At 40.7% G+C, this 72089-nt stretch overlaps 1 protein-coding gene across 1 annotated transcript; it reads left to right on the top strand.

Annotated features, from left to right (window-relative positions):
* The first annotated feature begins 14528 nt into the window (after positions 1-14528).
* On the top strand, positions 14529-39938 carry LOC145397128 (glutamate receptor ionotropic, delta-2-like). The gene is made up of 6 exons (XM_080270327.1): positions 14529-14662; positions 16339-16580; positions 17845-18029; positions 18495-18731; positions 35854-36012; positions 39864-39938. The coding sequence occupies exons 1-6, from the start codon at positions 14529-14531 to the stop codon at positions 39936-39938; spliced, it is 1032 nt and encodes a 343-aa protein (XP_080126453.1).
* Positions 39939-72089: the final 32151 nt, after the last annotated feature.

Below are 72089 nucleotides of genomic sequence, written 5' to 3'. Positions count from 1 at the left end.
AATGTAATAGGAAGATTGTTGGATGTGAGAGTTCCGAGAGGGGAGGGTGGAGGTATGTCTGACCACTTCCTGGTGGAGGGAAAGTTAAGAGTAGGTAAGAGATGGGTGAGAGCTAGGAGGGTTATGTGTGGCAAAGAGCTTTTGAAAGTGAGTGAGCTGGATAAAAGAAAGAAAACGATAGAGTATCTGGAGAAATTGAAAGGTGAGTGGAATGAAGTGAATGATCAGGAAAATGGCAGTGTGGAGGAGGAATGGCAGTTGTTTAAGAGTGCTGTGATAGGGCATGCAGAAGAGGTGTGTGGTGTGAGACGCGTGGGTTGTGGTGTAAGAAAAGGGAGTTAATGGTGGTGCGAAGAACTAAGTATGGCTGTGGCTGAGAAGAGACGTGCTTATGAAGTGTGGCTGCAGAGGAAGGATGAGGGCGAGAAGGGCTGTGTGTGATGCTATATTGGCAGCAGATGAGAGGTGGGGTAGTCAGCTGACTGAGAATTTTCGACAGAATAAGAAAATGTTCTGGAAGGAGGTTTAAAGGGTGCGAAAGGGAGAGTCTGGGAAGGAAGAGCAAGTAACAGCAGAGGATGGAAGGATATTAACTGAGATGGATTCAGTAAGGAAGAGATGGGCAGAGTATTTTGAAAGATTGTTAAATGTAGAGGAGGAAAGTGTGGCTGAGATTGTGGCAGATGGAAGGGTGCAAGGTATAAATGTGTTGGAAGAGTTGAATGATTCTTTGATCACGAAGGAGGAAGTAGAGAAGGCAGTAAAGGAGATGAAAACAGGGAAAGCTGCAGGTATGGATGGGTGTGCTGTGGAATACCTGAAGGGTGGTGGAGTGACTATAGTTGACTGGTTAGTAAGATTGTTGAATGTGTGCTTTGTGAAAGGTATGGTGCCAATTGACTGGGCAAGTGCTTGTGTGGTCCCGTTGTATAAAGGCAAGGGTGATAGGTATGAATATACTAGCTTTAGGGGTATAAGTGTGTTGAGTGTTGTAGGTAAGGTGTATGGTAACGTGTTAATTATGAGAGTTAGAGAGGGTACAGAGGGAGTGATGGATGATGAGCAGTGTGGCTTTAGGAGAGGGAGGGGATGTGTGGATCAGGTGTTCGCTGTGAGACAAGTGTGTGAAAAGTATTTAGCGAAAGGCAAGGATGTGTTTTGGGCATTCATGAATTTAGAGAAAGCATATGACAGAACTGATAGGGAGGCTTTGTGGACTGTTTTAAGATTGTATCGACTTGATGGTAGGTTACTAAAAGGGGTGAAAAGTTTTTACGTAAATAGTAGAGCGTGTGTAAGAGTGGGAAATGCTGTGAGTGATTGGTTTCTTGTGAGAGTGGGGCTGTGACAGGGATGTGTGATGTCTCCTTGGTTATTTAATATTTATATAGATGGTGTAATGGAGGTGAATGCAAGAGTTTTAGGTAGAGGTCTGAGTCTGGTGAATGTTGATGGTGGAGAGTGGAATCTGAAGCAGCTGCTGTTTGCAGATGATACTGCACTGGTGGCTGATTCAGAGGAGAGATTGATACAGTTTGTAGAGGAGATTGGAAGGGTGTGTGAAAGGAGGAAATTGAAAGTAAATGAGAATAAGAGTAAAGTGATGAACTGTATGTGGTTGGTAGATGCTAGGGGATGAATATAGTTTTGAATGGTGAGTTCCTTGAGGAGGTAGAGTGTTATAAATATTAAGGGTCACATGTTGCTGTGGATGGAAGAATAGATGCAGAAGTGAAGTTTAGAATGAATGAAGTACGTAAGGTGCTGGGAGGAATGGAAAAAGTGTTTAGATGTCGTTCACATAGAATGGATGTAAAGAAAAGGCTGCATGAGGGTGTTGTGGTACCGACTGCGTTATATGGTGCTGAACCATGGAATATGGGTGTAGCAGAGAGGAAAAGTTTGAACGTAATGGAGATGAGGTGTCTGAGGAGTATGTGTGGAGTGACGCGTATGAATCGAGTGTGAAATGGTGAAGTGCAAAGGAGAAATGGAGTTGTTCAGGAGATGGCTGGTAGAGTTGAGCAGAGGGTGTTGTGATGGTTTGGGCATATGGAGAGAATAGATAATGAGCGTTTGGTGAAAAAGATAACTAGATCTGATGTGAGAGGTGTAATGCTGAGAGGAAGACCACGAACAGGATGGATGGACAGTGTGAAGAAGGCGCTGGATGCAAGAGGGATGTCTGTTGAGCAAGGAAGAGTGGCTGTGCGTGACAGAAATAAATGGAGAGAAATTGTGAATGAATAAATGATGACGCAGCCCTGAGGGGATATTCTCCCACATTTGGTCTGATCAGCTAGTAAGGTCAGATGCGGGTAAGGGGTTGGGTCTATTATGATGTGACAGGGGTAAACCAGCTCTGCTGTTGGGACCTGCTGTGGATTTCACTGATTCCACTGCGCAGTTGACCCTTGTGCGGTGTGGTGCGCTGAGGATCTATCCCTTCTCCCCTTGGGGCTAATATGCGAATGAAAGTATTTGAAAGGATGGGTAAATGGAGAGTGTGTCGTCCTGTTTCGGCTACCTCCCTTTCCTTTGGGAAAGCAGCCTAACTATATATATATATATATATATATATATATATATATATATATATATATATATATATTCTCTAGAATGGCATTTGCTGTATGTGTCAAACCCTCCAAAAGGCATGAATGATGTGTATGCCGCTAATATGAGGTATTAGGGTAAGGATAAAGGGAAGGCAAAGGGCCTCACACCGCCATATCATTCCAAAAAGACAGTCAGGTATGGGATCAGCAGGCCAGTGTACAACTGATACCAAATGTCTCCAAGCTGAAGTATTAATCACATTTATTTCTATTCAGTTACCTGTGTCTGTTTATTCGTATCTTTTAGTGACATACATAGAGTAATTATATATATTACATATATTATACATGTGCAGGCTGTGAACACGATTTGCATACGAGATCTATTCATACAGTATGACAGTATAGGCGTAGTATTGCTGATGGATGCCAGGCTGACTGGCATAAAATAATAGTAATAAACTAACAATGCCCCCAAATGTAGTTTAAAGAGAGGCGTAAATAGACGTTATCGACTTGCATTCAGTTATACATAGAAGATTGCTGAAGTCTCCCTGGAGGCTCAAGTCTGAATACAATAAGTGACTCAGAGACAACGGTGATGCTAGGTCGGTCCCTGCTGCTAACAGGGTCCTGCAGTAACACATACCTGTATATGATTGCATCACTACTAACATCATACCTCATGTAATGCCATAATATAGTTTTTAGATGAGAGTGAGAAACAGAATCTTAAAGTGTTAATCCTTTGATTGTGATGAATTTATATTAGATGAATTATATATTCGGTCATAAGCTAAAATATTATAATTAAATAATCCACACACTAGATTGCGGTGTCATTCATTCATAAAAAATCTATAACAGTTGGACTTGAACTGCTGTATGTTAAAATTGGGGGGGAAACTATTCTGGGGAAGCGCATTTCAAGGAGATGCAGTTCTGGGAATAAAAGAATTCTGATAGTCAACAGTTCTGCAATATAGCAGTGTGACAGTCCACTCATGAGCACTTCAATATGCCTGTGTGCCACAGGGAAAGGAGTGGAGAGGTGGCACAATGGATGCAACTTCGTCTGAACAAAATGCATAGAAATATCTGTTAAAAAAAAAAAAAAAATGCAAGGGAGGCATCATTCCATTTTACTTGTAGGGGAGGTAGTTCATTTGTAATTGCAGGACTATGTTAATAATTCTTATAGCTTTGTTTTAATTTTTTTCCTTTTGTTTCAGTGCAAACTCTCAACAGTTGAGGATTATTGCTCACATAGTACCACGAAGGAGCGAGTAAGGCTAGCCACCCTCATCTAAAATGTCATGACCATGTTGCCTAGCCCCGAGCTCTTAAGCATCTAATGGGGATAAAAGGATTAGAGCATGGATGGATGGAATACGTCAATAAGTTTCTGGATTACTGTTTTGCAGCAGTTTCCAATTTTCGTCAATGTCATGGGGGAAATTGGTTACGAATAATGTCACTGACTGACTCAGTGATTGTTTTTGCTGTGAATTTACAGCACAAACAGCGCATTATCACAAACTTATCTCATGATAACTCCACGTACTCCTTTCAGATAACTCATTTCAAAAAGGTCTAAAAGAATTAAAAGGTTTTAACAAAACTGCTGCATGTCGCCATGACAAGTAGATTACAGTAGCATATTATGAGTTAATGTAATGGTAAACATTATAGCTACATATAAGAGAATATAGTCGCAGAATCTTCGAGTATACCCCTCTAGTCTCATTATAATTTAATATACTGTAATGGTAGAAATAAGACCCACAGATTATAAGGTAATGTAATGGTAAAATTTATACCCACATACCAACTTATTTATCTTCATAATAGATCTCAATTTCAATATTTCATAACAAACCAAGTTTAAGTGTGTTGCAATAATTTCCATTACTTGAATAATTCGCCTAGCATGTAAAGCAGCGTTTGGTTGGCTCTGCGCACAGTGACAAGCCAATGTTTTCTTGACTTGGCTAACCCTACAAGGAGTGACAAGTCAAACTCTTTCGTGTGTACCCAGAAACCATTAGTATATTTGGTGATAATCTTACAATCAAATGATGCTTGGTGGCCCAGTGAGATAAAGTGCTCCAGCGAGATGGGATCTTGATGGGTTCACATCCTAGGGAATGTTGGAGTATATAGATCACATAATGCCACTTAGGGGTGAGGAAGGCTGGTCACCCTCACCTTAAATGTACAAACTGACCAGCCTAGCCCCGAGTCGACTCCTTACGCTTCTGTTGTGGAGGACAATAAGTTCGATGAAGCACAAATGAACAATCAATGGCACTGTGATTTTATTCTGGAAAGAAGGAATCATTTGCCAACATAAACATTGCAAATAAACAGTAATAAAAAGATATCCCAAATCAGAACTCGTTTATTTCGAGATACCTGGACACATTTCGTTGAAAAGGGAATGAATGAACAGAAATACACACTGGGGAAGATAGTTTCACAGCTGACCTGTTGCCGGACTGAGAGTATCGGTTAACCCTTGCACTTGAAAGCCGAAGAGAAAACAGAAAAAGTTTTCATGTCTAGGACATCTATTATACTGAGATTTGCTGCTGCCAAAAAACAAGTATTGTTTTTGCACATACACTTTGCACACATGTTGAAATATATAAATGTTTATAAAAAAGTAAAATAATTAACAAAACTGATTTTAAAAACTGTTATATAAAACATGGCTTAATGACCTTGGCCTCTGGGCATGTGATCTAAAGCCCCCCTCCCAAAAAAAAGCTAGCAGATGATAACACTCATCTCACAAGAAACACCTGAAAGTGACGAGTTAATGAAGGCAATGTCCCGTAATCTTGCCGGTTAAAGACGGTCCCTAGCTCCTTTTCCTTAGAGATTTATTTTGTCAACAGTACCTGATTATTTTCTTGTATACTGTTGTTGTATTTTTAATTTCAATATAAATTAACCCTTTCGCGTGCAAACAAGTTAATAAGTTTTCTGTGCCATGACGCATCAACTTTTCTCCCCTCCCTTCCCCTCCCCAACCCGCCACGTGCTCCAAAAAAGTGTATTCTCAGCTTATTTTTACCCCCCAGACATATTTTGCCACAAAACTCACATATTCCTGTTCGGTGATGTTTGTTCTACACAATATGCAAAACACACACACACACACACACACACACACAATACATACGTTAGGGCCCTGGGAATGAACATTCGGGAACATAGATATCACTTTCCAACATCATAAGTCGAATGTTTACTCATCAATCTCTACATGTTTTACCATCATTCGAAAGGGAATTGTATTAGCTTTCGAATGCCGGAGGTCCCGGTTTGATACGAGATATGATGTTCGAGTAATAAGCGAAAAAGTGTAACCCATTTCCGACAGACAACAGATTTTTTATTCGAGGAGCTCTAGCGAAAAAACTTTTCTCGCCACTCTTAGTTGTTATTTTATCATCCTATGCAGAATTTCATTGACTTTTATTTGAGCCAAAACGGTGATCCTAGGCCTCATACTTTTCGAGAAAAATGCAAAAAAACTATGGTGTATTTTTTGTGTGCTGAACCGCTGTCAGCCGTGCTCACTTATGAAATTTTCCTGTAGCACGCTAACACGTTTATGCTTGCTAGGTACTCTTTCCTGGGTTTTAAACCAACAACTGTTTTATATAATTACTTCCGTTTTGTTTTTAGGCCTCTCAGAAACCACACATGAACACTAAACTTGTTGTTAGCAACTGAAAATGTAGCTTTACTTATCTCCCTGTCATTTTGTGTTGAGGTAAATAACAATATACTTTAACTGTATGTGTAAATATACTGACATATAGATAGGTAAATAGATAAATAAAAAAACGAATCTCATGTACTTCTCCAGTGGCGATTATCTTCCTACAGGACCAGATGGGTTGGGAGGTGAGGAGTTTTGTAATGTATGTGTGTGAGTATGTGCGTGTGTGTGTGTGTGTGTGTGTGTGTGTGTGTGTGTGTGTGTGTGTGTGTGTGCGTGTGTGTGTGTGTGTGCATTTACCTAATTGTGATATACAGGAAATGAGCTACGCTCGTGGGATCCCGTCTCTGCTTCTCAGTAAGTCAAATTTAGCTTTAAACTCGTTTAAGTTTTTAGACTGGACGATCTCTTTGTCCAGGCTATTCCACAGGTCTATACATCTATAAGGAAAACTATATTTCTTGATATCCTTCAAGCAGCTTGGTTTCTTCAGTTTCATTCCGTGTCCTCTTGTTACTCTCTTATCCCATAAAAACAGATCTTCTTTGTAAATTTTATCTACTCCCATCTACTCCCACCATGGTCCTGAACACTGCAATGTTGTCGCCTCTCTTTCTTCTTTCTTCTAAGGAAGGCAAATCCAGCTTTTCCAACCTCTCTTTGTATGACAGATCTGCCAGACTGGGGACGATTTTGGTTGCTGTTCTTTGTATTCTCTCAATCTTGTTTATATCTTTCTTTTTGTGTGGGGACCACACTGCCACTGAATACTCTAATCTGGGGCTAATCATGGCCACTATCAATTTTTTCATCATCTCATCCATATAATGAAAAGCTACTCTTATATTAGTCAGGAATTTATACGTCTTTCTAACTGCCTTGTTAATATGTTTTCAGGTGACAAACTGTCCTGGACCAGCACTCCCAAATCTTTCTCTTCTCTCACTTTTGTGATTGGTTCATTACCCATCAAATAATTCAGTGATGGCCTCTTGGTACTTTTACCCATTTCCAATATTTTACATTTCTTTGCATTAAATTTCATTTCCCACATCCGGCTCCAATCGTGTATCCTATCCAGATCCTCATGCAGTATTTTACAATCCCCCTCAACCTCTACCTTCCTCAAGATCTTTGCATCATCAGCAAACAAACTTGCATAACTGCTCACTCCATCTACCACATCATTTACATAAATCAGGAACATTACTGGCGCCAACACCAGCCCTGTGGGACTCCACTTGTTACTTCCCTCCATCCAGACATCCTATCCTTTATTACTGTCCTCATTTGTCTGTCTCTCAGAAAGTCTCTCATCCATTCCAGGAGGTTCCCCTTCAGTCCTCCTATATGCTCTAGTTTCCACATTAGTCTCTTATGAGGTACCTTATCGAAGGCCTTCTCTAAATCTAAATACACACAATCCACCCAACCATCTCTCTCCTGTACCATTTCAATCGCTCTTGAGTAAAAACTCACCAAGTTGGAAACACATGACCTTCCACTTCTAAATCCAAACCGACTATCAGCTAAAATATTCATCTCTTCCAGATATTTTGTCCATCTATTTTTCAGAATTCTTTTGCACAATTTTGCGACCATGCTGGTTAGGGACACTGGTCTATAATTCAGGGGTTCTTCCCTGTTTCCTCCTTTATAAATTGGTACCACATTTGCCCTCTTCCATTCTTGAGGCACTTTCCCCTCTTCCAAAGAACACACAATTAAACTGTGAATCTTATCTGCCAGTTGTTTTCTGCATTCCTTCAGTACCCAATTAGAGATTCCATCTGGTCCTGGGGCTTCCCTTACATCTTGAGTTTCCATCAATTTATACACTTCCTGTACTTCCACTTTTATATCTTTTATCACTAAATTTCTAGTTATTCCCTCCCCTTCCATAAACTCCTTTTCATTAGTGAAAATTGATTGGAAACATTTGTTCATTATTTCTGCTTGCATTGCTGCATCTTTATAGACCTCTCCTTGTACTTTCAGTTTGGTGATTCCTTCCTTTTGTTTCAGTTTGCAATTGACAAATCTATAAAACAGTTTGAATTCATCCTTATATTTGTCTATTATACTTTATTCAAAATTCCTTTCTTCCTCTATACGAATTCTTGTGTAGTTATTTCTAGTTCTTTTATATTCTTCCTTTGTTCTGTTGTTACCTCTCTTTCTCCAATTGTTCCACACCGTCTCTCTCTCTCTCTCTCTCTCTTTTTTTTTTTTTTTTTTTTTTTTTTTTGCTATCATACACTTTCTATTAAACCACTCCTTTTTTCTGTTTTCTTTCGCCCTTACAAAAAATTTTCCACTCCCGAATTATAGAAGCCTAGAAAAATATCCCGCTTCTTCTATATCTCTCTTGTTTTTCTTAATTTTCTCTAATCTGCATTTTCGAAAAATTTTCTCAATCCTGTACAGGTTGCTTTTCCAAAGTTGTATCCTCCCTGCCTATAAAGCTCGTCTCTTGGCTCCACGTTCCCTGTTATCATCTGGAACTCAATGACCACATGATCACTTTTTCCAATAGGACACATTTATTTCAAAGATTCTATTACATCAGGTTCTTTGGAAACAGTGTCTAGTCTTGCTTGTGTGTCCTTACCTCGGAACCATGTCTCTTCTTTGACCCATTGCATCATCACATTGTTCATTGTTATATGTAATAATGTAGTCCCCCACGAATATTCGCTGCCTTCTGAGTCCCATTCCTCCCAGTTCACCTCTTTACAATTGAAGTCACCCATTAAAATTATATTGTTACTTTTCTCAATCATTTTCTGTAAATGGCTAGCCATGTCTGACATTTCCTGGTATTCATCATTACTCCATGCTCTTGTCTTAGGGGGAACATACACTACTGCCATATCTCTCTTCCTATTCTCTCCAGTTTCTAATTTCATATTTATCACTTCGGCCCTGCCTTCTCTCATTTCCATGGTATCTACATTTATATTGTTCTTCGCTGCTATCATCACTCCTCCCGTTTTTTCTTTTCTGTCTCTTCTCCACAGTTTGTATTTACCATCTCCCATATGAACATCAATATCTTTTCTTAATTTGGTCTTTACAAAGGACATAACATCAGGTTCATGTACCCTCAGAAAATCGTTGATTTCTATCCTTGCCGATATTAAACCATCAAAATTAGTATATGCCACCTTCCAATTATTTTTGATGTTTTTTATACCCTCTTTTCTCCTCTTCGCCGGTACCACTTCCTTAATTTCTGATCCATGACTCTCCAATAAAACAGTCTTCTCTTCCTCCGTTCTCTGTTCGTTTTACCTTTGCTTCCTTTACTAATTCTGTTATTTTAGCTCTTTCTTCCTCATTTGCATCTTTCCTTATCCAAACATTTTTTAACCTTTCCTTGTCTGATAATTTCCATGTTCTATTGAAAATTTCTTTTACTGTTACCTGAGACTTAAACTTAACCTTCAATAGCCTTGCCCCTCCTTCCTCGTACTTTCCTAACCTTAACACCTCTTCAGTCTCTTCTTAAGCTTCGTTGTTTTCCTTCATGACTACTGATGTTATTTCTTTAACCTTACTCGGTTCTTCTTTTTCTCTTTCTGATCTTATTGACATACGTTTTTCTTTAACTCCTGAAATTATTACACATTTTTTTTTATCTGCAGCATCCCTAACTAAAGATTCTCTACTTCTCAGCACCCTAACCACTTCCCTCTACACCTTTTCCTTGCTTTGTTGTTCTATAATCTCTTTCAAATTTACATTTCCTTCTTCCTGAATTTTCTTCCACCCCTTTTGTTGCTCTTTGATATCTTTAATGTGCTCGTCCTGTATTCTTGATTTGGATTCATACTCATCTAGTTTGCTTTTCATCCTGTCTCTCTCTTCTTCCAACCTCTTATTCTCCCTCTTGAGCTGTTTTATTTCATTTGATGCTGATTCGTTACTCACTTTCAATTCTGTGACTTCTTTTTCTTGCTCTACACTGCGTGTGCAAACTTTTTCCAGTTTACTTCATAGAACTATGATCTCTCTCTCTTGCTCTTGGGTTCGTTCCTGTAACTCTCCAATTACTACCCATACCTTTTCTTATTTCCTGGACATTCCTCTCCGTTGTTTTCTCTACTCCAGCTACTCTTCTTTGGTTCAACATAGTACTTTCATTTCCCACATCGTCTTTGGAGAAGCCCTCATATTCCTTTTCATCATATGTAAACAGAGCTCCGTTGCCCTCCGCCATTGTGCAGCCATATGGAATCTTTCAATTTCCACTATATCTTGTACTCTGTGACCGAAACCTGCATTTTTTTTTTTTTTTTTTTTTTTTTTACTATTGACCGATGGGACCACCCCTCACGCACTTATTTACATAATCACAATAGGCTGGTCTACTTTTTCACCGCTGATTTAGCAATTATTTCTGCATGATCCTGGAAAAGCTCTGTCCCTGTCGGCGACCTGTGTGTGTGTGTGTGTGTGTGTGTGTGTGTGTGTGTGTCTTTCACGTTATTTACACAGACATAACCAAATCTATCAATATATGTCATACACAGTATATTTCACCACTACAAGTACATGCATGTCTTCTGTAGGTCAATTATGTGGCCTCTACCTGGGCGGTAAGGTGTAGCAGACGATGATTTTTAGACAATCACGTGATTCACTTTCACTTTCTTTTCACATAACACATAACCAAATATATCACTGTATGAGATACACATTATATTACACCATCTACAATTACGTATCTCACGTTGCATTTTGCTACCTGTGTGCTAACTCAGGTGTACAAGACGTTTGCTTTCTTATGAGCACGTGGTTCAGTCTTTAACGTTATTTTCACATAAAACATAACCAAATCTATCACTTTATGAGATACACAGTAGATTTCACCAATAAAATGTAAATGCACATGTTCCGTACCTCGCATTGCATGTCACTACATTTGTGCTAATGCTATGTGCTAACACAGGCATACGAGACGTTCTTTTCTTATGAGCACGTGGTTCAGTCTTTCACGTTATTTTCACATAAAACTTAACCAAATCTATCACTTTATGAGATACACAGTATGTTTCACCTATAAAATGTAAATGCACATGGTCCGTACCTCACGTTGCATGTTGCTACCTTTGTGCTAACTCAGGTCTATGACTCGCATTCTTTCTTACGAGCATGTGGATCAGACTTTCACTGTCTTTTCACGTAAACCATAACCAAATCTATCAATAATGAGATACACAGAATATTACACCACTACAAGTACATGCACGTCTTCCGCAGGTCAATTACGTGGCCCTTACCTGTACTCTAAGGTGCAGCAGATGATGTTTCCCTTATCAGAAGATGCTGCAGTGTTTATGCTTTTATTTCACAATACACATAACCAAATCCATCATTTTATAAGAAATACAGTATATTTCACCATAACAGTACATGAATGTGCTCTGTATGTCGCAGTTGCAATACCCAAGTTATCGCATATGATATCTTCTGACGAGCACGTGGTGCAATATTTACATTCATCCACACAAGCATACAATAAACATATCACTATAACATGCTTCATTTCACACATAAAACATAAGGAATAACTATAACAATATGATGAAATCAAATATCCCTATACACCTCCTCTATTTTATTTCCCCCTGACAGCAGCATGCCTTGGTTGTAAGGCGTGCCGTACGTGACTCATGCCCTAGCCAATATTTTGGTTGCACTATACTCCTGTCTATTGCACAATAACACTATCCACCATATATCAGCATAAAAAGAGGACTTCATCAACACCTTGACAACTATTCCATTTATGACAATGCTGTGTCATAAGGCAGTTTCCCGTCTCCACCTGCTAAATGTTTCACCATGTTCTTGCTCACTAGATATTGCACACTGTATTCACCTGATTCACTGTCACTATTGTTCAATGGCTGAACACTCATATTGGGTGCAGGGAGTGTAGTTGCTGGGACACGGCAAAAAACAGGGTAGGAGTAGCACAATCTTCGTTGGGCCAATGGCTAATAACGGCCAGGAATGATTCACAAAAACCTAATTCCCTATTGCAAATACCAAATCGAATCACAATAATGCCCAAAAAGTAAACACAAACACTATTGGTATGGTGGAATATGACGCGTGCCCGAGACGGGGGTATATAGAGTATAGTTTAAAGGGCCCCCAGCACACTACCTTCTCTCTTGACAGCCGGTGTCGTACTAATCAACCTGTCCAGGCTGCAGTGCATCTCAGGCCCTGCAGTTGCCAAGTCATTACTTTTGACGAGCAGCACGGAAACTATGACGCCTCCAAAAGTGATGTCAATCGGCCCAAATCTTTTTCTCTGATGAAGGTTTCTATGCTTAAAAGACGACAAACGCGTCAACGAGTATAGTCGCAGCCACACACATATGACAACAAACGTGTCATCACGAGCAGAGGGGTTAAATAAATAATACAGAAAGGATTACTAGCAATGCACAAGTAGAAATTTACTAGAAAGGAAAAGGTACAAGAGAGTCAGATAAACCAACGAAAATACCGACCTATACTTAACGTCTTCACTTGTTATTATATTTCTGATGCTGAATAAATCCACCAGGGGATAATAAGAATTATATAATAAATACGCCATTGTTCTGGTGAGGATAAACACCAGAAATTATTTTAATTTCTTTTATAATGATGTTATTGTCAATACATGTTGTTCAGGTCAGAAAGGACATATAGTCATGGTCATAAATATTCACCTATCTTCTGATACCCTGTGCCACAGGCTGGTTCCTTTGTGCGTGCAAGTCACATGGAGTAAGAGGGGCTGAAAGGGAGGGACCAGAGTGAGAGGGGAAGGTGAGTGGGGGGGCGAGTGACGGTTCTGGGGGTAGAATGAAGGAGGGGATGGAGGGTAGGTAGAGGAGAGAGAATGATATGCGAAGTGGTGGGCACATTACTTGTCTATTTTCTTTCATTCAGGGCATGATATAAAGGAGTTCATAATCAGTAGATAATGCTGCATTGCACCACATACAGTATAGAGCAGTCAGATAAGAAGCTTTAGATAAGTAGTGATATCAAGGGCTGACTTGTGAGAGAAATGTACTGACTTGACAGATCATACATTAGTGCAGAGCCATCGACACTGCATGGGCCCAGATTGTAAATGCATGGGAACCAGAGAACAATAGGACATGGGCCCACCTCCTCCACCAAACCAAGGACGAGTGGGAACTGTTCAGATGACACCAGCAAACCATCATCAGCACTGTTTTCTCGGTGTTGCAAAGACTGCAAGAGGTTATTGAGGCACGAGGTCACTGGACTACTTACTAAGACTTTCCTGGTTGCTTTGACTTTACCAGTGTCGGTAAACATTGACATAAATATGTTTTGTGACTTTGGGTAGGATTATTTTTTTTAAATTTCCCTTCTAACAGATTATGAGAGATATCTTTTTTATATCCACCCATATGCACAGACAAAATTTATTTACTTTTATGCCCAGTTATTTTAAACAGCCTTTTCATACAGACATGCTATAAAATAGATGACATGGAGATGTCTGTATAAAGGGAGTATATTGCAAGAGGATGATCACATTTAATGTGGACACAGCCGTGTCAAAGGTTGCATATGTTATTTAGTTCTAAAATTTATTTACATGTAATGGTAGAGGAGGTTTCGTATATAAACATTACGGAAATCAAAGCCATTCATATTCCATTTTGCGTCAGAAGTCAAAATACACGGATAAACACAAATATCTGGTTCCGCACTACTGTTTGATGTCACGTCAGTATACTGTATTTCTCTCGTGAGCCAACCCCTTGATATTACAGATCTAAAGCTTATCTAACGCCACTATATGAGGTGTACTGTAGCTTTAACTACCGAATACTGAGTCCTTTATGTTATGCCCTGAATGAAAGAAAATAGACAAAATAGTGTGACGCATATCATTCCCCCTCCTCTATCTCCCCTCCCTCACTCCACCCCCCCCACACCATTTCTTCTTCCGCACCCACCTTCCCTTCTCTTTCTGGCCCCTCCCTTTCAGCCCCTCTTACTCCTGTGTGACTTGCCGTGCATAAAGGAGCCAGCCTGAGGCACGGGGTACCGAAGGATAGTTGATTATTTATGACGACGATTGTACATGAGCTTGAGAGAGTTAGAATATATGTATCTTGGAAGTTTTAAGGAAATAATTAATTTTTCACTCTTATGCAGAGCAACTACGGAATCTGATGGGCTACAGAATGAGGACCGTTTCCGTGCCAGTCTTCCCATATGTTGCCTACGAGGCATATGACGGCCCTGGCAACTTGGTTACATTAGCAGATTCCACTGACACTCGCCTGCTCGTCTCTCTCTCCGACGAACTTAACTTTACGTAAGTTGTTTTTAGATGCTGTCGATCATCTGAACATGTTAGTGAAAACCATGAAAATGTACAAGATAGGGATCGAACTGTAGTGTATCAGTTTCTGTAATTTTTCGATTAAAACCAATTCTGCCGAAAAGATTTAGTGTCAGCCGAGGTGGCAGCAGTGATGAATGATCTCAGTGGTGTTAGATGTAGTGATGATTGTATTAATGTTTATGAAAATGATGATAGAGATGACACCAGCAGTGATAATTGTTAATCAAGATATTGTACGGCGGATTCCATGAAAGGGTTTGGCATCTCCCTTAAGCCTGATGATAGTTGGATTTACTGTACGGTATCTGGTACGTAATTATTAAGCTACGATTGGGAAGGTGTATCTGTTAGGCGAATCCAGTATTCTGGCGTTTGAAAGGTGTGAATACGTAGTTGTGTCATAAATTTCATCTTGCATGCTGTTGAGTAGTTCTCTTTCTATCATATTATTATCTTTTCCATGGCTTTATGGACCATTTCACACCCATCATGCTGGTGGGAGAAGTACTCAGGATGATGATGATAATTTAACTTGAGGACATATCGTACATTTACCTTTCACCTCACTTTGGAGATAAGATTTTTTTTTCCATATAACAAAGGAAAACTGATACACTTTTTCAGTTGCCTAATAACAGTTACTTTAACCCGTCACGTCCCGAGGTTTTCCGCACCTCCGACATCCCCCAGTCACGAGGTATTTTCGAAAAATTTTTTTTTGGCTAAAACCTTCGCTTTTGGTGAGAAACATCAAAAATTCATAGAGAAATCGCTCACCTGAGGTTTAAAATACCCAATCCAGGTAGGAGTTCCTCCTTACCTGACTGGGTTTTCTAACATGCTGGCACCAAAGAAAACGAGTTCTATGGGAGGGTAACTATTTTATCCACTCATAAACGGTATTTCTTTATTTACTTGGTACGAATGTATATGTAGTATGAGAGTATATTGGTTTTCAAGCAGTAATAAAGGCATTATAAGCATTGTTTCACTCACTAACTAATCACCATACCTGACCTTTTTTTGCCACATTACCTGATCATTATTTCTGGCTGTTTCTTCTTCTAATGCTATGTAAACATTGTCCTCCACATTGTCATCGATTGGGGAATCACTCTGGCCCTGAATATCTTTACTAGCCAGGTCACTGGTAACAGGTGAATTGCCGAGACAATGGCGTGAGGGGGGGAGGGGGGAGGTTATGCGGTGTAAGGCATTGTCCCTGCTTGGCATCTTGTAGAGGAATAGAGGAAGGTGTCCCGTGTATACATACGAAAAATCACGTGCGAAAATTGAAAATTGTGCAAATTAGGGACCTTGCAATTACACGACGTACTGGTACGTCGCCGGGATTGGCAAATGCAAATTGTTGCAACGTACCCATACGTCGACGGGACGGGGCGGGTTAATAATATGTCAAATATGGCGTCATTCTCACCCGTGGTGGTCATAGCTGTCAATTACAAAGACCTCACTGGAAGCCAGAGCACTGAGACAGTATCACAGTCTGATAACTGAGAGAGGCTGTAAAAAAATATGTATATGGACCACTCTGATGACCCTATGTATGAATTAAAGACTAATTTCGTCCATATGATCATCACTAATTGTAGCTTCAAAATCGCAAATTATCGTATTCTGCACAGGTATGACGTGTACGCTGATCCTTCACAGATATCGGGGAGCGAAGATGAAGACGGAAATTTCAATGGCATTGTTGGCCAGATACAGAGACAGGAAGCTGATCTGTCCACAGTCCTAGCCATTTCAAGGGACCGATTAAGGGTGGCTGATTATATTGGAGTGTATCCCCCTGACACAATCATAATAGTGTCCCTAAAGCCACAGTTACTGCCACAACACCTGGCCCTTATTAGACCATTCGCAGGTTAGTTTATTTTATCCCTTTTACAGCGGGTGGTTCACGGGTGTTTGATTAGCTCTTTGAAGCCAGTCACAGTTTTCTTTTTAGTTTATCATCTTTACTTTTACCGTTTTATATATATATATATATATATATATATATATATATATATATATATATATTTATGTTTAGCTGCGTAAGAAAAATGGGTGCAAGAAGTGATTACTCGACACTCTAACCTACATTATATCCTCAATTTCTTTCTCCTTTCTGTCTTCCAGACACTTTCAGTTCAGTGCCATTCCTATATTATTTTTATTCACCGTTTCGCTTGAAAATTTGTAAAATTATTACTTGAGCAAAATTAATGCACCCACATTTTCGGTTTTAATTTAGGCTTTCCACGAGGATCATTGTGGTGAAATGTCAAACCAAACAAAAAATTTTTGGATTTCTGTGTTTTTGTATGTTCATAAATCACACAATTTAGCTTAGAAGTATGTCGGTGCATTAAAGTTGTGGAGAAACCATCCTCCATTCATTGGCAATGTTAGCAATCTTTTATTACTAGCTGTCTCTTCAGAGTTCCGACAAGTGTTTGGAATTTGAAATATATATATAGAGAGAGAGATAGATAGATAGATAGATAGATAGACAGATATGTACCGTATGTATTGGACATTGGATTAAGGCAAAGATGATTTTTTTTTTTTTTTTTGTAAGGGTGGGTTAAAAAATATCAGTTCGATAAAGTATGAAGAGACAAACATGAAGTGATTATCTTCATAGATTTGCGGCGGAACTACTGCAGCCAACTTTCAAATTCCTTTGTTTGAAATCCGTAGAGTATATGAAACTGTTATATAAAAATGCCTTCTTATGGCCAAAATTGAAAAATGGTAAATAATCAGCTGATGCAACTTAAGACATGTAAAATTAACTCGAAATTTCAAGCTGACTAATTTTGTATTTCATAAGAAAGTCGCTAAAATCCATCCTTGTTGCCGAAATTGAAACTCACCTGATTGTCAGAAGTCATGTCAGCTGACACAACAGCTGACATGTTATATCAACTCAAACTTTCTAGCTGGGAAACTTTGCATTTCATAAGACAATCGCTCAGAGCTCTCCAAGAATAGATATTCGAATTCTCACAGAAGGAAAAAAAAAAAAAAAACAGGTGTACCACATATAGACCTGCCGGCTTCGCCGCAGGGAATAACGTCGATAATTCCTCAGGTCTGATGTGTTTATCTAGAGTCATTAAACCTAACCATGACATCCTCAGTTGAGGTTTGGTTGGGAGTGCTGGTGTGTGTGTTGGTGTGGGCGGTTGTGCTGTGGATGTTGCAGTGGATGTATGTGTGGGCAGTGAGTGGGAGTCCAATTCGCATCAGCACAACCGTTTTGTACAGTTGGGCAGCACTCCTGGAGGAGTCCATGTCAGACCCTTCCTCCAGCTTTTCAGGACAGGTGCGTATTGTTTCTCCTGTATAATTTTTATCTTTCATTTTATCATTTTTATCGTCTGCTATTGACATTTTCCATACTTAGTTTCTAACACGAAGTTCATTGCCATCTTCCATCATCTTCACTACCTTCGTCTTCATCATTTTAATTATCATTATCCTTTTTGTCACCCTTATGGACGGTGGGAGTACACATCAGGAAAAATTGTCTTTGACTCTTCTTCTTCCATCTCACGAAGTTCTCGAGTTACCGTGATTAGTTCCCCTTTATAATGACCAAAGAGCTGTGTTCATCCTATTCTTTGTATTCAGAACATTGCCGAAATCAGTGATGTTACTCAAGTCGTCAGTCTACTTGTCGCTCCACACTTGACATGTGACATACTGTATATACAGTGTAGGGTGCCCAGATCTTAATAGCACCATGTCATACAGGCACATCTAATGCTATCCTATCTTGGTTTTGCAGATGCATGTGGGCTGTTGGCTTGTCTTCTGCCTAATTATATCGACGGGATTCAAATCCTCCCTCGTCGCCAACCTCACCATCCAGGGCACAACACGATCACCCGAGACACTCGAAGACCTGGTTCAAATTAAGGGATGGAGATGGGGTTTTGAGCCTTGGATGGTCCGTTATGGTCCAGCCAGATATTTTTCTGAACACACTGATCCTCTCATCAAAGAAATAGATAGGAGGAAAGAGGTTAGTTGCACTTGGAGGGCATTTTTCTTTTTTCCCCTTGTAAAGCTATCATCAATGATGTTGGCCAGGACCTGTTCTGTCACCAGCATTATTCTTTCCATTCGCCAATGATCTGATGTATACATGTAGACCATGTCACTCATATACTGATGAGTCTACCTTTCACAGTTGTCTCAGCGTCAAGCACAGCGACTGTTTCAGTCGTTACAGCATCTTTTTCACACCTAATTTGTCACTCTGCTGTCATTTCAGACTGGTGTAAAAGAAACCTTGCTGGTTTCAACATTTCAGAAACTCAGTTCTTACATGTCGACCCGTCAAGAACTATTATTGCAACACTATTAAATACCAACACACATCAGTAACATTCAGCGTCTGAGTTTTAAGTAGCTGTGTTGTTTGTGAGAGAATCTAGTGCGAGCTGAATGAAATGTTTTGGTTTTCAATGGTGGAGCAATCATATCCATTTATTCTGTATTTAGTTCTGTAATACGTTACCTATTCTTTTAACCTTAATATATTAAATACCAACAGAAAACATTATCCTTTGGCTTATGTTGAGCCTAACTTTGTTTGTGGGAGTAGCTATGGCGAGTTGAATGAAGATTACTTTCCATGGTTTGACGTGGAGAGTGTACCTCTTACCTGAACCATCACTACCACTCTTCGATACAATGACGCCATGGTTAGTAATTTCTTACCATATTCTGACATTTTCATTCACCTTCAGAGGTTTCGATTTTTTTTTTGTTTTTTTTACTGGAGGATGAGGAGAAAATTATGCATTCAGTTCAAAAAATTTTCAGCAATATAAATCAATAATAACTTGAAAATACACAAATTAACCAGAAATATGCACGCTTAGATTAAAGGGATTAAATTAACAAACCCCTGACAAGCCAACTTTCATATGTCGTGCCTGACTAGCCTTGCATATAACTGAATGGACCAAGATATTTCTAAACTGGACGCTGGCAAACAAAATGCTGAACTTAGATGAGTATGTCTGTTCGAGTCGTGACTGTGTATAACTCGCCATTCCAACACTCCTTAATATGTGAGCAATTTGCTGAAAATCTTTAAATCGGAGAAGCAGGCTTAATTAGAATCACGCTGAGCCTTGTTGAGGCTCTTACGACAGACCCATTTTCTACTCAGTCATTACGTCAGTTCTGTTTGAACCTTCCTGGTGATCTCCCTGTCAGTCTTAATCTCATAATTAACACCTTGAATACGGTGGCATCATTTGGGAGTTAGTCCTCAATTCCACCAAACGTTTCTGTCAGTTAGTAAATTGCTCTCGTAATAACAGGTCACAAAGGTTATGCTTAAGCTTCCCACTTCGAAATACCTATCCCGAGCTCTAGAAAATTTATCATAAGACTTAATTACTGAAAAACTCATCAGACTGAAGGAGTTAAGAGGAGAGGCTGCAACTCAGCTGAATTAACAGGATATAATATTAATGTATATGATATCGATGAAAAACTTCTAAAACCAGCGTTACATTCATATCACTGGATGATGCAACATACATATATATATATATATATATATATATATATATATATATATATATATAAAGAGAGAGAGAGAGAGAGAGAGAGAGAGAGAGAGAGAGAGAGATCCCCTGTTGGGGGGGGAAACAATCTGTCCGCACTACAGGGTGGTACTACTACTCTGTGGCCAGGTTGTGTTAGGAAAAATTCTGCCACCGCATTCTCTGCGTGTCGTAAAATGCGACTAAAAGTGGCGGGGTGAGGGGAGTAGGGACCCCCTCCTCTGTTTGTTTGTTTGTTTGTTTTTTTCTCCCTATAAAGAGACAGGCCATAGAATGGGATGAGGGATTGAGTTATCCCCGTACCCTGAAGCTTGGGTCCATGAATGTGCGTGGATGTAGAACAATTCAGGCTAAAAAGGAGGAGATTGGGAGAATCTTTGTGAAAGGAAAGTTGGATGTGTTAGCTTTGAGTGAAACAAAGATGAAGGGGAAAGGTGAGTCTAAGTTTGGAAGTGTGAATGGAAGATTGCCAGGTGTTGATAGAGGAAGGGCAAGAGAAGGTGTGGCCTTGTTGGTGAGCTAGGAAGTGCAGCAGTGGAAGGAGGTGTCATAGAGACTGATGTGGATGTAAGCGAAATTTAAACGAGAGTTGTGGGCATTTGTGGGTGCATATGGGCCTGGTAGTGAAAGGGATGAAGATGATAGAGAGTCTTTCTGGAATGATGGTGATGAGTGTTTGCAGAGTTTTGGAGCGAATGTAAATGTGATAATGCTAGAGTGGGAAATGCAGCAGTTGAAGGTGTAGTTGGTATGCATGGTGTGCCTGGAAGAAATGAAAATGGGGAACGAATGATAAGGATTTGCTTTGAGCGAGAGATGGTGACTGGAAATACCTTGTCAGAGAAGAAAGATATTTATACAGTAAGTATACGTGGGTGAGACAGGAGGGTGGAAGGGTTGTTGATAGAGCACTGATGGACTATGTGGTTGTGTCCACGACTGTAATGGGAAGACTGAGGGATGTGAGAGTTTTGAGAGGGGAGGGTGGAGGTATGTCTGACCACTACCTGGTGGCGGGAAAGTTGAGAGTAGGTAAGAGATGGGTGAGAGTTACGAGAATTAGGCATGGCAGGGAGGTTTTGAAAGTGAGTGAGTTGGATAAATGAGAGAAAATGGCAGAGTATCAGGAGAAACTGAAAATTGAGTGGAACACAGTGAAAGATCAGGAGAATGGCAGTATGGAGGAGGAATTGCAGTTGTTTAAGAGTGGTGTGGTGGGGCATGTGGAAAAGGTGTGCGGTTTGAGACGAGTGGGTGGGGGTGTAAGAAAGGGAAGTGAATGATCGTGCAAGGAAATAAGTATGGCTGTGGCTGAAAAGAGACGTGCATATGAAGTGTGGCTGCATAGGAAGGATGAGGTGTCATATGAGAGGCATAAGGAAAAGAGGAATAGGACAAGAAGGGCTGTGCAGGATGCTTAAGTGGCAGCAGATGAGAGGTGGGATAGGTGGTTGACTGAGAATTTTCAACAAAATAAGAAAATGTCTTGGAAGGAGGTGAAAAGAGTGCGAAAGGGAGAGTCTGGGAAGGAAGCGCGAGTAAAAGCATAGGATGGAAGAATTTTAATTGAGGTAGATGCAGCAAGGAAGAGACAGGTCGAGTATTTTGAAAGACTGTTAAATGGAGAGGAGGAAAAGGAGGCTGAGACTGTGGCAGATGGAAGAGTGCAAGGAATAAATGTATTGGGAGAGTTGAATGATTTTTTGATCATCATGGAGGAAATGCAGGAGGCAGTAAAGGAGATGAAAACAGGGAAAGCTGCAGGTATGGATTGGTGTGCTGTGGAATGCCTGAAAAGTGGTGGAGTGACTATTGTTGACTGGTTAGTAAGATTGTTGAGTGTGTGCTTTGTGAAAGGTATGGTGCCATTTGACTGGGCTAGTGCTTGTGTGGTCACGTCGTATAAAGGTAAGGTAAGGGTGATAAGTATGAATGTACTAGCTCTAGGGGTATAAGTCTATTCTGGGTTTAGGTAAGGTGTATGGTAGACTGTTAATTAAGAGAGTTAGAGAGGGTAGAGAGAGATTTATGGGTGATGAGCAGTGTGGCTTTAGGAGAGGGAGGGGATGCGTGGATCCGGTGTTTGCTGTGAGACAGGTGCGTGAAAAGTTTTTAGCAAAAGGTAAATATGTGTTTTGGGCATTCATGGACTTGGAGAAAGCCTATGGCAGAATTGATAGGGAGGCTTTGTGGACTGTTTCAAGAGTGTATGAACTTGATGGTAGGTTGCTAAAAGGAGTGAAAGGTTTTTATGTAAATAGTACAGCGTGTGTAAGAGTGGGAAATCCTGTGAGTGATTGGTTTCCAATGAAAGTGGGGCTGTGGCAGGGATGTGTGATATGGCCTGCGGGTAGGGGGGTTTTTCAAGAATACTCCCCCAGTATCCCTGATTGTCGTAAAAGGCGACTAAAAGGGTTGGCGGAGGGTTAGTGACCCTCCCCGGAAAACAACTAACTAAAAAAACAAACAAGAAGCCTCGGACAAGGACTGACCAAACGATGACGACCCAGGACCGGACAAAGGACTTGGTAATGGGTACATGGAATGTAAGAGGAGCGAATGATGAGGTGAAAGAGAGAGAGATTGTCCAGGTGCTTGAGGATGAGAAAGTGGATGTATGTGGAATAACTGAAACAAAATAGCGAGGAGAAAGTGTGAGAGAATGGGAGTATGGATGGGGTATATGTGCAGGAGTAGGCGAGAATGAGAGGACAAAGGAAGGAGTATGTATAGTTGTGAGTAAAAGATGGAAGAAGAGCATAAGACAGTATGGATCAATTGGGTCAAGGATTGTGTGGGTAAAGTTGAAAGTTGGAATACAAATGTGGGCAATTGTGTGTGTGTATGCGCCAAAGCAAGATCGTGCTAGAAGAGTGAGAGAAGAGTTCTGGACAAATGTGGAAGTGTGCATGGAAAAGTTTGGAAGGAAAGAGACAGTGTTTTTGATCGGTGATATGAATGGTAAAGTTGGGAATGTGAAGGTGGATGGAATAGTTGGTGAGTGGGGTGTGCCTGCTGAGATAGATGAGAATGGGAGTGCGTTAGTGGACATTTGTGCTGGGAGGGGGTTGGTGAAAGCCAATACCCTCTTCAGGCATAAAATGATCCAAAGGTATACATGGCGAGTGATGAGAAGGGTGGGTGGTGAACTGAATGAAAGGAAGGCAATGATTGATTATGTGTGTGTGGATGAAAGGATGCGAAGATGTGTAATGGATCCAAGAGCTTATAGAGGTTGGGGGAGTGGACTTTCTGACCACTACTTGGTGGTGGCCAGAATTACGATTCAAGTAAGATGGAAGAATAGAAGAAGGGAACGACGAGAGGAAGGAGTAGTTGCAAGGAGAGTGGAAAGGTTACAAGAGGATAAGAAAAAGGCAGAGTATAAGAGAGAAGTGGAGGAAAGATTGGGCAAATATGAATTGGAGCAGATGGGAGACGTGGAAGGTGTGTGTAGGATATTTACAGAAGAAATATGTGCAGCATGTGATGTGGTGTGTGGAAGGAAGAGAAGACGGAGGGGAGTGCAAGGAACAGCATGGTGGACTGAAGAGGTGAGACAGGCTGTGGCACAAAAGAAGAAAGCATACAATGAATGGATGAGAAATAGGGGCGTGGAAGAAGTTGAGAGGCGGAAGAGGGAGTTATATGTAGAAAGAAAGAGAGAGGTGAAAAGATTAGTAAGAGAGAGTAAGAAGAGAGTGGATGAGGAATTTGGAAGGAATTTGAAAGTAAAGTGGAGGGACTGTAAGAAAATGTTCTGGAAAGAGGTGAAAAGAGTAAGACAGGGTGGAAGTGAAGTTAGCAGGGGAGTGAAAGATAAAAATGGTAGATTACTAGTGGAGAAGGGAGAAAAAGTGAGCAGATGGAGAGAACACTTTAAGGAATTGTTGAACATAGAGGATGGAAGTAATGCGAGTATAAGTGGCTGGGGAATGGCTGGGAGAAGGAGGGGGGTGAGAAGACAGGAAGAAATCAGTAGGATAGAAGTTGTGGAAGCAATGAAGAAAGTTAAATTGGGGAAAGCCCCAGGAATTGATGGAGTGTATGGTGAAATGCTGAAGCATGGGGGAGATAGTAGTAGTATGGATGTGGAAGATGTGCAGATTGGCCTGGGAGGAAGGCAGAGTCCCGGAGGATTGGAAGTCAGGTATAATTATTCTCTTGTGTGGAGAGAATGGAGAATGAAAGACTGACTAAGAGGGTGTATGTAGGTGAGGTGGAGGGAGGGAGAGGAAGGGGTAGACCGAGGATGAGGTGGAGGGATGGAGTTGAGAGGTATATGAGGGAGGGGGGGTGAGTTGGGGGGAGGGGAGTCAAATGGTGGGTGACAGAGTGACTTGGAGGCGTTTTGTCTGCGGCCACCCTTTGCGGGATTAGGGCGTCGGGCTATAGATAGATAGATAGATAGATAGACAAAGGAAAAGGGGAAAAAGAAGTGTGTGGTAATCATAGGGTCATTTGTCTTCTTAGTATAATAGGAAAAGTGTATGGTAGGATACTTATTGACAGAGTTAGAGAAAGAACAGAAAAATTAGTTGGAGAAGAACAGGGAGACTTTAGGAAGGGAAAAGGTTGTGTAGATCAGATATTCATTCTTAGATCTTTAGTGGAAAAGTTTCTAGAGAAGGGAAAGAAGTTGTATGCGGCTTTCATGGATTTGGAGAAAGCATATGACAGGGTGGATAGACAAGGATTGTGGAAAGTGTTAAGAATATATGGAGTAGATGGGAAGTTGTTGAATGCTATGAAGAGTATGTACGATGGTGCGAAGGCTGCAGTGCGTGTGGATGGTGAACTAAGTGAATTTTTCTCTTTGAAAGTTTGGTTGAAACAGGGATGTGTCATGTCTCCATGGTTGTTCAATCTGTACATGGATGGGGTAATAAAAGAGGTACAAGGTAGGGTAGTGGATGTTGGAGTGGCCCTGGTGAGAGAGGATAGTGTTTGGAAACTCGCTGTACTGTTGTTTGCAGATGATACTGTGTTGCTGAGTGAAGACAAAGGGGAGCTGCAAGACTTGGTGGATGAGTTTGGGAGAGTATATAAGAAACGGAATCTAAAGGTGAATGTAGGGAAGAGTAAAGTTCTGATCTTTGAGAGAGGTGAAGTCAGTGAATGTACAGCAAGGTTGGATGGTGAGGAATTGGAAAATGTGAGTACGTTTAAGTACTTGGGTAGTGTGATGAGTAAGGATGGAGGTTTGGAGGGTGAAGCGCTTGAAAGGGCACAGCAGGGACGAAAGGTTGCTGGTTCTTTGAAAGCAGTGATAAGAAACAGGGAAGTGAGCATGGAAGTGAAAAAGTTACTACATGACAGTATTGTGATACCAACTCTAACGTATGGAAGTGAAGCTTGGACTTTGTTGGAAGGACACAAGTCAAGAGTGAGAGCAGTGGAAATGAGTTATTTAAGAGGAGCCTGTGGAGTCACATGGAGAGATAGGCTGACGAATGAGGATATAAAGGAGTGTTGTGGTGTGGATGTGGATGTGATAGGAAGCGTTATGAGAAACACACTGAGGTGGTTTGGCCATGTAGAGAGGATGGAGGGTGAAAGACTGATGAAGAGAGTGTATGTGAGTGAGGTGGAGGGGAGAAGAGGGAGGGGGAGGCCGAGGATGAGATGGAGGGATGGGGTGGAGAGGTATATGAGAGAGGGGAGTGTGAGTTGGGAGCAGGACAGTGAAATGGCAGGGGACAGGGCGACTTGGAGGCGATTTGTTTGTGGCCACACCAAAAGGGATTGAGGCGTCTGGCAATAGATAGATAGATAGATAGTGTTGTTATAAAAGAGTGTTTTGTGGAGGTCTGAGCCTGGTGAATGTTGATGGTAGAGAGTGGGATCTGAAGCAGCTGCTGTTTGCAGATGATACTGCAGTGGTGGCTGATTCAGAGGAGAGATTAAGACAGTTGATAGAGAAGATTGGAAGGGTGTGTGAAAGGAGGAAATTGAGAGTAACTGAGAATAAGAGTAGTGATGAAGTGTACGAGGTTGGCAGATGGTAGAATGATGAATATAGTTTTGAATAGTGAGTTGCTTGAGGAGGTAGAGTATTTTAACCCCTAACCCATGGGCCATCACTTTTGTGATGCTCATTATATAAGTACCATACCACGGGGTGTCACTTTTGTGATTCAGGGATTTTTAAGTCTTCCTGGCCCTTCTAAGTGCAACCTTGTATCATCTATTAGTACTGCGAGTGTGTAGCTATAGGCAGCGATGCTAATACCCCTAGTACTCGCATCTAGTGTTAACAATTTAGCCATTTTTCTGTGTTTGCCTCGCCTCCCCACCTCCCCTCCCTTACCCTCTTCCCTGCCAAGCTACATCCTCGCTACACAACGCAACTCCCAGTCTGCTTTTTCCATTCGCTTTTTCCGTTGAAATGTGCCCATATGCCTTATTCTCTTACTAAAAAATATATATAAAAAAGGGAAAAAGGCTAACTAATACTGCCATTGGCCATGAAGTAAGTAATTTATCACCTGGCAACACCCCACATGCACCTGGTCGCTAATTCTCAGTGTTCATTACCCATTGAAATGTCCCTTATGACCTATTCTCATACTAAAAAATATATATATATATATATATATATATATATATATATATATATATATATATATATAAAAGGGAAAAGGCCAAGTGATACTTCCATTGACATAGAAGTAGCTAATTTATCGTGTATTGTCTAGATTTCCTGCCAGTCATTTGACAGCATATAAATTAGCAGTTGTTACCACACTGACATTGTCATCACCTGTCTGTCCATATAAACACACCAGTTCATTGTTGTCTATCGAGGTGACAGTATGTCTGACCCGTGCCCGTCCACTTCCACCGCAAAGGGCCCTCTGACCTCTACCCCTACTAAAACCTGTTTGGGAAGGGGTAAAAGGCTAATGACTCTGCCATGGCCCAGGAACTGGCTAAATTATCCATGATAATGATGGAGAGTGACTATGATATTTCGGGTGACTCATGTGATGAAGGGATGGAGGAAATGGAGGCTAAATAATGTTCGTAATAACACTGAAAGTGAAAGCTTTGCTCTCTATGCCAATTTACTGAAGGTGACGGTGCATAAGATAATGTAAATAGTAAGATAGAAATGTAAATAATAAGTAATGTTAGAATATTAGTATAAATAATGATAGTAAAAACACTGAAAGTGAAAGCTTCGCTCTCTATGCCAGTTTACTGAAAGTAACAGTGAATGCTTGGAGTGAAAATAAAACACTATAGTCAAACCAGAATATGATGAGCTCTGAGGTGGGGCAGGTAAGAAAAACACATATGCCAAACATTTAAACTTTCAACTTTACATGGTCGAATGTTAAGATATTAACAACTTTATATTAGCTTGAAATACTCCATATATAATATATTATAAAAAAAAAAATTCATAGTAACAATTTATTTTCTTTATGAGAATATACTGTAAACAATCACTCTATACAACATGTGACAAAGTTATTTAGGCCACGCTCCCAAGTTTCCAGTGACCCGCGTGTTTGGATCAGTCACAGCCACTCACCTACCACCCACCATGGACTGTTTATAGCTTGTATTTTTATACTATAACAGCCGATAATAGCTTTAATGGAACCAAAAAGACTAAACGTAACAAAAGTGCGGTGGCATATTTTTGGCGGAGTTATCCCATTCAAAATATTACAGAAAACGTTGGATACCAGGTGGTTTTGTTTTGGTAATGATGTGGCAGCCCTGTACTTAATCCCCCTCTCCACTCCAGAGCTCATCATATTCCGGTTTGACTATAGTACAGAAGAAAACTTATATATATATATATATATATATATATATATATATATATATATATATATATATATATATATATAAGTGATAAAGTACTAGCATATAAAGTCTGAGAGTGTTTATGAATACCAAATGACAGATCTGGCTCTAAACAGACGCAGGGAAGTGTGGGTGGAAAGTGCTCATGAACTCGTAAATTACATTGCTTTCACAGTGTGCGTGTTTTTTTTTAATATGGATTCCAAACTACCTGGAATTCACAGAATAGTGTTTGTATTGATAATAGCAGGCAGTGGTATACTCAATACGGGGTTGTGGGAAGTGTAAATTGAAGACTTTGTTACCCAACTTCACAAGTCTCCACAAGTCCTATGATAGTCTACGGAGGCTCAACAAACATCCCAGGAGAAACCTGAAAGTAAGTGCTGTATGTATATTTAATTATAATGTTTCAGGGCTAATAACTGATTTTTGGCAAATTAAAAAAAAAAAGTAAGTCAGATAGCTGCTATCCCCTCTCTAGGGGCACGGTGCGGTCCAGCCATTCCCGTTGGTAAGGGGTTAAGCTTTTAGGGTCACATGTTGTTGTGCATGGAAGAATAGATGCAGAAGTAAAGTTTAGAATGAATGAAGTAGGAAAGGTGCTAGGTGGAATGAAAAAAGTGTTCAGATGTCGATTGCTTATAATGGATGTAAAGAGAAGGCTGTATGAGGGTTTTGTGTTACCGACTGCGTTATATGGGGCTGAAACATGGAATATGGGTGTAGCAGAGAGGAAAAGTTTGAATGTAATGGAGATGAGGTGTCTGAGGAGTATACTGTATGTGGAGTGATGCGTATGGATCAAGTATGAAACGATGAAGTGCGAAGGAGAACTGGAGTTGTGCGCGAGATGGCTGATCGAGTTGTGCAGAGGGTGTTGCGATGGTTTAGGCATATGGAGAGAATGTATAATGAGCGATTGGTGAAAAAGATAACTGGATCGGATGTGAGAGGTGTAAGGCTGAAAGGAAGACCACAAACAGGATGGATGGACAGTGTGAAGAGAGCATTGGATGTGAGAGGGATGTCTGTTGAGCAAGCAAGAGTGGCTGTGCGTGTTAGAAATGACTGGAAACTGTGAATGAATAAATGATGATGCAGCCCTGAGGGGATATTCTCCCGCATTTGGTCTCATCAGCTGATGTCAGGTGCGAGTAAGGGGATGGGTCCACTATGATGTGGCAGGGGTAAACCAGCTCTGCTGTCGGGCCCTGCTGTGGATGTCACTGATTGCACTGCGCAGTTTACCATTGTGCAGTGTGGTGTGGTGAGGATCTGTCTCTACTCTCCTTGGGGCTAAGGTGCGAGTGAATGTGTCTGAGTGGATGAGTAAATTGGGAATGTGTCGTCCTGTCTCAGTTACCTCCTCCCTTTCCTTAGGGAAAGCAGCCTAGGTATATATATATATATATATATATATATATATATATACAGAGAGAGAGAGAGAGAGAGAGAGAGAGAGAGAGAGATGTAAGTACATTGTTTGTATGCAAATCAAACGATTTGCCGTGTACGATTTTGAGGATTAATACATACTGTTCATTTTCAGTTAGTGTTGCCTTTACAGCGCATAAAAAAAAAATGACATTATTCCTGCTGATCGATAGAGGAAGAAGAGAAACTGGAGCAGAGTAACTGTAAAAGGACCAAGCACATATTGGCTGGATTAAGGGCACATCAAGGAGACCATACCAAAGCAATAGTATCATGCCTATATAAAGGGCATATTTATATATGCGTGAAGAAGAAAGGGGGACCGAGGATGAAATGGAGGGATAGGAATGAGATATATTAAATTGTGTTATGTGAGCTGGAGAGAGGGGAGGCTAATGACGTAAAAGAGGATGACAGGAAATTGAACGGCTTGCGGCCAGCCTTTACGGGACTAAAACGTCTGGCTATAGACAGATCGGTAGATGCTTCTACTGTTGTCATGTAAGCCTTCTCCCTAGAACGCAAAGTTGATTCAGGGATTCAGGAGGCCCCCATTTGTGTGTGGTAAGTATAATTTACCCTACAGTTCAACAATCTGTGTGTGTGTGTGTGTGTGTGTGTGTGTGTGTGTGTGTGTGTGTGTGTGTGTGTGTGTGTGTGTTCTTACCTAATTGTTCTTACCTAATTGTATCTTTACAGGAATCAGTCAAGCTCGTACTGTCCCGTGTCTTAAACCATTTTTATCGTACATATCCTTAAATTTATGAATTGTTTTATTACCCACTGTTTCATTTGGTAGTGCATTCCACTGATCGATTGCCCTATTTGGGAAACTAAATTTCCTTTCGTCTTTATCGCTTTTCTTTTTATGCAGATTTTTGCAGTGTCCTCCTGCTGATGCATCCCCATAGGTTATGTAATCATTTATGTCTATTTTGTCCTTCCCTGATATGCATTTTTATAGCATAATCATGACTCCTCTTTTCCTTCTCTTCTGTAGTGTAGGTAGATTCAGTTTTTCTAGTCTTTCTTCGTAGCTTAGAACCCTTAAGCTTGGTACCCATGTTGTAGTGACCAATTGAATTTTTTTCAATCTTATCTATGTGTTTTTTGAGAGGAGGACTGCAGACTACTATTGCATACTCCAGGGTTGGTCTGATGAATAATTATCTTAGCATGTCTTCATTTATGTTTGCGAATGCTATTCTCATATTTTCAAGAAGTGTATACATGTTCCTTACCTTCTCACTGATGTGGTCAGCTGGAGATAGTCTGTTATTGATAATCACATCTAGGTCTTTCTCTCTTTCTGATGTGTGTAGGGTTTTACATCCTAACTTATAATCCCAATCAGGTCTTTTTCCACTTTTACCAAACTTGATTACATGACACTAGTCCAGAATGAATTCCATTTGCCATGTACTGCTCCATCATGAAGTTTGTTTAATTCTTCTTATAGCACTTCACAAGACTCTGCTTTAGTAATTTTCCTTTGTATTTTTTCATCATCAGCAAACATACTTAGATAGCTTTCATTTCCAGTGTTGCTATATATGTCATGTATACAGTACTGTATACTCTAAAAACAAAATTGGTGCCAGCACTGAGCCCTGTGGAACTCTGCTAGTCACTTACCCTCTGTGATGAGTAATTTCCCCTTAGTACTGTTCTATCTATCTATCTATCTATTGCCAGACACCTCCATTCCGTTTGGGGTGGCCACAAACAAATCGCCTCCACGTCGCCCTGTCCCCCGCCATTTCACTGACCTGCTCCCAACTCACACACCCCTCTCTCATATACCTCTCCACCCCATCCCTCCATCTCATCCTATGCCTCCCTCTCCCTCTTCCCCCCTCCACCTCACTCACATACACTCTCTTCGTCAGTCTTTCACCCTCCATCCTCTCCACATGGCCAAACCACCTCAGTGTGTTTCTCATAACGCTTCCTATCACATCCACATCCACACCACAACGCTCCTTTATATCCTCATTCGTCAGCCTGTCTCTCCATGTGACTCCACAGGCTCTTCTTCAATAAGTCATTTCCACTACTCTCACTCTTGACTTGTGCCCTTCCACCAACATCCAAACTTCACTTCCATACGTTAGAGTTGGTATCACAATAATGTCATGTAGTAACTTTTTCACTTCCATGCTCACTTCCCTGTTTCTTATCACTGCTTTCAAAGAACCAGCAACCTCTCTTCCCTGCTGTACCCTTTCAAGCACTTCACCCTCCAAACCTCCATCCTTACTCATCATACTACCCAAGTACTTAAACGTACTCACATTTTCCAATTCCTCACCATCCAACCTCGTTGTACATTCACTGACTTCACCTCTCTCAAAAACCATCACTTTACTCTTCCCTGCATTCACCTTTAGATTCCGTTTCTTACACACTCTCCCAAACTCATCCACCAAGCCTTGCAGCTCCCCTTCGTCTTCACTCAACAACACAGTATCATCTGCAAACAACAGTACAGGGAGTTTCCAAACACTATCCTCTCTCACCAGGGCCACTCCAACATCCACTACCCTACCTTGTAACTCGTTTATTACCCCATCCATGTACAGATTAAACAACCATGGAGACATGACACATCCCTGTTTCAACCTAACTTTCAAAGAGAAAAATTCACTTAGTTCACCATCCATACGCACTTCAGCCTTAGCACCATCATACATACTCTTCACAGCATTCAACAACTTTCCATCTACTCCATATATTCATAATACTTTCCATAGTCCTTGTCTATCCACCCTGTCATATGCTTTCTCCAAATCCATGAAAGCCGCATACAACTTCTTTCCCTTCTAGAAACTTTTCCACTAAAGATCTAAGAATGAATATCTGATCTACACAACCTCTTCCCTTCCTAAAGCCTCCCTGTTCTGCTCCAACTAATTCCTCTGTTCTTTCTCTAACTCTGTCAATAAGTATCCTACCATACACTTTTCCTATTATACTAAGAGGACAAATTTGAGAAAATCTTGCATCCAACAATACAATTTGCCTCGGATTCTTTCTTGATGGCACAGTTTCCATACAAAGTCTTTGGTGCGGTACTCCGTCAAATCCTTTTTTGAAATCTAAATGGATACTGTCCACCCATCTTTCTCTTTTCTGTAATGTTTCTGCAACTCTGGCATAGTAGCTCAACAGATTAGTAACACATGATTTTCCTTTTCCGAAACCAAACTGTCTTTCTGTTATCATATTATGTTCTAGATGATTTACCCAAACTTTTCTTGTCAGCTTTTCTAATACTGTACCTCGCTTACAACACTGGTTAGTGATACTGGTCGGTAGTTGAGTGGATTTTGTCTATTCACTTTCTTGAATAAGGGAACAATGTTTGCTTTCTTCCAAATACCAGGTAGTTTACCTTGTCCCAAGGATTCCTTGAATATTAAAGATAATGGTTTACTTAACTCCTGTGTACATTCATGCAGCACCCAAAATGTTATTTCATCAGGACCATTTGCTTTTCCTTTGTCTAATGTACTTAACTCCTTCTGTATTACTTTTTCTGATATTTGAATATCTGAAAATATATGTGGGCATGCATGTTCCATGTCATCCCTCTCAAAATTATTTTCGTCTGTAACAACTGGAAATTCTTATTTAGTGCTTCACAAATATCCTTCTCTTGTGTATAGGTGATCCCCTCATCCGTCATGGATTGTATTTTATCTTTTATTTTGGTTTTGTTCCGGATGTAGCTGTAAAATAGCTTCGGTTGATCACTACTTTTATTTATGATGTCTTCCTCAAACTGTCTTTGGGCTTCCCTCCTTATTCTTGTATAATCGATTCTTGCCTGTTTAGAATTACTATATGCCTTCTCATTACTGTGTGTTCTGTTTCTGTTCCACAACGTCTCTTTTTTCTTTTGATTTTTTACATTCTCTATTAAACCATTTTTTCTTTTCTTTTCTGCTTCTTTGTGCTGTGGGATGTACTTATGGTCTCCTGTTTCATATAATTCACAGAATTTTTTATATATAACATTTAAATCTTGTCCTCTTAGTTCCTTTTTCCAATCTATTTCTAAGAAGTACTTCTTTAGGTTAGGCATTTTCCCATTTTATAATTTAGGCTCTTTTAGTAACTTTCATTGCCGTTAACTATGTTATATGCAATTCCGAAGTTGCAATTCAGTACTGCATGGTTGATTTTGCTGAATGGAGGGTGATACATTAAACTGTCAATATTGTTTTCTTGCCTAGTGAATATAAGATCTAGTACCGAGGGTACATCAAATCCTCTTTTTCTGGTGATTTCCCTTAAATGTTGCATTAGGAAAAACTCTTGCACGAGATCCAGGAGCTTTTGGTCCCAACAACTTTCTTGGCTTATTATATCTAGAATATTCCAATTTACAGTATATTTGTATTAAAATCTCCAGTTACTATAATTCTTTCCGATTTCTCCTCCATTCTATGTAGTACTGCTTTTAAACTCTGAATTGTACTCTCTGCAAGATCCTCATATTCACCTCATTCCCATGTGTTTGTGTGGCGTGTATAAATCTGCTACAATTACTTTCCCTTCAGATGTACTGATCTCAACTGCAATCAGTTCTACTTGTAAAGGTATATTTAGTTCTACTTCTTTGACTTTTAGATTTTTCTTTGTTAATAATATAAAACCTCCTCCTTTTTTAAAGTTCCTATCTCTTCTCCATATATTGTATTCCTCTAAGTTTAGGATGTCGTTTGATATCCTTGGTGCTAATTATGTTTCAGTTAGGCATATTATATGTGGTTTATTTTCTCTGATGTAATCATTCATCTCTAATAATTTAGATACCATTCCTTCTACATTTGAGTACATCAACTTAATCATCTTGTTTATGTACTTGTCATGACCTGGGTCTACTACCTTCCCCCTTTTCATTCCCTCCTGGTTATGTACTACTTTCGAACCTGCAATCCAATTACATTGTAAAAAAATGTATTTTTCTCCTCCTCTGATCCTCTCTTGAACTTTGTTTTTGTTTCCTCCCTCGTCTCTTTTAGTAATTCCAATTCCCTTTGAGTTAGGCATCTTTTTATCAATACATTTTTGAATTCCTCTTTTTCCAATGAGCTTCTTTGCATTTTTTAGTAACTCCTCCTCAATGTTTACACTCTGCAAGGTTACCTTTAGGGGCCTTGACTTATTTCCCTCATATTTCCCTAGCCTTTTGTGTTCCTCTATGTCTTTATTACAGACTTCCTCTGATACTTCCTTCAATATGCTCGTTACATTTGCCACCTCCTTTTTGTCTCTCGAGATCTTTTTTTTTTCTTCGTCTTCTATACCGGTGATTACTATAGATTTCTTGATATCTGCTGAATCTCTAACCCATTTTGGATTTTTTTTTTTCATTTCACTTCTTTTTTAATGCTTTTTTCTTCAACTCTTGTTTTGAGGTCTTTCTTTACTTCTCCATTACAGCATAAGTGGTTTCCACATCATTTTTGTATCTTCGCATTGCATCATTCACGTGTGTTAACTTTTCCTCAGTATCACTCCTCTGATCTGTCAGATTGCTTACTTGCCTAATTGTATCATTTTTGAACTCTTCCATGATACTGTCATGGTTGACTACTGTACTTGCCATTTCACTAATTTTCCTTCCACTTGAATGCATTTCTACTGTCAGCTCATCTAATGTTGTGTCTTTCTTGTTGACTTCCTTTCCTAATTATTCTATTTCCTCCTTTTGCATGTGCAGCTGCTTCTTAAGTTCATCCATTTCATTCTGAAATGCCATCTCCAACATGTTTACCAGTGCTACCAGCTTATTGTACATCCCCATTTCAACCAGGTCCTGGTAGAAATCATCATCCTGCTTTTTACCTTTGTCCCTTTTCTTAGCTCCCTCCAAACTTGCATTATTAAAGTGGGTGGACATCATGTGGTACTAAGAGCACAGATTCTACTTACATTCCCTGGCACAGACAAAACAATCAGCTGACACTTGCTGAGTGCATTCCTGCACTACTTGATTATTTTCTTGTTTGAACAACAGTCTTAATTAAAACTTCCTCTTTTATATTAGGACACCATTTAGTTTAACCTGGTAAAGAGCTTGACTCATATAAAGATACTAATTTAGGTATGGCCACTTGGCCAGGTTGGCCAGATGTGGAGCGATGTGACGTGTGTCCTGCCTGCCTGGTGCCTCTCGTGTATGTGTGTGTGTGTGTGTGTGTGTGTGAACAGGCAGGTATACAGATTGATACAGATATATATAGACAAATGGATGTTCATCCATTGATAGTTTGACAACTTTTCCTTTGACAGGTATTGCCTTTAGAAGAAGGACTGAAGGAGGTGCTGAAAGGTGGGTTTTCCATGATGGAGTCTTTAAAACGTATGCAATACATTATTCCTTCCCGCTATGCTGATTCAAGAGGCCGAACACCTTTCAATATCGGCAAGAAGGGTGCCACTCATGTGTCGGTATTTGTATGGGCGTGCAGGTAATACATCATTGTCATCGTTAATGTCATTAGAATCATCATAGTCGTCGTTGTTGTTGTCTCATTATTATTACCATTATCATATTGCTATAAATTTATTCATTACTTATACTTGTCATCATCATCACTAGCACCACTGTCGACTTATTTGTGTTTATCACCATCATTTACACCATTAACCCCAAAATACTGAAACACGTCAATGTAAGTGTTGACCAGTTTAGCCTTCTCAGCCGAATCACATCGGTATAGTGCATCTTGTAAAAAACTGCCTGCACATTGCTCTGCCCCGATTGTGACGTATATCCCTTCAAGCCAATGAGAACTAACCCCTCCGGCCTCGGGTTTGATGATCCGGCCACTCAGGAGGCAGGAGGGGTCACTCCCCCTCTCAGCCCACCCATATTCCTGAATGTTTTGTCATCTGTCACATAATACACTCTGAAGACCCTCCCACCCCTCTGTACTCCCCAGTAGGACATTGTTAGTAGATGTTTACCCCTCCCCCAACCACGAGGCCCATTCCTTCCCCCCCCAGCCCCCCACCAACCCCCCTACCTTGTATACCCCTACCTACCCTACCCCCTCCCTCCCTTTCGGCCCCATACTACCCTCGTACCCCCAGTAAACCATCGTGTGATAGCGAGCATGCTGCTAGGCTTGCTGTCCCCCCCAACACACGTGCATGTGCTTTATATGTACTGCCTCAATATTTTTTCCTGGGCCTTTTCGTACCTGAACATAATAAATGCTTCTTTGTATACTATTCTATACATGCAAACACGTGCAATCACAGGCATCTTAGCCCCAGCCCCCCCACCATCACCACCCAGCCCCCTCCCCCCACCGCCACCCCTCCGCCTCGATACATCTATTACTCCCCGTACGTGAATTATCTCTCCACACCTGCAAACACACCTGCTTGCATGCTTGATATGCTAAATCACATAGATTTTGTTTGTTTCAACTTGCCAAATTGGTTGTTATTGTAAATGATTTCCCAAGGTGTAATGTACTCATTGTGGGCCTTCCCCCCTATCGAATTTTATCTCCCCACGTGTATATACACATCTGTTTTCAAAGTAGTTGGTCAAGAACAAACTAAAGTGGTCTACTTTGATGAGTAAAAATAGTTTTATCCAACCTCCATACCTGAAAATCTTCTCCCCACAGAGTACTTTATATCCCCAAAAGCAATTATTCTCCCCACACCCCAAAACACCTGTTCTCGGGCTTGGTGTGACATATGATATTGCAATGACCTATTTCAGTAATAGAAATAGTTATGAAAACTATGGGGGCTTTCGAATATTTTGGGGGGTTGCTATTTTTTTTTCTTTTCAAATTTGACCCTCAGTTCTGCGGTAACCATTAGGCCCAGGGGGGTGCCGATTGCGCTGTCAGGTGTGTAAATTCTTCCTCTTTAGTCAGAACGTATTTATTTTCCCCTTGGTGAAAGTCGAAAAAACATCCCCGAATTGCGGCTCTAGTGGCAGACGAGCCAGATCGAATTGCAGTATTTAGGGAAAACTAGTTTTCTGTGGCCTGGAAAAAGGAGCATTATGCACTATACGTATAAAAAATATTTCAGGATGATTAACAAGTGAATGAAACTTTTTTTAATGACAAGAACACATTTTAAGAAAAATATTCAGTTGCATCCCAACTCCTCGGCTGACTGATTAATTGATTAACCGAAATAAATTTGGCGGTGCAACTGTCTGGGCCAGACAACAATTCAAAGTATGACAGCAAAGAATAAAAACAGACAAGAAGATAAAACATACACAAAAAAGAATAGAGAGCACCCACAAAAATACTATATAAATACTATATATCATTAAAAACACCACAACAAACACAAAACACTAAAAACAGGAAAAACACCAAATAATAGTGCAACGAAAAAGTCCAGCTGCCTCAACAAAATTGAGGGTTCTGCCTCCGATCCAACAGGCCAATTACCCATGCACCGACGAAAGACGGTAGAAATCATCACTCGCCTGGTGCCAAGGTTGCTCAGAGATGTGCTTACGGCGTTAATCCCCAAGACTGGGGCACTCCACCAGCATGTGCCGAATAGTCACGGGGACTAAGCAATCCTCACAAAAAGGAGGAGTGCCCTCCATTAAAAATTCATGAGTGAACCGGATGGGGGGAATTCATAGCCGGCATAGCCAAACTCTTTAGTCATTGTCGGCCACCTCCCCCTTGGTAACCTTCATTGTTATCTTGTCCTTGTGCACATAGAGCTCTGTCTTCTAGTCCTCCATCTTGTTTCACATGCTTCCCATTCAGTCTTTCATAATAATGATAATCATCTTTGCATGCATTATTTATACCACCTTTTCAATCCTCCAAACTATTCCACGACTCTCTCTCTCTCTCTCTCTCTCTCTCTCTCTCTCTCTCTCTCTCTCTCGCTATGCATACATCATCAGATGTGCATACTCCACATTATCTTTCAATTTCTTACCTTGACCTATGATATACCTGTATATACATAGCCCTTCTAAGCTTGAATATCTAAGCACTTGGTTACTTGTCTAATCCTTGTAGTTTGTCTGGGAGAAATACCTCCATTTCAAAAGGATTTCTGCATCTGCGCTGTTATTTTCCTTTACGAAAAATCGTTTTTATGACGATATGATGATATGAACCCTTTTGCTCACGGTAAGTTTTAGTAAGTTTTCTGTTCCACAATACATCGGCTTTCTCCCCTCGCCCCCGCCACGTGCTCGAAAAAAGTGTATTCTCGGCCTATTTTCGCCACCCAAACATATTTATTTTGCCACAAAACCTACATATTCCTAATTGTCGATGTTTGTTCTAGACAATAAGTAAAAAAAAAAAAAAACACTATATGTACATTAGGGAGGTGTGAAAAAACATTTGGGAACATTGATCTCACTTTCCAACATCATGGCTTGAATGTTTACTAATCTATCTCTACATGTTGTACACCATCATTTGAAAGAAGATTTTATTAAACTTCGAATGGTAGTTGGCATTTTGATACGAGGTATATTTTCAAATAATAAGCATTAAAGTATAACCTATTTCCAACAGAAGCTCTAGCGGAAAACGTTTCTCGGCAGTTTTATATTTTTATTTCATCATCGTTCTGCACGTAGAATTTCATGGGCTTTCACTTGATATAATAACAGTTCTCCTACGCCTCACAGTTTTCGAAAAAAAAAAAAAAATGCGGTGTACCCACCCACGTCTGAACCGCTGTCAGCCACGGTCACTTACATTATTTTCCCATTGAGCACAAACATTTTTATGCTTCCTAGGTATGTTTTTTTTTTTATTCCAAGTACTATTGTAAAATTACATCAGTTTTTTTTTTTATAGTCCTCTCAGAAACCACACATGAACACTACACCTGTTGCTAGCAACTAAAGCTGAAGCTGTACGTATTTCCCTGCCATTTTTGTTATGTAAATAACAATATATATCTACAGTATGTGTAAATATACTGACATAAAGACAGGTAAATAGATTAAAAAAAAAAATCACTTACTTGCCCCAGTAGCAATACTGTTCCTGCAGAACCAGATAGGTTTCGAGGTGAGGAGTTTTGTAGTGTGTGTGTGTGTGTGTGTGTGTGTGTGTGTGTGTGTGTGTGTGTGTGTGTGTGTGTGTGTGTGTGTGTGTGTGTGTGTGTGTGTGTGTGTGTGTGTGTGTGTGTGTGTGTGTGTGTGTGTGTGTGTACTCCACTAGTGAAGGTATCAGTCGGCATGCTACCGCTTGAAACAATCACCCATACAAAGTGGCACATCATAATTATACAGGACACATGTTTCTTGTGTTCTTCCTCACTCCCAGCCTGAAGCACAGGGTACACCTGAGCCTCTTTCTGTTGGTGATCCTCGCCCGGTGATGACCCAGAATGTGGTCTAACCTGACGTTGTTGTCTATCACACGGCGACACTTGATTGGATGCCCTGATGCTCGGTGGTCCTGTCGTGCAGGAGGGGCAGCTGCAGGCCCAGGCACGGGTTCTTCCGAGAGACCAGCAACTGGAAGTGGTGGCGGTGTTGGCACCCGTGGTGGTCCTCCTGCAGGCAGTGCTGGTGGCAGTGCTGGCACCCGTGGTGGTCCTCCTGCAGATGGTGCTGGTGGTGGTGGTGGTGGTTGGACCCGTCTTGGTGCTGGTGCTTGTGCCTGCTGGGTTCCAGGTCTTGGTGGTGCTGGCCTTTGGGTTGGAAGGTCTGGGGTATGGTGGATTACATGTCTAGATGTGGGTCAATCCTCTTCATGGAAATGCAGATCATAGATGATCTGCTTCACAAATTCAAGTAGAGTTACTGTCCTGCATCTGTACTTTTTGTACAAGGTGAACACGTTGAAGAGTTCCATGTGGATGAAGTAGAAGGCGCTCTTTTTAGTCCACTTGATGGATCTCCTTTGGATGGGGTCGAAACGATCCACCCGACCCATGTACCTGTTGTAGTCCTCCACAACGACAGGCTTGTTGACAACCTTCTCCACATAGGTTGTCCTCCCATCATGACCCTGCAGCTTCCCTCAAACACTCTTTGGAATGGTGTTGGTGCTGAGGAAGGTGGAGACCATGTTGACAATGCGCTTATTCTTCCACAGCAACATCAGCACATTGTCCTTGTGCCTGTATGCCACGCCCCCCTCGGGCAGGCTCTTAGCCCTGGCGATGGCCTGCAACTGGCGTGGTGTTCCTCTAGGCAGTCGTAGGTTCCCACACACGTAAATGCCTGCAGTGAGGAGTCGTTCGCACAGAGCTACAGAATTGTATTAGTTGTCCATGAACAACTTGTAGCCTTGGTTCTTCAATGATTCCATGAGGCCCCACACAGTGTTCTCGATGGTTTGCTGCACACCTGTGTAGACCTCGAGGTTCCAGATGTAGCCCGAGGATGACTCAGCCACCATGTAGAGTTTGATGGGTACTTCGTGGGCCTCTGAGGGATGTAGACATGGAAGGACAGTCTGCCCTTCCACTCCCTAGAGCCCTCATTGAGGCTGAGATGTTCCTCAGGTTGGTAGGTGGTCTGGAACCACTGAAGAGGTACTCCATGATTGTGCAAACTCAGATGAGCCGCTCTTGGTTGTCCTGGGGTATGGCGAACGGGTTGAAGGCGTGGAAGTGCTTCAGGATGGCATTGAAGTGCCTTCCACTCATCGTCCGCCGGAACCTTTGGTAAGTGTGCAGCTCGGTACTCCTCCAGTAGTGCCTGATGGGCATGTGCATGGCCCCCATGAACAGGTATAAGCCCAGGAACTTGGCCATCTCTTCTTCATTGCAGGAGAACCAGACATCCAACTGAGTCCCCAGAAATGTGGCATACAAGTTGGTTTCCATGGTGAGATATGATAACTCACAAGTGAAGAAGAGCTGGAAGAACTGCAGCAGAGTTGTTGGGATATCCAACTTGATCACTGGGAAGCCAGTGAATGGGCCATTGTTCAGTGTGAATAGGCCACTGCTCCACCCGGGATCCTCTTCAGCGGTGGTGGCAGTGATGGCAGTGGGTCAGCCTTCCGACACCCTTCAGCCTGCCCTGCGACCCCTTGGCCTTCCCTCGTGGCCAGGCAGCAGACCACGGCGCCCTTGTCTAGGAGGGGATGCCTCGGACGAGGATAAGGATGAGACAGAGGACTCTGGGGACACCATTTTCCTCGGCCTAGCTGGCGAGGATGTTACTGTAGAATCCTGCAGAGCAGACGTGGGTGGAAGGGCCAGCGACACATACGATGGCCCAGTTTCCAGTGACACTGACTTGGCCAAGGTGGCAGAGGGGCCTGGAGGTGGAGAGGGAACGAAGACAGCACTGGGACTGGCAGGTCCTAGAGGTGGCGAGTGCTCCGCAGTCGGTCCTACTGCTGATGGTGGTGTCTTCTCCCTCAGTAGAAGGCACCAGAGCAGCTCCACTTGAGGGCCGGAAGGCAGGAGCTCAATCCTCTCCTTCACCCCAGACCTGTTGCTCTCACTCTTGCTCTCTGTCTCAATCTCTTTGAGTAGCTTTTACCACTGCTTTGGTGCCAACCCCTGTTGCATGTTCGCAACACTTGTCACTGCAAGCCAGCTGGAGAACAAATTGCTGTGCTAGGCTTGTGTATTGAAATAAAGCAATCAATATATTGTATTCAATGCCAGCCAAGAACTTTGCTCGATACTGGCACAACGGAAAGGATTCATGATATGCGTGTATGTCCTTGAATAACATCGTCTGCTAGACCTGAGTTAGTGCACAGGTAGGGGCCACCTATGTCACCTGCAGAACACGTGCGTGTTACGTTGTGTGAAAGTATATTGTGTTTCTCAAAAATGATAGATTTGGTTGTGTTGCATGTGAAAGAAACACATAAACAGTGCACCGCGCACTCATAAGAAAAATATCATCTTCTAGACCTTAGTTAGCACACAAGTAGTGAACTCCAATGTGACCTACAGAGCACGTTCATTTTTTTTTTTTTGTATGTGTCCAATTCTGGGCATTGGCTTCGGAGCCTGCTCCCAAGGTCCAGTAGTCCTCTTACATACCACACACCTCCACATGTACTGTAGTGGTGAAGTATGATGTGTTTCTTATAAATTGGTAGATTTGGTTATGTGTGATGTGAAAAGAAAATGAAAAAGTGCAATACATGCTCGTTAGAAAAATATCGTCTGCTGGACCTGAGTTAGCACACAGGTAGGGGCCACCTACGTGACCTGCGGAACATGTGCATGTACTGTAGTGGTAAAATATATAATGTGTTTCTCATAAATTGATAGATTTGGTTATGGCTCATGTGAAAAAAAAAGCATGTAAACAGTGCACCGTGTGCTTGTAAGAAAAATATCGTCTGGTAGACCTGAGTTAGCACACAGGTAGGGGCCAGCTACGTGACCTGTGGAACATGTGCATGTACTGTTGTGTGAAAGTCTGTTGTTTATCTCATAAAATGATAGATGTGGTTATGTTTCATGTGAGAAAATACATGTAAACAATGCACTGCATGCTTGTAACAAATTCTTGTGTGCAAGACAGGTAGCAATACCTTTGCACTAACTCAGGTCTAGCAGACAATATTTTTTTTATGAGCACGCGGTGCACTGTTTATGTGTCTTTTTCACATGAGACACAACCAAATCTATTAATTTATGAGTAACACATATTTCCCACTACAGTACATGCGTGTGTTCTGCAGGTCACTTAGGTGGCCCCTACCTGTGCACTAACCCAGGTCTAGCAGATGATATTTTTCTTACAAGCATGCAGTGCTCTGTTTAATTTCCTTTTTACATTACACATAACCAAATCTACCAATTTGTGAGAAAGACATTATATTTCACCACTACAGTACATGAGCATGCTCTGTAGGTCATGTTGGAGCGTGCTACCTTTGCACTAAGTCAAGTCTTGCAGACAATATTTTTATTTCGAGCATGCTGTGCAGTTTCACTTTCTCTTCACATTACACATAACCAATTTTATCAATTTATGAGAAACACATTATATTTCACCACTACAGTACATGAATGTGCTCTGTAGGTCATGTTGGAGTTTGGTACCTTTGCGCTAACTCATGTCTAGCAGACGATATTTTCTTATGAGAACACGCTGCACTTTTTACATTTTTATTTCACATTAGACATAATCATATCTATAAGTTTATGAGAAACATTATAGTTCACCACTACAGTACATGAATGTGCCCTGTGGGTCACATGTGCAATACATCAGGTATCGCAGAAGATATTTTCTGATGAGCACATTGTGCACCTTCTACATTGTTTATTTCAAAAGAGGCATAACCCAAGCTATCACTGTTATGAGATACAAATTACCTTATTTTTTCTATGCTACAGTATATGAACGTGCTCTGTAGGTCACATGTGCACCACCTCACGTCCTGCAACAAACACACAGTGCACTGTTTACATTATTCCACACAAGAATACGATATAATACTCATACTATAATACTCACTACAATACTCATACTTATTTATTTCACACAACAAACATAAGGAATAAATATAACAATAATAATGAATATCCCTAAAACCCCCTCAATTTCATTCCCCTCATGACAATGGTGTGCTGTAAGGCGTACGTGACACATTTCCTAGCCAATATTTTATTACGTCCACTCGTTGCACTGTCATCCTATTTATTGCACTATAACACTTCCCAGTTATATCACTATAAAACAATGATTTCATCAACACCTCTGCAATTATTCCATTCATGACAATGTGGTGTCGTGACTGTACGGCAGATTCCCACCTGCCCCTAAAACTGCTGCATGTTTCACCATTTTCTTGCTCGCTAGGTACTGCACACTATATTCTCATGATTCACTGTCACTGTTTTTATGACTGAATACTTACATTTGGTGCAGGGTAGAGGCAGTGTAGTTGTGGGGCCAGGGTTAGGAACAGTAGCACAATCTTCGTTGGGTTAAGGGCTGATAACGGTCAGAAACGCTTCACAAACACCTAATTTCCTATTGCAAACACCAAATCTAATCACAATAGTGCCCCCAAACTATACATAACCACTCTTAGTATATTGAAATATGTTGCACACCTGGGATGTGGGTTATAGAGGAACTTAAAGGGACAAGGGACTGCACGCTACCTTCCCCACTGACTGCCGGCTTGGTACTGAAAAACCTGTCTGCACTGTTGCGAGTATCGGGACCCACTGTTGCCAACTCATTACTTTTTATGAGAGCCAGGTAAGTTATGACACCTCAAAAAATTTCGCAAATCAACCAAAAACTTTATTTCTTGCGACTTTTTTTTAAATGGTCTTATGATGCTAAATGCGTCACTTTGCATTTGTGAGGAAAGACACTAATGATGCCAAATGCATCACCACGTATGAAGGGATGAAATTCAGCGTGACCCATGCTTAATGCACTTCTTCCGCTTTGCCAGGTGATTTATTGTGTGTTATCAGGTAAGTCAATGTTATTAATGTCTATCCTGCTTCACCTGTTTGCTTGTTATTCCCGCTGCCACATGCATGCCTGCACCAGGATACTCAGCCTTTCCCACAATACATAGCAAACCGTTATATGAGTTTCTACTGGAACTTTATTTACTGATCACTTTCTGTTACTTCATATTCCGTTTAATAAATTTATCTAAAACCTTCATTCTGGATTGATCATACATTGCCTCTGCCCCCAACACAGATATAATAATTCAGTACTATATGTTCTGTGATGCTTCTGCATTTCCTTTTCATCTCATAATCCCCCACAAAACGTTTTTATAAACCCTCATAAACCCATCCTATACTGTGATGACTGCCACTCCCTGTTGCAGCAACACTATGTAAAATACCAGTCTTGGGGATGCTTATTCTTGTCCAAAGGTGCTTTCTGTTACTGGTACATAATAAGGAAATAAGACAAATAGATACAGAACCGGATTAATACGAGTAATTTTGGAGGCTGTGGGGCACAACTTCATAGTGGTCAACTATGATTATTTTAGCAGAGCAAACTAGTAAAGACACCTACAGCATTTTTAAGTTATACCTGGCCTATAGAGTACACACAAGAGTCTATTTTCCTTCTGTTTTAGGGGCATCACATTTCTAAGATCAGTGCTAATTCTTTCTTATGTGAGCCAACTTTGTGAGGGGTCCCAGGACTATAGCCCTTGTAACCCCATCGCCCATAAACCGTCCCTGATACAATATCAGCAATAGTATAATACATTTTCTTCACTACTAGCTCTGTATTTCTACTTGTAACTGCAGGAAAGGCGCACCACATTATCCTATTTTAAGGAAACTAATAAGCCAGCTACAGGAGACTGGACTGATTAACTACTGGATGGATGTAGTGCTCCAGATAAAAATACGTGAGACAAAAGTAGTGACTCTGACTGATGAGATGATTCCAGATGATCTCTCCTATGGGGTAAGTAAAGAAGGTAGAGATTTTGAACTCTATTAATCCAAATGACTTGTTTTGTTTATTTAATTTTACTGCCTCCGTACGATTTAATTTAGCTCAGAACAGACGATTACCAGTGAAAAGATTTATTCTCTCTATCTATCTATTGCCAGACACCTCAGTCCCGTTCGGGGTGGCTGGTACAAATACTTTTTCCAGTTCTAAAAGTCTCTCAAGAGGTGAACTGTACAGAACGTACAAAGTATGAGTGGGCCATCGGACTTGATGGGTTGATAATCTCAGGTACAACATTTAATGGGGATTGACACTGCAATAGAATCACTTGAATATGAAATTAATTGAAAGCTCTATCACCAGTGATTTTTTTTTTCGTTGCCACATGCTGTTTAGATCGAATAAATAATTTACTGGTATTCTGAAGATACAGCAGTTGTGGCCAGACTCTCAACCTTTTCAGTTTTCCAGTCATAATAATGTGTAATTTTTAAAATGTATTATATATTTCTGATGTTATTAAACCCTCGGTTTAGCTAAAGTCTTGAGTAATATATTCTTTTCCCACTAGATGATTTTGTTCAGCTTACTACAGACCCTTAGTAGAGAAGTGGTTAATGAAGGTTATATCTAATCCTCTTAGTTCTAAAGCTGTCTCTCTAAGATGTCTAAAATCGTCAAGTCTGAAATAAATCGTCACTGGATTTTTAAAAAGTCAATAAGGAATGCACAGAATGAAATACCGAAATTCCATATACTAAATAGCCCGCTGGAATTCACATAATATAGTACTAATGAAATATACGTTTCCCAGGACAGCATAGACGAGGTAGTGCTGAGCCTAAACCACCTGCAAGGCGCCTTCTACCTGCTGATACTTGGCTCCATCTTGGCCGCCTTCACCCTACTGGCAGAGATCTTGGCTTACTCTCGCTCGAAGATTAAATGATATGTAGGAATTTTTAATATGCACCATCAACCAGTACTGAGCGTTGTGCGAATTAAAGTTTCTGCTGTCGGCTGACCAATATTAATCCCTGTACTTCTAAGACTTTTTATCTTATGTATTCGCGACATCTCTTGACAACATTATATAGAAAAATGATCGAATTGGTTGTAATAAATGTATACTTATTTAATACCTTTACTACGAAGTCCTTCCCAATTAAAATACAATTATCTTGTAATAAAGGCTGACTGGTAGAAATTCCACGTGCATTTTTTTATCCATTTCACTATGACAAATCGAAAACAATCTTATAAAAAAAAAAACGCGTATACTCTATTCACCTTAACTGTAAAACTGCCTCGTTGTGGGCCAATAGGTTTCAAGTTAGTTGTATTTCCTATGTACTCCTAACTTCCCACCTTGAATGCTTAGCTATAACAAATGATTAGCAACAGAATATGATGCTAGTCACAAATATGCGTTATAGATAGGACGTAAATTTAGAGAATTGTCTTATTCTGCAACTGAGCTACGGGAACTGAGCTTCAAAATGATGAATATCTGAACCAAGTAAAAGCTTTAGTCTTAACCTGAGTAAAATGAGTAATCCTCAGGTTGAAGGGTTAAGAAGGAAAGCTGATGATGTCATTGCCTTGATACGGAATATAGGACTGTGCACCAAGGTTGGACGAGGACTGCATAAAGGTGCGTTTGTCTCACAATTAAACTCATCACTTCGATTACCAATTTTTCATTTCATTCTTGCTACCTTCAACAGATATTATGCAGCTTCATGAAATCCCGTATTAGTGAAGAAATTAATGATGGTGGTATCTAACCCTGTCAAGTCGAAAAGTCTCTTCTTAGCTGAAGGAAATTATCTGTACATTGAGATAACATATAAATACGTAAGCTCATCCCTCTAAATGACAACATGATCTCTTTATTCCAATCTCATATTCAAAACAAAGAAATCCCTTAGGTGTTCCGGTCCCACACTCAAGTAAAAAAACTTCTATAGACTCTCCAATCTCATATTCATATCAAAGAACACGCGTAGGTATTGCAACCAACACTCAAATATAAGCGTCCTTTAGGTATTTCAACCCCAAAGTCAAATAAAAGAACTTCCGTAGGTACTCCACTACCACAAAGAAAGAAAAGAACTCGCTTGCCTCTTTTTCACCATAAGCTCTATCCTTTTTATTTTTTTTAAATAATAATCGAAGGGAGAATGGAAAAACAAAACTAAAAAATTAAAAAACATACACATGATTACTGGTGTTCTCCATTAAAAAAAATATGTAACAGTTGGACTTGAACAGCTGTATGTTGAAGTTTCGGGGGAAACAACTCTGCGGAAGCGAGTTCCAAAGAGATGCAATTCGAGGAATAAAAGATTTCTGATAGACGAAAGTGCTACAATATGACAGTGTGACATTCCAGTCATGCATGCTACCAGATGCCCATGTAACACAGGGGAGGGCATGGAGAGGTGGCACAATGGATGCAACTTCGTTTGAGCATTTGCCATAAAAGTATGTGTAAAATAATGCAAGGGAGCAACATTCCTTCTTACCTGTAGGGGAGGTAGATTATTTGTAATAGCAGGGTTGTTGATAATTCTAACGGGTTTGTTCTGCATTATGTCTAGTTGCTTTAGTGCAACCTCCCTGCCTTCACATGACAAGGTTGAGCAATATTCCTGCTGACAGCAAGCAAGACTCTTTTAAAGTATAGCCATCTGCTCGTCAGCGAAAAAGCTAAGAACTTCGTTCAATAATCCAAGTTTCTTTGAAGCGGTTTTAGCAAGTGATGTGATATGACAGGTCCAGCTGAGGTCATTGTTGAAACACCAAGAACTTCATTAATATTGGAGACAGGAATATTGGTAGCACTGAAGGTAATATAGGTATCTGGCATGTCTATTAGTAAACTGTATATATTTGTTTTTTTCTATTGCCAGGCACCTTAATCCCGTAAGGGGTGACCAAAAACAAATCGCCTTCACTTTGCCATGTCCCCCGCCATTTCATTGCCCTGCTCCCAGCTCAAACCCCTCTCTCTCTCTTATACCTCTCCACTCCATCCCTCCATCTCATCCTTGGCCTCCCCCTCTCTCTCCCCCCTCCACATCACTTACGTACACTCTTCTCGTCAGTCTGTCACTCTCCATCCTCTCCACATGTCCAAACCACCTAAATGTGTTTCTCCTAACGTTTCCTATCACATCCACGTTCACATCACAACTCTCCTTCACTTCCTCATTTGTCAGTCTGTCTCTCCATGTGACTCCACATGCTCCTCTCAAATAACTCATTTTCACTGCTCTCTTAACTTCTGTCCCTCCAGCAAGGTCCAAGCTTCAAATCCATATGTTAGAGTTGGTATCACAGTACTGTCATGTAGTAGCTTTTTCACTTCCTTGCCATTTCCTGTTTTTTATCACTACTTCCAAGGAACCAGCAACCTTTCTTCCCTGTCGCACCGTTTCCAGCACTTAACCCTCTAAACTTCCATCCTTACTCGTCACACTACCCAAGTACTTAAAGACACTCACATTTTCCATTTCCTTCTCATCCAGCCTCACTGTACATTCACTGACTTCATTTCTCTGGAAGACCATAACTTTACTCTTCCCTACAATAACCTTTAGATTCCTTTTCTCACACACTCTCCCAAACTCATCCACCAAGCCTTGCAGTTCCCCTTCATCTTCACTTAACAACACAGTATCATCTGCAAACAACAGTACAGGTAGTTTTCAAACACTGCCCTCTCTCACTAGGGTTGCTCCAACATCCACTGCCCTACCTTGTATCTCTTTTATAAGCCAATCCATATACAGATTGAACAACCATGAAGGCATGACACATCCTTGTGTCAGACCAACCTTCAAATAGAAAAATCCACTCAGTTCACTATCCACACGCAATGTAGCCTTAGCACCCTCATACATACTCTTCACGGCCTTCAGCAGTTTCCCATCTACTCCATATATTCTTAATATTTTCCACAGTCCTTGTCTGTCCACCCTGTCATATGCTGTCTCCAAATCCATGAAGGCCGCATATAACTTCTTTCCCTTCTCTAGAAACTTCTCCACTAATGATCAAAAAATGAATATCTGAACTGCACAACCTCTTCCCTTCATTTAACCTCCCTGTTGTTCTCCAACTAATTCCTCTGTTATTTTCCTAACTCTGTCAATAAGTATCTTACCATACACTTTTCCTATTACACTAAGAAGACAAATGCCCCTATGATTACCACACACTTCTTTTACCCCTTTTCCTTTGTACAGGAGAATAATTATACCTGACTTTCAATCCTCCGGGACTCTATCTTCCTCCCATGCCAATCTGCACATCTTCCACATCCTTTCTACTGCTATCTCTCCCCCATGCTTCAGCATATCACCACACAGTCCATCAATTCCTGGGTCTTTCCCGATTTTAACTTTCTTCTTTGCTTCCACAACTTCCATTTGGTTTTACAAGCATTAAATGAGACAAGGTTATTTAGTCCCCATTCAGTGATCCCGGATGAATCTTGATTTATGGAGATGGCTGTACTGAGTTGTGAGTTAGAGATATCAGAGTCTGTGAATAGGTGTTTAAGTGTTAATGAACTGTAAAGCGTTGAGTCATGTGCACATGAATGGATGAGATTATGGGTGACAGAAAAAAGATCATTAATATGAATTAGGAAAAAGGTTGGAGCCAAAACCGATCGTTGTGGCACACCAGCGTTAACTGAGTGGAAATTGGTGTACACTGTACATCATCTAATTTTACTCTTTATCTTCTGTCGCTTAAATATGAGGAAATCAGAAGAACAAAAGACGTTAGTCCATAGCAAGGGAGTTTGGATAGCAGGGAACGGTGTCACACTCTGTCAAAAACTTTAGAAATATCAAGGGCTACTGCATGAGTTTCTCCATGTTGGTCAATTGACTGATGGAAGGTGTGAGTCAGGAGATTAGGTTTATCAGTGGTAGATCTTTCGTGGCGAAAACCATACTGTCTATCACTAATTAACTTATTGGATTTAAGATGTTTAACTATGTGTTTATGCATTACGATTTCAAATGCTTAACCAAGAGATGTGACAGCTATTGGTCTGTAATCAGCGGGGTCAAGGGAACTTCCTTTCTTCGAAATTGGGTGGATATTGGCTTTTTTCCAAGAATTAGGGAATGAAGAAGTACGTATGCATAATAATTTGGCTAGAACAGAAGCAAGTTCTGGGGAGCACTTTTTCAAAACTATTGGAGGAATTCCATCTGGGCTTGGAGCATCGTTAGTTCGCAAATTGTCTAGCATGGAATTTATGTATCTTGTCTGTATTTTAAGTGGAGCAATTTCGGGAGAGTCAAGTTCTAGTACATGGATGTTCTGACTGACTTCCTCCAACGTAGAATTTCTGGCAAAGGTACTGCCTAGGATATTCGCATTGCTACTCGGGTCATTTGTAATGTTACCGTCCGAAGATTTTGGTGGGGGAATGGGTGATGACTCGTTGAAGTTATTTTTGAAAGAACTGAGACTTGACCAGCATATTCTACTGTCATTAGGATGTTTTGATGCTTGATTTTTAAGAAAGTTTAATTTAGCGACATTTATTACAGCTTTTGCATGGTTTCTGGCAATTATCAATTGACTGGGTGATTCAGATTTTTTTTTTTATGTAAGAGTTGTATGCTAATGAGTTTTGGGCCACTGCTTTGGCACAACTGCTATAAACCATTTTGGGAAGTCCGATCTTTTACTGAACTGTTGACTTGGTATGAAAAAACCCATGCCAGCTTGTATTAAGTCATTAACATGGGACTGGGTAGAACTGATGTCACCAGAGAAGAAAGACTGCCAGGAAATGTCAACAAGATAATTTTTGAATCCATTCCAGTCTGCCCTATCTAAGTGCCACACCTGAACCCTCATTCGAGTTCTTAATGGCAATTCAGCATTGTTCTTTCTACTCCATATAGTCCCAGAACCTTCCAAATTCCTTGTTTGTCTGCTCTGTCTTATCGTTTCCCCAGATCCAGAAAAAAGCAGTGTACACATTCGTTCCCCTTTCTAAATACTGTACTTTTCTGTATTATGACTGAAGAGAGAATATCGGCTCGACACACTCCTTCCCCTTCCCATAACTTCTTGCAGCCTCCCACCAGTCCCTTAGATCTTTCACTAGTGCTCTGTATCCTTCCCACTAAGCTAAGACAGAGGGGACAGAGGAGGATATTCTGGTGCTGTTAGGAAGCTTACTAACACCTCTTTCTCACTTCGTTTCTTGCTTATTCTGCTCCCATACTATATGCTTGTTTGTTAGTCATGCAGTCTATGACGACATTAAAATTATACACGAAGCAATAACAAGGATATTAATGAGAAGTTTGGAAGATATATCGCCATGGAAGAGGTGCTAGGGAGCCTTCTTAGTCGACGAGAATACTGGTCAGATAACCTACGACTGTCACGCACCCTTCTTTTTCCTCTTATATTTCAGTGCAAAATAAATCCTTCAATCCTATTTCAATTTTTATTTCATTCTCGCTACTGATAGAACACTTTATATAAATTAGGTACAACCTTAAGCTGGTGGTCATAGATAGTCTTCTCAACCTTGTTAGGTAAAGTAAGTTCACGGTGACGAAATAGAGAACAGTTTGAATCAGGAAAAAATTGACGTAAGTTAGAGTTGAAAGAGTTAGTAATTTCTTCGTGAATACTTTTTACCTGCTTTTATTCTTTACTCTTTAATTATTTATCTATTTATTATCTTATTGCCACATGATATTAGATCTCATTAACAGTTTTTTCAGCACTAACATGTGTGCATGTAACGTTCAATAACCTTTTGCAGCTAGAAATCCTCTATTGATAGAACATAACTGTCTGGGGTTTGTTAAAAGAAAAAAAAAAATCCTCATTGTGGCGTAGGGATTAAAATATGGATGTGAAACTAATGTTACATATCAGTAATCAAGACTGAGACTGGTAAAAAGAAGACAGCCGAGGAATATGTTTGAGTATCGTTGGTTGAGGAAGACTGAAAATAAATGGCTTCATAAAAAAAAATCAAGAAAAGAAAAGCTCCTGATTTTAAATGATGAAGGGTTTGTGTCTCAAATGAATGATCACTTAAGGAGAATGCTTATAAACAGAGTGATGAAAGGATGTCACGGTAGTGAAATGGAGGGTGGAAGGAGGCGTAGATGGCAAAAAAAAAAAAAAAAAAAAAAAAAATATATATATATATATATATTTCACTGAACATGAGAAGTATGAAATCTGGTAGGTAAGGGAACAAAAACTACTCTTGTTAGAAATGGAAGGGCTCAGTGGTGTTCGAGTGCACCCGTTCCCTAAGTAAACTGTGGCGGATATTTGTGGTACTCAGGGTTTGAGATATCATTTCCTAGTATACAGTTTCAGCCTTTCATACCATTTCGTCCCCCAGTGGGGTCGATTCCATATATATATATATATATATATATATATATATATATATATATATATATATATATATATATATATATATAACAGAACGGAGGAAGGAAAAACAAATGGGGAAAAAAAAAATCCATACACCAGACTACTGGTGTCCTCCATTCATAAAATATCTGTAACAGTTAGACTTGAACAGTTGTGGGTTGAAATTTGGAGGAAAACAACTCTGGGGAAGCGAGTTCCAGAGAGATGCAGTTCGGGGAATGAAAGAATTCTGATAGGCAGAAGTTCTGCAATATGGTTGAGTGACATTCCAGTCATGAGCGCTACCAGATGCCCGTGTAGCACGAGGGAAGGCATGGAGAGGCGGCACCATGGACGCAACCTCGTCTGAGCACTTGCCAAAAAAATATCTGTAAAATAATGCAAGGGAGGCAACATTCCTTCTTACTTGCAGGGGAGGTAGTTTATATGTAATAGCAGGGTTGTTAATGATTCTAACAGCTTTATTCTGAATTTTGTCCAGTTGTCTCAATGCAACCTCTCCACAACCATTCCACAAGGGTGAGCAATATTCAAGCTGAGAGCACACATGACTCATAAATTATAGCTAACTGCTCATCGGCGAAGAAGTTACGGACTCTGTACAATAATCCAAGTTTCTTTGAGGCGGCCTTAGCAAGTGATCTGACATGAGAGGTCCAGCTGAGGGCACTGTTAAGTGAGAAACCAAGAATTTCAATACTTTTGGAGATGGGAATATTAGTAGCACTGAAGGTAATGTACTAATCTGGCAATATCTGTCTATTAGTAAACTGTATATATTTAGTTTTCTATCTATCTATCTATTGCCAGACGCCTCAGTCCCGTTTGGGGTGGCCACAAACAAATCGCCTCCAAGTCGCCCTGTCCCCCGCCATTTCACTGACCTGCTCCCAACTCACACCCCCCTCTCTCATATACCTCTCCACCCCATCCCTCCATCTCATCCTCGGCCTCCCCCTCCCTCTTCCCCCCTCCACCTCACTCACATACACTCTCTTCGTCAGTCTTTCACCCTCCATCCTCTCCACATGGCCAAACCACCTCAGTGTGTTCCTCATAACGCTTCCTATCACATCCACATCCACACCACAACGCTCCTTTATATCCTCATTCGTCAGCCTGTCACTCCACGTGACTCCACAGGCTCCTCTTAAATAACTCATTTCCACTGCTCTCACTCTTGACTTGTGTCCTTCCAACAATGTCCAAGCTTCACTTCCGTACGTTAGAGTTGGTATCACAATATGCTTATATTCAGTTTTACTAGCATTAAAAGAGACAAGGTTGTTTTGTCCCCATTCACTGATTGTAGCTAGATCTTGATTTATGGAGATGGCTGTACTGAGTTGAGAGGTAGAGATATTAGACTTTGTAAATGGATGTCTGAGTGTGAATGAACTATGTAGTGTTGAGTCATCTGCATATGAGTGAACGGGATTGTGAGTGACAGATAAGAGATCATTAATATGAACCAGAAATAGGGTTGGCGCCAGAACTGATCCCTGCGGCACGCCGGCGTTAATTGAGTGGAAATTCGAATATACATCATCTACTTTTACTCTTATTTTCCTGTCACTAAGATAAGAAGAAATCAAAGGAACAAAAGACGTTAGTCCATAGCAAGGAGTTTGGACAGCAGGGAACGGTGCCATACTCTGTCGAAAGCTTTAGAGATATCAAGAGCTACTGCATGAGTTTCTCCAAAAAGATCAATTGATTGATGGGTGGTATGAGTTAAGAGATTGAGTATGTCAATGGTGGATCTTTCGTGGCGAAAACCGTATTGTCTATCACTAATTAAGTTGTTGGATTCAAGATGTTTAACAATATGCTTATTAATTAAAGTTTCAAATACCTTACCAAGAGAAGATGTGACAGCTATTGGTCTGTAATTAGAGGGGTCAGACGAACTTCCTTTCTTCTGAACTGGGTGGATATTGGCTTCTTTCCATGAATTTGGGAATAAAGAAGTACGTATCCATAGTCTGAATAATTTGGCTAGGACAGAGCCAAGTTCAGGGGAACACTTTTTCAAAACAATTGGAGGAATTCCATCTGGGCCTGGAGCTTTGTTGGTAGGTAAACTGTCTAGGATGGATTTTACGAATCTTGTCTGTATTTTAAGTGGGGGAATTTCGGGAGAATCAAGTTCCAGTACTGAGACATTCTGGCTGATATCATCTATAGTATATATATATATATATATATATATATATATATATATATATATATATATATATATATATATATATATATATTACTAACAACACGAACTCCTGCCACGTAATAGATCCTTACCCAGACCACAGTTTACCCTGACTTCGTCCCTCTCCTTTACATAATAATTTCTTTCCTTTTGGAATATCGCACTGGTGGGGTTTAATCATTTTTCCTTTCCCCCTGAAATATTGGAGGGGTGGGCATATCTATCAGTTACGTCTTTTGTCTTATTACCATACTATTTCGGTGACATATGTGATAAGCAGATATATACGTAATACAGCAAGAACTTGGACTCTCATATGCACTTCTTCGGAATTCAGACACCCCTACTGATGACATCTGGCCAGCATGGGGAATGGTTAATTCCGGCTATCACTCTCCCACTGACGGGACGGAAAGGTCTGTTCCAATTGCAAGTATCATACGGAATAATACAGTTGGAAAAATTGATGGATGAAGTATGTAGGTAGATGCCCATGAAAAGGACTGCTTCCTCTGCTTCCCCCCGCCTTCCCCTCTGTCTGTCTGTCTGTCTCGAGGATTACATTCCATTTCTTAACTTGGCCATATATGTATGGTCCCATCTTACTTGGCATGATGCAGCACGTTTTTTATGCATTATTTAGCCTGTGAGGTTGAACTGAGAATATATGGGTCAACCGTTGAGTTATTTCACGTATGCTCAATTTAACTATACACACTAACTGCTTGTTTTTTAATGTTCTGTTTTTACCCCCTCACACGCATTATATATTGGTGGAAAATTTGATGATCTTAAAATTTTTCACAGGATTTTCATGTGTCTCGCTGCCCATATTTTGCAGCTATCACCCCTATATACAGTATAACAACATACCGCTTTGAGCACATATCAAGCTAATTGGAGGGCATGAGTGATGCAGAACAAAGGAACATCGGAGGAAGTTTTTAAAACTGAGGTGCAGAGAAGATGCCAGACTACGTACGGTGCGGTGTTTTGGAAGAAGAGTAGTTGTTACTGTGGAGGGACTGAAACTTATGAAGATTCTTTTGTCCACGGTATGCCTCACAGGAATAATCCTATGGCAAAACTGCTTCACTATCCATCCCTAACACTTTTTTCCTGACTACTTCGCATTATAGTATTAATCTAATGTTACTGTTTAATTGCAGGAAAGGCAATACTACGGCTCTGTATCCATATTATATATATATATATATATATATATATATATATATATATATATATATATATATATATATATATATTCGTGAGTACAACCATAGTCGAGTGTTAATCCCCTGTTGTAGCTAATTTGCAGAAAAAGACAATTCTGTGACATTATATCTTATCTATAGCCTGTTCTTATGACTGCCACTCTGTTCTTTTTATATCTTGTTATAGTTCGATATTTAAGATGGTGAGATGGCAGTTTTGGGCTAAGTTTACCTCTAAATTTCGTGACTTAGGTTTTAGTTTTCTTTCGTGTCACCAAATGCTTTTCTTTAGCTTTGAACAGACTTTCCCAATTCGAGGATTTAAGAAAGGCTATAGCCTTTTTAAACCGATTTTCTACTAAAGGTCTGTCAGCAGATTAATATAATACAAATTACGTACTCGAACTTAACGGTTATCCTGCTACAGACCAGTATTCAAGATGGAGAGACGACAAATGTAAGCAATATTAAAAGGGACAGTTTGAGTGATTCACTGAAATAATAACTGGCGACGCAAGTACCAGGGTCATATGCCGCCTGACAACAATTAATAAACGACAAAGCACAAAAGCAGACAAGAGGATGAAACACAAATAAAATAAAACATACAAAGTACACTGAATAGACACCAAAAAATAGAACACCAAGTACAAATAATAAACAGTAAAAATAGAAAAACACTGATCTCTAAATCTTAGAAAACAGTCCAGCTGCTTCCACACAGGAGAGTGTTCCCCCTCCCATACAAGTGTAGTGGTGCCTGGGAGAAGCAGGTAACACAGCGTGAGGCTAACGCAGGCGCTGTGTATCACCCGAGGCTACCAGTGCTAGACTACTGCCTATAAAATGACGGGAGCTGTGGAGAGGGCCGTAGTGGTCGTCTTGTCCCTCTCTACACCTCATCGCACAAGGTAACAAAGAGTAACTGGTTTACCAACTGGAGAGTTAGTGGTCGGTGGATGTCAGAGTCTGAAAGAGTAAATTTTGTACTGGTGGTGTCTGCTACGTTTTTATTGTATTTGCTGCTGGTAATTTTTATGTTACCCTAGCAAATCATTTGTCACCGTTGATGGAAATGTTCTTGTCTGTTAATGTTTCAATCATTTAATGCATCACGGTTACTCTATGAGTCTCTCAGAACATAGAGCTTAATCATCGTATCAGATTTTTTTTTTTTTTTTTTTTTTTAGCGACTAACAAATGACAGAATTTATAACTAAAATAACTAACACAAACATACGGCAAGCTCTGAGGTCATTTAAGAAAACAACATTGAACTATCCAACAATAACGGTTGCTAACAGAATTTTAGTTTTATTCATTTATTTAGTATTCGTTTTCTCTTAAAATAGTAAACTGTGAGCACATTAGAAAATAATCATAGCCTACATAAGTATTTTTACCATAAAATGAACAAAATACATTTAAGGAAATCCAGCAAGCAGCTGATACTTAACAGTTTTTAGTGATACGGAGCCACGGCAGATCAGTGGCTATCATGTTCATTTCTCGATCTATGGTAGCTTGATTTCCGGTATGGATTCATCTGCAGCATACATTTAAAGCGAGTGCTGCAAATATATTATCTCATAAGCTGTCTGTAGACTTATAACAGCGACATCCACAGATTCTGACAAAACTTAGTTATTACAACACTCTGATGGTCATTTTACTGCCCCCACTACAAACATTTTTGCTGAATCGTATATGGCCAGCAAGAGGTCGGCAAATCTGAGGTATCATTATTTTTCTGAAAAAGTAAATGAGTCCATTAGTGGACTCATTTGGATATCATAATAAGGGTACATTTTGCCATGGCAGTAACGTGTCCTATTTTCAGTCAGTGAATATATAGTACACTGAAGACGTGTACTCAAATTTCCTCCTTGGAATTATAGATGTTGATAGTGCTTCTTGCCAATCTGTTGTACAGAAGTATGTAGCAGGCATGGCTTTAGCCTACTGCAAAGGGTACAGATCTAAATAAACTTTTCACAAATACAGTTTGCGCTCTTCTTAGTTGAGAAAATCGTCTGGTAGTTGCACAGATAATCCACAAAAAATCGAAATCCTTGTTGAGAGTTATGAACTATTATTATTATTATTATTCAATCTATCTATCTATCTATTGCCAGACGCCTCAATTCCGTTTGGGGTGGCCACAAACAAATCGCCTCCAAGTCACCCTGTCCCCCGCCATTTCACTGACCTGCTCCCAACTCACACCCCCCTCTCTCATATACCTCTCCACCCCATCCCTCCATCTCATCCTCGGGCTCCCCCTCCCTCTTCCCCCCTCCACCTCACTCACATACACTCTCTTCGTCAGTCTTTCACCCTCCATCCTCTCCACATGACCAAACCACCTCAGTGTGTTCCTTATAACGCTTCCTATCCATCCACATCCACACTACAACGCTCCTTTATATCCTCATTCGTCAGCCTGCCTCTCCATGTGACTCCACAGGCTCCTCATTATTATTATTATTACTATTATTATTTTTATTATTATTATTATTATTATTATTATTATTATTACTATTAATTATAGTTACTTGAGAGGAGCATGTGGAGTGACGTGGAGGGACAGGTTGACGAATGAAGAAGTGAAGGAACGTTGTGGGGTGGATGTGGATGTGGTTGAGAAGATTAGGAGAAATACACTGAGGTGGTTTGGACATGTGAAGAGAATGGAGAATGAAAGACTGACTATGGTGGTACCATTCTTAACTGGCGGTCTGGGTGGGGCACGAACCTCTGTACAGTGTTGCCACGTTTTCCATACCCGCGATGCCTTTCTCTCTCTCTCTCTCTCTCTCTCTCTCTCCTGGGGGGAGATGTGCGTCACCTTTGGGAATTTTGTTTCTTTTATGAGTGACAAACTTGTGCTTTCATTTCTTTTTGTTTTTATTATACCTAATTATATTTAAAAATATTATTGTTTTACATATGGCGCCAGATGACCTCACTATTGTGGCGCCATGATTTGTGTTCATTCAGTCACTCTCTCCCTCCTTCGTTCCCTCCCTTCCTCCATTTCTCACTCAGCTGCACTCAGCACTGCCCCTGGTCTGTCTTCCCCCCCCTCCTCTCTCTCTCACTCTCTCTCTCTCTCTCTCTCTCTCTCTCTCTCTCTCTCTCGTCTGTGGTATTTTAGGATACATTTTGGTTATTTTCTTTTACGTTATAATGTACATATTGTACTGTATTGCCATATAAATATTTTAAGCCTAATAGGTTTACTGTTCTTTCATATATTATAATACACACGTTACCATTATATTATTGTGTTTATCTTATTGTGATGCCTATTACATATATCAGAGCCATTCACATAGCAGGTATGAATCACGTGACAACACTGTACAGAGGTTCGTGCCCCACCCAAACTGCCACTTAAGAATGGTACCACCATAAGAGGGTGTATATACTGTAGGTGAGGTGGAGGGAGGGAGAGGGAGGGGTAGACCGAGGATGAGGTGGAGGGATGGAGTAGAGAGGTATATGGGGGAGGGGGGGTGAGTTGGGGGGAGAGTAGTCAAATGGTGGGTGACAGAGCGACTTGGAGGCGTTTTGTCTGCGGCCACCCTTTGAGGGATTAGGGCGTCGGGCTATAGATAGATAGATAGATAGATTTTGAAATTCCTCAATGGCCGCCAGAGCCAAATGATGTTTAGCTGATATATGGCTGCAAGTGTCATTTAAGTGCGGCCTACAAAAAACGGCGAAAATTTTTGGGAAGTGAACGAACACTCTGAAGAACTTCAGGCTGACCTACTCTACACTCCCATACACCCCACACTTCAGTAAACCGACCACTTCCACAATGAGTGGACATCCAAGTTCGGCCTCTCTCACGGCCCCTACCCACACCCAGCGCCGCCCTCTCTGGCCCCGTAGGTCGGAGCTGTTGCTTCGTGGGGAAGAGAACGATGAGGACCGAATTGGGTCTGATATTGAGGTGGGGAGTATGGTGGGGGGTAGTGAGGAGAGTGGTGATGAGTGGTACCACTCTCCCACTACCAAGGAGGACAACAGTTCCTCGGACAGTGACAGTGATCACAAGCCACCACCACCTCGCCGTACAGCTCCACCACTAATGAAGAGGAGACGGAGGAGGAGGAAGGGAAGCCTGGAGTGCAGGTGCACTCACCCCGCATTGCCCTGCCACATCATGCAATCGCAACCTCACCACCCCGCAAAATCTCTTGTCCCACCTCACCACTTCCTACCACTTCAAGAACCACTTCACCACCCACCACCACTGCCGGTGCTACTCCTCCACCCACTACCACCTTCAGGGCCACCTCACCACTCACCACCATCACAGGCACCACTGCATCACCTTGCAATGTCTCTTGTGCCACCTCACCACTGCCAAGCACCTCTTGTGCCCCATCACCATCTCGTATCACCTCTCGTGGCCCCAAACCACTGTCCAGCACCTCCCATGCCCCCTCACCATTGCCCAGCATCTCCTGTGCCCCCTCACCACTGCCCAGCACATCCCGTGCCCCCTCACCACCACACCGTGCCCTGGGGACCTACTCCTCAAAACCAGGGGTCAGGACAGTTCAGCAGCGAGGACGGAAGGTGCACAAGACTACCTCACAGTGTGGGAGGCAACAGAGAATAGTGCAACTCTCCCCTTCATGTGCAGCTTACAGGTGGAGAGAGACCCAGGACGTTTGACTTTAACGAGACAAACTCCGTAGTCAGGGACACGACTGAATTGACGGTGATGAGCTCGATAATGAGCTATTTTCTGGCAAATTTTGACCTGCACCTCATAACACTCATTTGCGATGAGACAAATAGATTTTTTGCACAGACAGGAGCTGACTTTGCACATGAAGAGACATACAGGACATAACACTGGACTGACATGACAGTGCCCACCATGTATGTGTTCATGGCACTGATGATACTGATGCCCTTAGTGAAAAAACATGCGACTATCGACGACTGGACCTCCGATGTGTTGACTCGGGTCGATGTATTCAGCAAGTACATGTCACGGAACACGTACCAGAACATCCTCAGGTTCCTTGATTTCAGTGATAATACAGCCTTGGACCCAACAGACAGTTTGCATAAGATCAGGACGGTTTTGGAAAACCTCAGAGGCAAACTCCAATGCTTTTGGGGGGCTTGTCAAAAGCTCGTGATTGACAAGTCGCTGATGCTGTTCCAGGGACGTATCTCGTTCAGGTAGTGCATCCCATCAAAACAGCATCATTTTGACATAAAGCTATTTGTGCTGTGTGATTGTTATACGGGTGTTGCCCTTGATATGATTATTTACACAGGTGCAATGACCGATATTCCACATAATGATTATCTTGGGATTTCTTGTGCAGTTGTGAAGCAAATGATGGAAAATTATGAGGGTAGAGGGCACATTCTCTACACAGATAATTGGTACACCTCTCCTGAATTGGCATTGCACCTGCTCTTACGTGGAATCGGTTGCTGTGGCACCGTACATTACAACAGACGTGGCATACCAAAGTTTGGCGATGTTCAGGAAGAGGCACAGTTGTGTTGCAGTGTAGCACGGATCTCCTTGCCCTGCATCGGCGAGACAAGCGTGATATGCACATGCTATCAACTGTGCACACAGGTGCTCTCATCAACACCAGGAAACGAGACCGTGCGACAGGAGAGTGTATTTGTAAGCCAAATGCAATCACGGTCTACAATCAAAACATGCGCTTCGTTGATAAAAGTGACATGCAGATTGGTAGTGTGGAGTGCATTCGTCGTTCTATCAAGTGGTATAAGAAACTCTTTTTCCACTTGGTGGACGTGTACGTGCTGAATGTGCATCACTGCTATTGGCAGAAATCAACAAAAACGATCACTATGTGTAAGTTCATACATGAATTGGTGTATGAACTCCTACAGGAATACGGTCCACAGTCGTCAATGCCACGAGGGTATAAAAGTGATGTGCCGGACACACCAAACAGGCTTGCTGCGAGAGACTGGGCTTCACAGCACTATCTTGAAAAGTTACCACCACCACTCGAAGGCCAAAATCTCACCAGAGGCGGCAGGAGTGCACAGGTGTGCTGCCACGTCTGCGCCACCACGGAAAGGCAGCCACGGCAGAGGGAGTTGAGTTGACCACCTGGCAGTGCCACTCGTGCCAGCTTCCTCTCTGACCACCCCTGCTTCCACAAGTATCATTGCATTGCAAAGTACTGACTGAGTGGACGAGTGCAGTGTATACAGTGCATAGTAATTAATGTAGTGTTACGAAGTAAGATATAGAAGTGTAAGATAGTGGTATTGTGTAAAGTAGATTATGTTTTGTAAGTGACTTTTGTGCAGACTGTATTCCCCTGACAATGAATTATCTATATTGAATTTTGACCTGCAAGGGGAGGGCAGAGATGGGTAAAAGCTCGCCTGCACTGACTTCTTTCATCACATCATGCACTTGAGGTGAGTAATTATTCTGCTCTGTATTTATTTCTCAGATGCCAGCCCCCTTCTATTTTCTTATATGAGTATTACAATCTTTTAGCCCTAGATAGAGTGGTAATGATTACAGATTCTGTTTGTAATGTAAGTGAACAGGCAAAGGGTATGGGAAATGCTGTTTTACAAGGCAACCGTTTGATATGCCGATTTTATCGTATTTTGACCGTGTGAAGTTAGCCCCAACAAACATTTACCCCCTTCCACCCTACCCTACCAGCCTTGCCAGTATCTATGTATGTTCCTGTATTGTTATCCACGTACTTTTTTCCTGTTTATGACTCTGAACTACTGGCAATCATTGCAGAATCTGGTAGAAAGCAATATAATTGTGCGTAGGACGTGAGTATGATATCGCACTCAGTTACCGTGCGATACTCTGAGTTTATCATATTCTGACCGTGTGAAATGTTGGGAAACATTCAGCTTTACCCTTTTGTCTTACCCAGGCAGACAAGATCACATTTTCCCACACTCAAGACCGACAGACAGCAACATATATTGCGAAAATAACAAGGTAAAATGATAAAGGTGAACGTGTTCTTACGGAATAAATACATTTTCCCCCGTCTGTAAACATATTTATTTCCGCTTTCTCTCTCTGTTCGTCATAACTAGACTTATTTGTAGTTTTGAAAGTGCATTACGATTCTATTTTTTGCCAAGCACGTGGTATGGGAGCGTTCATCTGCAACTCCACTCCCCTATTCCTAATCGGATCTGACCAGGTGCTAATCTACCTGACCCTCCACTTTCATCACCCGAGGGAAAACCTAGCCTCGGGGGAAGGGCAATATTCCCATTTAGGACTGGGCACAACAGTAACAGTAACGTAAAAAATAACCTGAAACTACCATAAACATATTTTATATAAAAAAGGTGAATAAATATTCATAATTTTTTTCTAGCCATTCTTAATATATTATGTACTGAAATCATTCGATATCATCATATCTAATATATGCGCAGTATTTCAGCACCATTCACATTGTTTGGGGGGGTAAAATAATGATAGCAACACGTGCGAAAATGCAACATGGCAGCACCTCTCGGTGGTGGATATCAGTTGCCGATATTTCTGGAACTTTCGCGCTCCATTGCAAGCCACAGAATGGGTCTAGGAAGCTCGGATTTGCAGTGTTAGGTGCGTCTGAACTTTCTGTTCAATAAAGCAAGTAAAAAATCAATTTTCGATACTTCACAAAATGTCCCCAGCGTCAGAGTGGGGTGCACTTAAAATTCCGGACCCACGGCCGTGGAGGGGTTGAGTTGAAAATGAAATGCTAGAAAAGATGTTTTTCAAAGCTGAAATCCGAAATGAAAAGAAAAAAGAAAAGGAAGAGGTGTTCTTATCAAGATAATATTTCTAAGTTCCCCATAGCGCAAATCAAAGTACCTTCAGTCTGCTCAGTAGGCTATATCTTACTCGAACCTTTGAGTTTCATATGTGGGAAAGCTCTTATAGTTAAATTGTTAATTCAAGGGATATCTAACCTCTCCAGTTCGAAGTCTCCCATAACCTGAATAGAATAATCTGGGGATGGCAAATATATACTGAACACACGTCATTCGACTGAAAGAATGAATGAAAATATGAATGTAGGAAATGATTACCTGGTGCAGAAAAAATATGTACCGCAACTAATTACTACATAAAAGGCTGCAATAAATAAGTAAATAAAAATAATAAATAAATAATAATGAGACTACGTAAAGTATGAGTTCTAAAATACCATCATAAAGTTTCATCTGGATCTGTGTGATTGCAGTTGAATCCAGTCTCCAACCTTCTCAAGACAAGTTAAGTGTACAGCGATGTGGAGATGCACACATGAACATACATGACAACTTTTCGTGTGAATGTTGTCACATGGCCACAGATTCATCGTTCGAAAATAGTCGGGGATTGGATTCACCGCATTCACAAAGATCTACATTAAGTACTGGGAGACTTACATACTTAATAAGTAACTGAATAAATAATTACATAACTATCTAAATAAATACATAAACATGTGCATAATTATAATACAGAAAAGGGCATATTTTGGTGTCTTTTCAGGGAAAATTCACCTTCTCTTAAATGATATATATATATATATATATATATATATATATATATATATATATATATATGGAGAAAAGCTAAACCTTAAATTTAAGATTTGCAGATGACATTGTCCAAATCTCAGAAAAAGCAGAGACGTTGCAAGAAATGTTGAATGACCTGAACAGAGAAAGTCTCAAAGTAGGGCTAAAGATGAACCGAAGTAAAACTAATGTTTAATCCTCAAACACCAAAGAGCGTCATAAGAATAAGTGGAGAAATTCTTGAAGAAGTTGAGGAGTACAATTACCTGGGACAAATACTAAAATCAACGAAAGATAATGATAGCGAAATAAAAAGACGGATTACAATTGGATGGAAAGCTTTCGGTAAACATAAAGACATTATGAAAAGTAGCTTGCCAGTTTGTATGAAACGAAAAGTATATAACGAATGTATAATTCCAGCTATGACGTATGGTTGTGAGACTTGGAAACTGACAAAATCGATGGAAAATAAATTAATTCGTTCTCAGAGAGCAATGGAAAGGTCAATGTTGGGAATATCTTTAAGAGACAGGAAAAGATCAACTTGGGTGAGAGAGCAGACTAAAGTCCAAAATATTATAGAAGTTATAAAAGAACATAAATGGAGGTGGGCAGGCCATGTAGCAAGAACAAGGGATAATCGATGGAGCAAGAGGTTGACAGACTGGACACCAAGAGATGGTAAGCGTAGCAGAAAAAGGCCAGACAGGAGGTGGAGAGATGAGATAGAGAAATTTGCAGGGGAAAACGTGGCAAAGATTGGCTCAGCCAAGGAATTCGTGGAGAAGGTTGGGGGAGGCCTTTGTTCAGCAGTGGACTTATAATGGCTGATGATGATGATGATGATATATATATATATATATATATATATATATATATATATATATATATATTTATCAAGCTCAAGTTTGAGAAGGTGAAAGTGGCGGTGATTGTAGCATATGCACCATGTGAGGACAGGAGTGAGAAAGAGAAAGACAGGTTTTGGGATGAGCTGGGTGAAGTAGTGGGAGAAATGCCCAGGAGGTATAAAGTGATTGTGATGAGGGACATGAATGGAAGAGTAGGCACTGGTCCTGAGGATGACAAAATGTGTTGCTATGGAGTACCAGGAGAAAATGATAATGGGAAGAGACTGAAGGATATGTCAAGAGAGGAGATTGTGCATTTGTAACTCATATTTCAAACAAAGAGATGCACATAAATATACATGGTATAGAGGGGATGGGGATCGTGTTGAAAGAAGCCTTATTGATTACGTGGTTGTAGAGAGGTCGGTGATGGGAATGGTTGCTGATACGAGGGCTCTGAGAGGACGATGTAGAGGTCTGTCAGATCATATGATTGTGGTATGCACGATTAAGCTGAGAGGAGTGAGGAGGATCAGGAGAGAGAGGAGCAGTCAGGGAGAAAGACTGAAAGTTGAGAAGCTGAAAATCAAAGAAATGGCAGATGAATACACGACCAAAGTAGAGGACGAGTTAGAATTACTGAATTGGAATGAAATGGATCTGGACAGACTGTGGAATGCATGTAGGGATTGCTTAGTTAGGAATGCTAAAGCGGTGTGTGGTGTGGCAAGAGTAACAACAAAGAAGAAAGGTACGGCATGGTGGGATTGAGGAGGTAAAGAGTGTGGTGGAGGAAAAGAGGAAGCAGTAGCTAAAGTGGTTACAGGACAGGGGTTCAGTTGAAATAAGAACTGAATATGTTGAGAGCAAGAAGCATGTAAAGAGACTAGCGAAGAGGAAAAAGAAGGAGGTAAATGAGGATCTAGGAAGAAAAATGAATTCACTCTGAAAACAGAAAGTTATCCAGGAAAGAGGTGCGGAAATGTAGAAGTGAAAGCAGAAAGAAATGGGATGGTGTGAAGGATGCAGGTGGTAGATTATTAACCCATGAAGATGATGTAAGGACCAGATGGAAAGAATATTGTGAAAGCCTGATGAATAGGGAGAGAGAGAGAGCAGAGCAGCTGTAAACATAAGAACATAAGAACATAAGAAGAGAGGATAACTGCAGTAGGCCGGTTGGCCCATGCTAGGCAGCTCTTAGAAGAGTAACTGAACTACTAGACTGAGATAAGGATAGCAAAGAAGAAGGCTCTCCCCCGCCCTCCAAACCCTCCAGCCGAAGCCGGCAGGAAAAAGTCAGAAAGAACACCACGCCGTATAGAAAAACTGGCGTGGACATTTTACAGGAAAGTGTGAAAGGAGAATAGAGACTATCATAGTGTAACCTGAAAAGAAAATTTAATTTTGAATTAGTATTGGTTATAATATTTTCTTTATTCTATATCCACCCCTTATTTGTCATATGCTTATCTAGCCTATGCTTGAAACTCTCAATGGAAGAGGCAGCAACTACTTTACTAGGTAGCTTATTCCATTCGTCTACTACTCTATTACCAAACCAATTTCTACCGATTTCCTTTCTGAAACGGAATTTTTCTAGTTTGAAACCATTATTTCTAGTTCTATCCTGTATGCTCACTTTAAGTACCTTGCTAATATCTCCCTTATTTATACCATTCATCCACTTAAAAACCTCAATTAAGTCTCCCCTTACTCTACGCCTCTCTAGCGAATGCAGACTTAGTCTTTTCAGTCTGTCTTTATATGACAGGTTCCGGACGTCATGTATCATTTTAGTCATTCTTCTCTGTACATTTTCTAACGAATTAATATCCATTCTATAGTAAGGACACCAAAATTGTACTGCGTAGTCTAAATGTGGCCTTACTAATGCTAGATAAAGTTTCAGTATTACTTTAGATGATCTATTGCTCACGCTTCTCGAAATAAATCCTAGGACCCTATTTGCTTTATTTCTCGCATTAATGCACTGTTGCCTAGGTTTAAGGTCGTTACTAATCATAACTCCTAGATCTCTCTCGCATTCAGATTTGCTAATTTCTTTGTTATCTAAGCTGTATTTAGTATCTCCAATGGTCTTGCCTACGTTAAGTACTTTACATTTTTCAACGTTAAATTCCATTTGCCAAGTTTTAGACCATTTGGACAATGTATCGAGGTCTTTTTGTAAGTAATGGCAATCGTCAGTCGAGTTAATGATACGCCCTATTTTTGTATCGTCGGCAAATTTGCTGATTCTGCTATTGACTCCTAAGTCTAGATCATTTATATATATGATAAATAATAAGGGTCCGAGTACTGAACCCTGTGGTACACCGCTAGTTACTAATCCCCAGTCCGACTTAGTTCCATTTATTAATACTCTCTGCTTTCGTCCTTTCAGCCAGGATTCTATCCATTTTAAGATATCGCCGTCTATACCGTGTGCTCGAACCTTTCTAACTAACCTTTCGTGTGGGACCCTATCAAAAGCTTTACTAAAGTCCAGATAAATAACATCGTAAGCTTTGTCGCTATCTACTGCCTCATAGACCTCCGAGTAGAATGACAACAAATTTGTGAGGCAGGATCGTCCTTGCCTGAATCCGTGCTGACTTTCGTTTATAAGATTAAATCTTTCTAAGTGTTCTCTAATCCTATTTGCCAAAATTGACTCTAACATTTTTCCTACTATTGACGTTAGACTTATCGGACGATAATTCGACGCAGCTGATTTATCACCCTTTTTAAAGATGGGCACTACGTTTGCGGTTTTCCACGCCTCTGGAACTTCTCCTGAACTTAAAGAGTCATTAAATAACGTTAAAAGTGGCTGACATAATTCTTCTTTGGTTTCTTTTATAATTTTTGCATATATATCGTCCGGACCTGGCGATTTTTGAGGTTTTAACTTGTTAATTTCTTTCAATACGTCCTCCTTACTAATGGTTATTTTACTAAGAATATTTTCCGTATTCTCATGGTAAATATTTGCTGCTTGAGGAACCAGGCTTAGATTTTCCTTGGTGAATACTGATATGAATAATTATTTAGGATGGAGCACATTTCTTTATCTTCACTGGTAATGTCACCTGATTCTGTTCTGAGTGGTCCTATCCTATCTTTATTTTTCGTTCGGTACATTTGATAAAAACCCTTGGGGTTTACTTTTGATTCACTTGCAACCTTAATTTCATAACTTCTCTTTGCTTTTCTTATCTCCCTCTTTACTTCTCTATTTAAAATTGTGTACCGGTTACGTAAGTGTTCCTCTCCACGTTTTATTTTTCTATATATTCCTTTCCTTTGGCCTATGAGAGATTTTAATCTGTTGTTTAACCATCTTGGTTCTGAATTGTTAGTTCTAAATGGTTTTGAAGGAATATATCTATCTTGGCCTCCGTATATTATATTTATTAACTCGTTATACTTCTCACTGGTCGAACGTCTGTTTGGTACTGGAGCTGAGTTAATTTCCGTCACCTGGACTACATTCCTATCTACCACCTCCCTCCTCACAGACACCTGACGGACAGCCCCACGTGCTTCCTGCGCCTGACCTATGACCTGGGGATCCCCACTAACCTGACATTCCCTCAAATAGCTAATCTCCCTGTGGAATACCGTTCGAAAATAAGCTCTTAAGCCATCGAAATCTCCTAGACGAAAATTAGGAACGGTGGAGGTATTTTCAGTGGAACAGACATCCCAAATAAATTTGAACTTAATTTCTTCATGATCGCTATTACCAAGTCGTCCACCAACCTCTATATCGCTAATGATATTTTCTTTATTAGCTAAAACCAAATCTAGTATATTATTACCTCTGGTGGGCTCCCTGATATACTGATAAAGGAAATTATCCTGTACTACCTCTAGAAATTCCTCTGACTCTGCATCTCCTGTCTGATTTCTCCAATCTATCCTTGGCAGATTAAGGTCCCCAACAATTATTACTAAGCTGGACTGTGATGCTTTCCTAATTTCCTCCCAGAGGTATTTACTATCAGCTCTACTTAATTTTGGAGATCTGTAAATTGCTCCTAAGACTAATTTCTCCCTATTGTTACTAATTTCAACCCAGACACTTTCTGTGTCCCTATTTACTTTAATGTCTGCTTTATTGTAACAGTTTAATGAATCCTTTACATAAATAGCTACCCCTCCCCCCTTTCTTCCTTGACGGTTTGACACAAAAATATTATAGCCTTTTATCTGATATTCTGCTAAAAATTCTCCAGTGTCTGTATTCATCCAAGTTTCACTAATAACGGCAATGTCTATTTTCTCTGTACAAATTAAAGCCCTCAGTTCATCCATTTTATTACGTAAACTCCGGCTGTTTGTGTAGTACACTTTCAGATTATTACGAGTAGTTATGCCTTTACCTTGGCATTTACTGTTATTTATTTTATTACTAACTGAGAAACTCTTTACTTTACTAATATAACAATTTTTTGTACTATCGCTTATCGCCCTTCTATCATCTATCATCGCCTGCTCAATTTGAGGTGCCTGAGTGGATGTATCTACACTATTGGTTGAACTTTTGTTCTTAATTTTGCAAGTATCGATGCATCTATCCAAACATGGTAATAATGATTTCTGACTGTAGTTGCTGCATCTTCCTGTACACCTACTTCTCAATCTCGAAAAAATCCCTCCAACTCCCTATCTATCATTCCAGCTAAAACAGTAACTCCTTGCCTGCTAAGATGAGTCCCATCCCAACTATACAAGGCACTTCGTCCATAAAACCGGTCCCAGCTGTCTATGAAAGGTATTGCATTATCTTTGCAATACCTTTCAAGGCGGCAATTAAACCCTATTGCCCTGCCCAACCATTCCCTTCCAACCCGCCACCTTGGTAAAACACCAAGCACTACAGGGGTTCCTCCCCTCTCCCTAACCTTTTCTAACATCAACTTGTACCTTTTCCACAGTACCTCACTCTTACGGCTACTAATATCATTGCCTCCTACACTGAGGCACACAGTGGGTTTGTCACCACTTTCCTTTACGATATTTGAAATTTTATCTACCACATTAGCCACCCTGGCCCCTGGAAGACACACATGTTTAGCGAGTGGAGTATACATGACCCTGTTCAGATATCTCACCTGGGAGTCTCCAACAACAACAACATTTTTCTTACCTTTCTTGTTCTGTTTATACTTACCTGTACTGGAAGTTCCCTCACCGTCCTTCTCCTCTACTTCCCTCTCTGCCTTCCCTTCACATTCGTCCCGTAGTGTGTCGAATGTATTAGTTGTCTTAATTTCCATTTGCTTTTTAAGAGTGAACTTCGTTGCACCCTTGTTAACTAGTGTCCAACCTTCAGCCTTTTTCTCTTTCTCCTCCAACATCTCCTCCAACAATTCCCTCATCTGTGCCTTCTCCTGCCTGAGAATTTGTACCTCCCGCTTCAGTTCGAGAAGTTCCTCCTTTAATTCAAGGTAGTCCTTTTCAGTACCTGCAGTGGGGACACAGCTCTCTGCCGAGGAAGCCATTACGCACTAGTTCACACAAGGTAGCACACACTATCACGGGTCACTACGGGTCACCACAACACACACACTCACGGATCACTAGCACAGCACTATCGCTGATCACTACAACACACTAACACAACCACTATCACAGATCACTAAAGCACACTAGCACAACACTACCACAGGTCTCTAGCACGTCTGAGCTGACTGGCCTCACGAGAGCGACTGTGGCCTCACGAGAGCGACTCTAGCCTCACGAGAGCGACTGACCTCACGAGAGCGACTGTGGCCTCACGAGAGCGACTCTAGCCTCACGAGAGCGACTGACCTCACGAGAGCGACTGATTGGTTTTGGGGGTGTGC

The sequence above is a fragment of the Coenobita brevimanus genome, chromosome 40 (genome assembly GCF_032717465.1).
Source record: "Coenobita brevimanus isolate Jiangsu-jjx chromosome 40, ASM3271746v2, whole genome shotgun sequence".
Taxonomy (NCBI): Eukaryota; Metazoa; Arthropoda; class Malacostraca; order Decapoda; family Coenobitidae; genus Coenobita; species Coenobita brevimanus.
This window is presented reverse-complemented; position numbering and strand designations above follow the sequence as displayed.

Coding starts and splice junctions, on each gene's coding strand:
- LOC145397128 (XM_080270327.1), top strand. CDS start 14,529: ATGAGGACCGTTTCCGTGCCAGTCTTCCCATATGTTGCCTACGAGGCA. Junction 16,581..17,844: donor CCTTATTAGACCATTCGCAG/GTTAGTTTATTT, acceptor TGACATCCTCAG/TTGAGGTTTGGTTGGGAGTG. Junction 36,013..39,863: donor AGGGTGCCACTCATGTGTCG/GTATTTGTATGG, acceptor CCTCACTCCCAG/CCTGAAGCACAGGGTACACC.